Source organism: Notolepis coatsorum (genome assembly GCF_963971535.1).
Source record: "Notolepis coatsorum genome assembly, chromosome: 9".
Classification (NCBI taxonomy): domain Eukaryota; kingdom Metazoa; phylum Chordata; class Actinopteri; order Aulopiformes; family Paralepididae; genus Notolepis; species Notolepis coatsorum.
In genome coordinates this window covers 80,643,235-80,715,323 of record NC_140173.1, presented here as the reverse complement: position 1 = coordinate 80,715,323, position 72,089 = coordinate 80,643,235, and the positions used below count along the sequence as shown (strand labels likewise).

The following is a 72,089-nucleotide window of genomic DNA, read 5'->3' as shown; positions in this document are numbered from 1 at the left end:
ATTCCTGCGAAATGATGGAGACGGAGAGAGAGAGACGGTAAAGCTTCTGCTTTCCAAAGACTTGAGGACCCAGGCATTAAGAACAAAGTTAAATCACATTTGTTTTGGAAAAGCTCAGATTTGTGCTCACTTTTAGGCGAACTGTGGACTAATAACTCTATATGGAGTTCAAAGTAAAGATCTGACTTGTTGTGATTACTTGGAAAGATAGGAAAGGATAGAAATAATGGTGTCGTTAAATGAGGTTTATTTCAGAGTTGGCCGTTAGGTGGCTATTCCAGTGGGGCCATCCAGCCCTGGGTAGCCTGGATGCTTTATTAGAAGTGGCAGGTTGAATGAAGATCATCTGGCCGCTCTCTGATTGAATCCTTTCTCATTGTCAGTGTTGTTTCTGACTGACTGTCGGAACGCTTCCCAGAGTGAGTCAGCGGCCCTTGTGATTGGTCGGCTCCACTCATCCAAGGGTAGACGAGCAAGTCAGCTTATTTTATCTGCCAAAATGCCCCCTGGGAATCCGGACAATGTTAGTTGATGCTCCAAATAAATCTCAGAGCATTGAAAAATGTCAAAGCCAAACATGAGGAATGCCGGGTGCAGCATGTAGCTCGGTAACGGAGAGGGCCAGAGCTATCCGGTGTCAGTTCAGTGCACAGTCACTATGCAAGGATAACAGTGCGGCAGTTGAAGACATATTGCCATGCCAAAGCAAGGTTGTAGTGCTATGCTGTACATCACTTGTAGTTGCATTTGTGTGGTTCATGTTTTACTGCGAGTAAGTAAACACACTGACACACTGCCTCGTTGCTACAGATGGTAGTGGGCAGAAGGATTTGTAATTGTGAGAGGCTGCTCTTGTAGAGATTCAAGAGATGTATTAGTCACATACATACACAAGACATGTAGTGAAATGAAGGTCTGCAAAAAATACAAATAATAATAGAATAAAATAGAATAGATAATAAAATAGATGTGATAAAAAGTACTAAGATAAAATACTAGAGGGTAGGAAATGTAACTCTATTAACACTTTGAACGCCACTAGGGGGAGACGGCCAATCCCTCACCGTGCCAGCCTCTTAAGAGGCTGATTTAGCGAAAACACATGATTTCCGCGGATAGATTTCTATATTATATATTTTAGTTATGTGGAAATGGTTGGGCTCATTTGACAATATGCTAGTTGATGTACAATACGCCAAAAGCCGTTTGTTGATCCATGCCGTCGTTCGTTCACAATTCCACGCCAAAAAAGGTAAACACGAGCCCAAATTCAGCTGCATTTCCTCAAAGCCGAGATATGATCGTTTTGCTGCAGCAGCGCGAAATCATTTCCTCGTCTGAAACACATTGTCCAAGTGCAATAATGTCATGCACTGTACACACAACACTTAGTGGTGTTTATCATTCATGAAATGCAATGCATATATTATATAGAGATATTTGTATCGATCACGTTGTATGCCTATATGCATTTTTATAATAATGTGTAGCTGTATGCTTCAATTCCACACAATTACCGTACACATCTCTCGGCATACTAATATTACATATAGACATTTTCAAGGTAAATCAAAGATATGTATAGAAAACGCAGCAATTTAGCAAAACTGTGCATACGCTTCACATTCGATAAATGGGGGGGGGGGGGGGGGTATATCATGATTGCATTTATTCCAAGTGCATAATGTCACACATTGTACACTATGCACTTGGAATAAATGCAATCATGATCAACCCCCCCCCCCCCCCCCCCCATTTATCTAATGTGAAGCGTTGTCATAAAGTAAAGTATAAAATATCCCTATATGCATTGCATTTCATAAATGCTAAAACACTAAACCACTTCGTGTTTTAGCATTTATGAAATGCAATGCATATAGGGATATTTTATACTTTACTTTATGACAACGCTTCACATTCGATAAATGGGGGGGGGGGGGGGGTTGATCATGATTGCATTTATTCCAAGTGCATAATGTCACACATTGTACACTATGCACTTGGAATAAATGCAATCATGATCAACCCCCCCCCCCCCCCCATTTATCGAATGTGAAGCGTTGTCATAAAGTAAAGTATAAAATATCCCTATATGCATTGCATTTCATAAATGCTAAAACACTAAACCACTTCGTGTTTTACCATTCATGAAATACAATGCATATAGCGATATTTTTTATAGATTACGTTGCATGCCATATGAATTTTTATAATAATGTATATATATATATTATATTGCTTCAATTTCACACAATTACTGTATATATCAGCATACTAATATGTCTTCACAGCTGTTCGTGATGAATTTACCTGCATATCATGGTGTAGTCGTCCACAGGTATTCTGACATGTAATGCATGATGCCTGAATTTTCCCCAAGGGGATCAATAAAGGAATATCTTATCTCATTTTTGCATTGCATTGTATTCTGTATATTATAATCTAAGACACACAAGTTATAAAAATCATTGCATTATAAGTATATAATACACACTTGACACTTGATGGAGGGGAAGAAATGTCTTTACTTCAGATAAGTAGTGATTGCATTAGCAAGTGCACCATGTGTTAAACAGATACTCAACACACATGTTGTAAAAAACACATTGCATAATAATGTTCTGTATATACACACTTGACACTTGAAGTGTACAATATTTATTCACCATTGGGTACGCCATGTAAAGTGCATTCACATTCATGTATATATATATATTCAAGTCCATTCATTTTCGACCTGTCAAAATGGTCGCTGCACATGTAAAATATGTTTAGTGTTGACCTGACAAAATGGCAGATAACCATTATGTGTGTGCATCAGCACACATGTACATTTATAAAGGTATTGTGTTCAACCCATATCCTCTGCACACTATAAACACTTCTTCAGAGAAAAGCACCATTGGGTACGCCATGTAAAGTGCATTCACATTCATGCTAAAATATAAAAGCATAACGAACTATTTATAACACTTGAAGTGGACAATATGTGTTCACTTCAGGTAAGGCACACCGTGTAGTGCATTACAGTAGCAAAAACAACATACAATGTGTATATATTCAAGTCCATTCATTTTCGACCTGTCAAAATGGTCGCTGCACATGTAAAATATGTTTAGTGTTGACCTGACAAAATGGCAGATAACCATTATGTGTGTGCATCAGCACACATGTACATTTATAAAGGTATTGTGTTCAACCCATATCCTCTGCACACTATAAACACTTCTTCAGAGAAAAGCACCATTGGGTACGCCATGTAAAGTGCATTCACATTCATGCTAAAATATAAAAGCATAACGAACTATTTATAACACTTGAAGTGGACAATATGTGTTCACTTCAGGTAAGGCACACCGTGTAGTGCATTACAGTAGCAAAAACAACATACAATGTGTATATATTCAAGTCCATTCATTTTCGACCTGTCAAAATGGTCGCTGCACATGTAAAATATGTTTAGTGTTGACCTGACAAAATGGCAGATAACCATTATGTGTGTGCATCAGCACACATGTACATTTATAAAGGTATTGTGTTCAACCCATATCCTCTGCACACTATAAACACTTCTTCAGAGAAAAGCACCATTGGGTACGCCATGTAAAGTGCATTCACATTCATGCTAAAATATAAAAGCATAACGAACTATTTATAACACTTGAAGTGGACAATATGTGTTCACTTCAGGTAAGGCACACAGTGTAAAGTGCATTCACATATGTACATAGTGTGTTAGTTAGTAAAGTGAGCCATATGTACTCTGTGAAACTCTGTGAAAATAATCAGCAGCTAACACCAGGACACTGATGAACGGCATTGACAATATAGACCAACATTGCTACTCTGAAAGTGGACCAAGAATAGTGTTTCAAATATATCCATGTGCACAGTAAATTTTGCAGAGTAAATTTTACTCAAACTGAGTCCATTTGAGCCCAAATGGACTCAGTCTATGCTAATATTCTGGTCTGGCTGAAATAGCTCCTGGAATCGGTTGACAAGGTAATCTAGGACCGGGCGTACTTTGTACAGTTTATCAGCCTTGTCTGCTCTCTCGTTGTTGCTAAAATGTAGAAACCTCCAAATGACCTGGTATCTATTACGTGCCATTGTTTTGGAGAAATAGGCGCAATGGAAACATTTTAGAGTTGACCAGTACAGTTTGAGTAAAATGTACTCAGTTTGAGTAAAATATACTCAGCAAAATTTACTGTGTGCCAACACCTTTGTTCTGTACAACCAGTAATACCTATATTGTGAAATACTTACACTATTTACAAGACACTATACAATATACTACACACCCTCAATAACCCTACGCTCTGCATCGTCTGGCCGCCTCAGACACACATTGTTACTCAGCTGATAGAGTTGTGCCCGTCCTGATGACTTGTCGTACAGAACCTGTAAGTCACTTTGGATAAAAGTGTCAGCTAAATGACTAAATGTATACACTCATATATCATAACACATACTACGGGGAAGTACGCACCCATCCATATATATATTTCATGGAGAGTGTTTCCACTCTTAGCACACAAAGAGAGTTTATGCTAGCGATAATGCTCAGCTAGCATAATCTCTCTTTGTGTGGTAGGGTGTGAAACACTCTTGATGTAGGGGGACTCCACACTTCGAGCAGTATGATCTGGTTTCCCGCCTAATGCCTTTTTTTTTACAGACCCGGCACTCTCTCGTGGGATGCGTCTTTTTTGGGGTGGGTGGGTACTTCTCCATAACATGATTTTTTAGCTTGCCATCCAACCTGTAGTGTGGATCTGTCTTTTGGGCCCTGGAAGCTCCCTCCCACCTCACCCCCCCCACCCCCCCACCTGCGGCACCTGCCTCTGCCTCATCTGCCTCACCTGCGGCACGTGCGGCACTGGCCACTGTGCGAGCTAAAGCGGCTGCATCTGCCTCATCACACAAGTCAGCGATGACTTGTATTTGAAACTGCATGAGTGACTTGTGCGGTCCTGTTGGCTGTCTGACTCTGTACAGAACATAGGCATTGGCCATGGCTATTTGAAGCAAATATACTACGAACTTCTTGGTCCACTTTGCAGTCTTCCTAATGAACGGATAGTACGAAATGTGTTGATCTAACTTGTCGACTCCGTTCATGCACACGTTATACGTGAGCACGCAGTCTGGCTTCAATGCCGGTACCTTAGTCCTATGACCCTTCTTCCAGACGAGTGTTTCGATTAGAGTGCCATGGTGAAAGCTGCTGATCATTTTGACAATCCGCTTGTCTCTCCAGGCGATAACCATGACCCGATTGTTGTGCAGGGTCATGGTCTCGCCCACCGGCAGCTCAACATTGGTTACACGTTTTATCTGCGCCGGTTCTCCCCGGTGCATCCTCAAGGTACCGCATATGTGGGTCCTCAACTGTAGGAGTATGTCAGACAAGGCCACTGAGTTATAGAAATTATCCATGTACAAGAAATAGCCATTGTTCGACAGACGTCCTAGGAGCCCAACAACCGTGTCCTTGAGGGGTACATAGTCCCCACAAAATGGTCGCAGTGAAAAGCAGTAACCAGTGTGAGAATCACAGAGCACATATGACCTGATCCCATATTTGGTGGGCTTCAGGGGGCTGTACACTCTGAAGTTTAGTTTGCCACGCCAGGCCAGCATCCCCTCGTCTATGCTAATATTCTTGTCTGGCTGAAATAGCTCCCGGAATCGGTTGACAAGGTAGTCAAGGACCGGGCGTACTTTATACATTTTATCAGACTTGTCTGCTGTCTCGTTGTTGCTAAAATGTAGAAACCTCCAAATGACCTGGTATCTATTACGTGCCATTGTTTTGGAGAAATAGGCGCAATGGAAAAACTTTAGAGTTGACCAGTACATATATAATTGCGGCTTCCGATCTATCCCCGTTAGGAATAGTATACCTAAGAACTTCCACAATTCTGCAAGGGTGACAGCCGTCCAACTGCGTAGCCTGTTACTCTGCCTGTTGGGATCAATGACGGCCATTGTTTGGTCAGCATACAAGTTTGTTTCCTGTACAATGCCACCCATGAGTTCATCGGTGAGGAACAGCCGCAGAAAGGCAAGGGGCTTGGTCGATGTGATGGTGGCCGCATCATGTAGTGGTCCTGGCTCTGCGTCAAATGTAAATTTCAGTGGCACAAAACTGTCTGTACCTTTGATCCACTCATCGCTCCCACCAGCAGCTGTGCTTTTACGGCCTCGACCTCTGCCTCTGCCCCGACCTCTGCCCCGGCCTCGACCTTTGCCTGTAAATTATGAGATTACAATAACTAACTGGTATACTACAATGCACTGTAGACACATTCATATAATACATATTTAGAAACTTGTGTGAGTGAATGAGTCAGTGTGAGATAGTGATCAAAACTCACCCCGCTGCTTAGCGTGTACATCCTCTTCTTCAGAATAATCTGTATCTGCCTCAGCAGCTGGTCCTGCTTTCGCTGACGCTGAAGCTGAAAAAGGTACGTCAGCTTTGTCACAATGCATGAGAGAGAAAGAGAGAGAGATAGAGAGAGAGAGATATATACACACCTATCGGAGGTGTGCATGGTCTCCTTGCTGTACGGATGGCAACTTCGACATCGGAGTCAACGTCCTCCATGTCATCGATTGCGCCGTCTGCAATCTCCTCCACAGAGTCTGTGTCAGAATCTGCAATAAAAAAACAGTAAAGTCAGATTGGGGATTACATGCAACATCAAAAGACAAGTTCACGATTCAAGAGAGAGAGAGAGAGAGAGAGAGAGAGAGAGAGAGAGAGAGAGAGAGAGAGAGAGAGAGAGAGAGAGAGAGAGAGAGAGAGAGAGAGGAGAGAGAGAGAGAGAGAGAGAGAGAGAGAGAGAGAGAGAGAGAGAGAGAGAGAGAGAGAGAGAGAGAGAGGAGAGAGAGAGAGAGAGAGAGAGAGAGAGAGAGAGAGAGAGAGAGAGAGAGAGAGAGAGAGAGAGAGAGGAGAGAGAGATGAGAGAGAGAGAGAGAGAGAGAGAGAGAGAGAGAGAGGAGAGAGAGAGAGAGAGAGAGAGGGGGGGGGGGTTACTAACTAACATGCCCCACATACATAAACAATTGAGCCATGCATGAGACATCAAAGCACATCAAAAGACAATTGCAATTTACCATGCTGCATTGAGATCAAAGACCACGTGGCGATATCATGCATGCAGTCACAAAACATTCTGAAATCAAATTGTAATTTGATATGCATGAACTTACCAATTCTCCGATTGTACGGCCAAATACCCTCCACTTCTTGCATGGGTTCATCATCGTCCTCCATGTCTTCCATGTCCATTCTGCCCGGACCTATAAAGATATATAATAAATCACAGTTAGCATCAATGGTCAAACATTCAATCATGGACCCATATCTAGGCCGTGCACTTTGCTTTTCATGACATTGACTAAACACATGCATATATTCGCGTTACTGTGTATATACCCCGCGTTACAGACGCAATATAGCGACACAATAATAATAATTCATTGATTTTTATAGCACTTTTCAAAGACCCACATTCGCTGATCATATACATACGCTGCACATGCATGCTTTAGCTTGCAATGTATCTACAAACATTCGATCATACGAGATACATTCACGCACATGGATTCAATAAACACATGCATATATATATATATATATATGTATTCGAGTTACACATGCCTTGAATTGACCATTTATTGAATTGAAATTACCTGGCATCCACTCGTCATTATCATCAGCGATGTCGATATCAGACTCGTCCGTGGTGTGGGAGGACGGCGGCGACACATGCCGGGTCTTCGCAACCCGCTTCATTGTTGCTCTGACCGGGAGTGGCGCAATCGTTACCGGAGAACTGATCGGTGCCGGCCTCACCTGAGGAGGAGGTGCACGGCTTGTCCCAGCGACAGCTGCGGTAACCGGGGCCCTGACCCGCTTCTTTGTTGCTCTGACCGGGAGCGGCGCGATCGTTACCGGAGAGCCGGTGGCAGCGGCCACGACTGGAGCACTGATCGGTGCCGGCGGAGGTGCACGGCTCGTCCCAGCGGCAGCTGGTGGAACCGGGGCCTGGGTGAACGGCAGTGTGGTCTGGACGTATCGGTCCGGGAGTTTGCCTCGCCTTACCGACTTCCTCGTTCTCCTCATTGTGAATACCTACTCTCAACTATTACTATGAAAACGGCTATGAAAATCTACTAACTAGTGTTACTAAAACACGGACTAAGCACTTATCTAAAAGTGCTGTACTTGCTACAGTACTGCAACTAATATTACCTGGTACTACAAAAGAAAATAAGTATTACAAAATGAAGAAAATATATTATCAATCACTACTACTACTAGAAATACTATCACTACTACTATCAATGCTAAATGCTCAAAATCAAATCAAATCAAAACGCTAATCTCTCTATCTATCTATCTATCTATCTCTCTCTCTCTCTCTCTCTCTCGATCTCTCTCAATGATAACTGTATTCACAAAATCCGAAGACGCACTGAGCTCACGCTGGGTGTGTTCAGGTTAAATATCAGGTGGGCAGGTCAAGATCGTCACGATCTTTACTATCGACCAATCACAGCAGAGATCCATCATCCTTATAATAATGCAGGTAGATTGACTGATAACATTATACATGTGTTACAACATAGGGCTCTACTGCCACCTGGCGGAATCGAGCGAAGTTGCATGTCTAGACGTTCAGAAATGTGGTAGCAAGATGGCCGCCGATGTCTAGTTCACAAAAAATAAATAAAAATAAAAATAAAAAAAATCCGTGAAATCTCGTGAGTGGCATGCAACCACCATAAAAAAACCCGAGAAATCTCGTGAGTGGCACTCAAAGTGTTAAAGGCTTCAGGGGAAGACAGACAGCCCCTTGTTTTTCTTAAAGGGGACATGCATTATAAATGGCCTTTTCCAGTGATTAGCATGTTTTCCTAGCAATTGGGGATTATATCAATGTGGTCTGTGTCGTTAATTATCATATTGACTCATCAGTCTAGTCTCGAGTTCACGAGATCCTCCCTCACTCAACTAAGCTGTTCTGATTTGACAGTTTTGCTGACGTGAATATAGCACTGATTTGAATGAATGAATGAATAGTTTATTTTTGAACATGTACTTCTCCATATTCCTCCAAACAAATCACGGTATCTTGTTCCGTCAAACCAAACAATCATAACAACAAATTAAAAAAACATAAAAAAAAACATTAGCACTGATTTGCATAACTAACGCCCCCTCTATGGTTGACAGCGACAGCAGAGCGAGTGGAAATATCTTCACTTCCTCAAACAGAGCGAGGCAGAGAGCTCATAGTGTAACCCGACACTTCCTCAAATGGGTTTTGACTGCGAGGCACACAACCTGTGTAAACGCTCCGTGTATGTGTTTGAGAGAAGACGGGTCCCTCTCTCTCTCTCCATCTCTCTCCCTCCCTCTCTCTCGCTCGTCCGTGGACGAGTGTAAGCGGACGAGCGACAGAGAGGGAGGGAGAGAGATGGAGAGAGAGAGAGAGGGACCCGTCTTCTCTCAAACACACACAGGGAGCGCTTACACAGGTTGTGTGTAAGGGGCCTTTCTCACTCACGTTTGGGGATCGAATCACTGCTCCCGGGAACGGGGGGGAGTGTACTGTTCTCACTCACCCCTTTTGGGATGCGAAACGGCGCTGATTCGTTTTACCCCCCGCTGAACGGGATCAGTTGGATTAGGTGGTCTCGGAATCGGGCCGTGCGGGTGCGGGGGGCGTGACACACACAACGTCGATACTGTCATGCTTGCTTGAATTTTGGGCAGATAACACCACACACAGCAACAACTGGAGAATACCCACAAAAACGATATTTATGGGCAATTTGAGAGTTCAGACCTCAACCAAAAACAAGTGGATGAAAACATGAAGCCACGTTACAAACGCACAGCACTTCCCTGGCTCGCATTAGGCCTGGCATTTTTTTTTGCCATGCTATTTTCTATACATTAGTTTCTTGTTTGAATGCATTTATTTCTATTAGACCAGTGGTGCCCAACCAGTCGGCCATGGTCGACCAGTAGATCAATGACATGTAATATAATTGCCACGAACGATGGGATAATGTTAGCTGCTGGACAGGCTAAGCTAACGCTAACGTTAACCCTGCAAAACGCTCAAAAGCGGACTCTACAACAGAGTTCCATTCGTGAGAAAAGAGGCAGAACACACAGTGAATGTATCCGTTTTGTTTATTGCACGTTCTTTGCTGAAAAGAAAGTGCTACAGGCTATACTAGACTAGGCTAAGCTAACTAGCGTTAACCGTTAGCTTAGCGTTAGCCCTGGGAAACGCTCAAAAGCTAACTCTACAACACCATCCATTCGTGATAAAATGGGGTGGGTTATATTGACAAGGCTTGACAACATATCATATTTATTGCTTATTTATTCATTTTATATCAGCATTCAGTCTCCAGCGCCATGTTAACACTTCCTGTGTTTACATTTTCGAACGTGACATCATCACCTACGGCAAGCGTAAACGCTCAAAAGGCAAATCGTAAACAGAACCCGGAACGAAACAAGACTGCAGTGTGTACGCAAACTAGAGGGGGGAGAGGGGGGGGGGGAGTTCGCATCAGATCTCGGAACGGGCCAGAACGGAACGAAATAGAAACGAATAGGGTGAGTGAGAAAGGGCCCTAAGTGCTCCGTGCCTCCGTGTGTCCCTCTGTCTCTCTCTCTCCCTCTCTATCTCTCTCTCTCCCTCTCTATCTCTCTCTCTCCCTCGCAGTCGGGAGCACCAGCATATCATTGTAATATCTTTGCGCATGCTCCCACACGCACACCCGTATTCCGATCCGTACAATAATATTCACAGGGGTATATATTGTAATTTGAAACAAGTTACCAATGCATTGTCCCGTGGGATTATGCCCCCCCGCGGCGAAATTAATTAGTATCCCCCTCAGTCTCTCTCTATCTCTCTCTGTGCCAGTCGCAGACTGTGTGGATGACTGTCACTCATATTGATTATGGGCGGAGCCAGGCCAACACAGCCTGAAATCCAAAGTGAGAAAAATTTGGCTTTTGAGTACTTGATTAGAAATATAAAACAATGCATTATTTTTTTATAAAACCTTACAGATGTGTTCAATAGACTCTCAGGAATTGTGTAAAGTTGCCCAAAATTTAATAGTGCTAGGAATAGCAATGCATGTCCCCTTTAACATTGTCAACTAAACTAACAATGTTCTCCTGATAGTGTATTCATTATAAATAATGGCAATTATTTGCAGATTGTCACACTCACTAGCCAGTGGGATTGTTTATAGCGTGCATGCACATGACGCAAACCAGCGTGGAATAATAACACAGAGTAACACTCAACTGTAATGTAGCGAATAGTTCAGAGTGACAGATCAAACGTCGAAATTTGGCATGACGGAATAACGGTAAGATTCGTATTATTGTTGTTGTTGAATGTTGATCAGTGAAAACGAGTTAACATGAACTATGGACAGATAGATAACTGGTTAGCTGGCCAGCTACCTACAGGTGGTAGCTGGCCACACCTTGTGCTTGGCAAGTTCACGTCTAGCCTACCAATTTGAAAGTAAATACAGAACCAAATACAAATAATCCTGTACTGCAGGGCAGAGGTGTGGACTTGAGTCACAAATTTGATGACTTCAGACTTGACTTAACAAAATAAAAAAATACTGACTTTAACACACATGACTCATGACCCTTGGATTTTAGCCTTAATTAAGACATGATGTGACTTGATACTCAGAGCGATAAAAACATGTCACCATAAAAAAGTGTACAGCGAATCAACTCTTATGGTCCTGCTTGTTACATTATGTCCCTCCCTCTGTAATTGCCACAGTTTGCGGTTTCTGTTCACCTCTTTCGCGTCCTCGTCCCCTTCTCTGCCTGACTTCTTTTAAGTGAGCCCTCTATAGTGTTATAGTATGACCTTCTGTGCCACTGAGCAAGGGGCGAGCGATCGAGGGAAGGGAATAGGAATTCAAAACGGAGGACATCACAGATCCAAAGATCCACTGCACCCACGTTTGCTGGGTAGACTGGTGTTTTGGTGATATTTAATTTAATATCCGCTCTACACTACTGACCTATATGTTAACACTTTGAGTGCCAGCCACGAGAAAATCTCGTTAGTTCATGCCATGCGTTGAGTGCCAAGGACGAGAAATCTCGTTATTTAATCGAAATTTTTTTTATCGATTTCCATAAATTTTTCATCAATCTAGCCTCACGTTACCATTGGGGATCTATCTGAGCTCGAACAGGGAAAATACCGCCCCCTATCGTCTCCGGATGGTATTGCACCCATTGGATTGGACTGAATGAAATGGATGGGAAAAAAAGAGTCCGGAATCCACATTTTACTTGTCAGGCATGTAACCGAAGACGATCCCATTCATTGCCGAGCCGCAGAACAGCATGGAATATGCGTTTCTAGTACCCAGCGTTGGATCAATAAACGCGATCGATATTTGGAATGGCGATCAGGAAATGGAATAATCTTTTTGGAGAACATCTGATCTGAGGTAAGGAATCTATTTTACCAGTCTTGGGATAATCAGAGTTTTTTCACCTATATATCAACGTGTCCCGTATGTGTGTGTGTGTGTGTGAGTGTGTGTGTGCTGATCAGGAAATAAGATAATCGATTTTTCAGCCCGCTTCTCTAGCGTGCATAAGTACACATACTATCGATAATCTAGCGTTTATTTGAAAACTATTCATAAATAGGCCGAAAAATGACAACGTGTTTTGTGTATTCCACTAAAGCACGATTCCTGCAGAATCACCTTTTTTCTGGAAGTTAAAAAAAACTAGCGTTTTTCAAAATGATATAAAACGGAAATGTACCGATTATTAAAAAAAAAATAAAAAAAAAATCCGTTTCGACAATGTTGACTGCAAACAAGTCATTGATAAGCGACGGGCGTATTAGACACATAGCCATAATTTAAGATATAGTTTATGTGTTCGCAAATGTGCTCGCCCTCCCATTGACTACAGCGCCGGCACTCAAGCGCTAAATCGTGTGCCCCCTGCTGGCACTCAAAGTGTTAAAATGCCGTTGCAGACTGGGTATAGAATTAATCATGGTCAGTTTCCACACATGATCATTCTCCTTTCACCTGATAACCTTTGCACTGCAGAGACAAGTCAGTGGGAATCAATGGATCTCCCACTTCAATGTAGGCTATATCTTATATCGTGTGTGATAAAATAAAACAGATTAACATTTAGTCATTTTGCTAAGAACAAAATAATTCACTCACAGCCTATTGATGTTTCCTTTATCCTGGGCTTCCAAGCCTTCCCAGAGCCTATGGCTTCCCACTTGATGATTATTGCATTTATTCATTTTTTGTGACATGTATTTATTCTAAAGAGAATACACTAAAGAGACACTGTCTACACTTACATTCAGCTTTATTATTAAATACTATCGTTTTGGTCATCCGACATTCATCAGGCATTTGATGTGAAGACAACGTGCAGGAATTTTGTCTTTTTATGTGATGCCTGTTTGATTTATTGATTGATTGAAAAGTTTATTAAAGGTCCCGTGTCTTGCTATTCCTTTCACTATTTGGGCAATGTTAAACAATTCCTGTGAGTCTATGGAACACATCTGTAAGTACTTTTTTTTTTAATTCATTGTTTTGTATTTCTAATCAAGCAGCATTTTTCCACTTCAAGATTTCAAGCTGTTTTGGGCTGGGCTCCGCCCATAAGCGCTTTGAGTGACAGTCACCCACAGTCTGTACTGGCAGACAGAGAGAGACATAGAGAGATTGAGGGGGATACTAATTAATTTCGCCGCGGGGGGGCATAATCCCACGGGACAATGCATTAGTAACTTGTTTCAAATGACAATATATACCCCTGTGAATATTATTGCACAGATCGGAATACGGGCGCGCGAGTCGGAGCGTGCACAATGATATTTTGCAGCAGGCTGACAGTGATATGCGAGTGCTCCCGACTGCATGTGTGTTTCCTCGAGAGAAGCTCCTGCCCCGCGCACAGGGTTGGGAGTGTGTGTGTGGGGTGCTCCTGTCCCTCTCTGTCTCTCTCCCTCTCTCTCGCTCGCTCGTTCTCTCGCTCGCTCTGTCGGCAACCCGTTTGAGGAAGTGTCTGTATTTCCACTCGCTCTGTTGTTGAGCGAATGGTTGCGCTACAACCATAGAGTGGGCGTTAGTTATGCAGATCAGCTCCTTGCTACGTAGGATGGCGAGTAAAATCAGAATGGCTTAGTTCACTGGGGGAGGATATAGGGAGGTGTAGTCTGACGTCACTGGTTGTTCCACCCGTATAGGGATTTATCATTGGGAAAATGGATTATCGGCTGCACAAAATGCACAAAATGAGTTCCCTTCTACCACTAACATTATTGTTTAAGCATTTTTGGTTGAAATAAAGGTAGTTATAAGGTTTTTAATTTGTCGTAAGAAAATAACTACATTTACCAGTAGGCAGCCTGTTGTTCAGTACACTATGCTATTGGCCTGTTAGGCTGTCGCCTTATCCCCGTCACGGCCAGCTGACCAAGCTAGCTAGCTAACGTTAACGTTACCCCGCTAAACGTACTAGAGGTTAGCATTATGTCTACTTAAATCAGGTCATGTAGAGGAGTTTCGGGAACGAGTAAAATATGCAGGTCCTCTTCTCAGACCTGTGGGGCAAGCACTGCACGTATGCATCATGCCGGCTAGCAAGCTAGCTAGCTACAAGGTCACGGCCCATTGATACCATGATAGCTAACGTTACAAGCTCAAACCCCTTATAACTACTACTACTGTCGTGTCCATAAGTTCCCTGGCAGAATACTTTGTTTGTGAGGACAAAAGTATACAAAGAGGAGAGAACCATTTTAAATCGGGGCATGTTAGGAGTTTCGGGAATGCCGGCTAGCAAGCTAGCTAGCTACTAACGTTATGTAAAAAACAATAATGTTATAAACTATACACAATATGTACAACGAAACAATGATTTACATTAGTATTTACAGTGATTTACTATGCAGCGAAATAACGTTATACGATTTAAATTATAAATACAAATATATTTTAAAAGAAAATGGTGGTTGGCTATAAACTGGTGTTGGGTGAAACAGATACTAGCAACAGATTCAGGGTCAGTTATTTTCCCATTGTACGAATTGTTAAGCTTATGGAATGTAAGGGCAATCTGATCCTAGGTCTGTGACTACAGGCAGGGGGTACGCTGTGGTGACGTCAGTCAGCAGCGCCAAATAGCAGTGTGTTTTCCCAGCGAACAAAAACATAAATGTTATTTTGCTACCTTTACGATTAATTGCGCATATTTTCATGTTGAGCTATAGATTGTGGATGAATACACACAGAAAGGTACACCATGCCAACGTTAAAGCTTTATTTATCTAAAACGAGCCGATTTAGAAATGGTCAATGGGGAAATGCATTAAGTGGAACAGAGGGTGGAACAGGAAAAAACAAAAATGACGTAACCACTACACCTCCCTATTGTCTCAACTGAATTGGAGCAATCCGCCAAAATGAGAATTAGAGACGCAGACCCCATTGATACAAAGCCCCATTGCTAGAAAACAATGCTAAACCTTTAACAGATTGTAGAATGGGTACAATACACAGTACGGCTCAATACACACAATTGTTAAGGGGATGCAGACCAGAGAAAGACTTTCATCTTGTTTACATCAGGGTCCCCCATTTTCAATTCATAATGACATTTATGACATACACAACATACAGATATATCATGACATTTATGACATACATGACATACAGATATACAGTACTGTTACATTTGTGACATACACGATATGCAAATATACAGTACTGTTAAACAGAGATCCTAACAGAAAATATATACATACAAGGGGGAGGAGACTGTACATTGGGAGGGGGTGGCAAGGTGCAAGCATAGGGAGGGGGGGTTTGGACATTTACGGGGGCCAGTTTCAAATTGCAGCCTCCCGTAGGTGCTCTTTAAGAGCGGCTTTGAAGGTAGGTAGGGATTCAATTTTTTTTTTACGGCTGTGACATAATTGCTAAACGTGTTTAGTCCCTTGTTTGAGCCGAATCTGGGTTGAACATGATTTGTGGAACTCCCTCTGGTGTTGTGGTCATGGTATTCACTGACCTTTGGGAAGTATTTCGACATGTACATGGGTACCTTAGTGGTGTAGTGTATCTTGTAGACCAGGCCCATTGCAAGTTGCTGTACTCTGTCGTCTACTCTAATCCATCCTAGGTTGTCAAAATGGGCAGGGGTGTGGGTTCTAGGAGTAAGGTCAAGCAGTAGTCTGACCAGTTTGTTTTGTGATGTTTGTAATCTTGTTTTTAGTGCCTTTGAGGTGCTTTAGTACCATGAGGTGCAAGCATAGTCGTAGTACCCTTGAATGAGTGCTCCTGTTAGTGAGTCTTCAGGGTATTCTTGTTTACCAGAGAGGAGATCCGGTACAAGAATCTTGTTTGTTGGTTGACTTTTTTTATTACATTGGATGCCATCTTGTCACAGGAAAGATTTGCCTCTAGGATGGAACCCAGGTATGTAATTTAATCTTTCCTTGTGACAATATTGTCACTCACTGTAACAGCGAAGCTGTTGGTCTTGCTGAGTTTGTTATTTGATCAGAAGAGAATGGACTCTGTTTTACCCAGGTGTAATGATAGTTTGTTATCAGCGAGCCAGGTGTTCCTCTCCGACTATATATAATTAACTTTTTATTATTATATATTATATATATATATATTATAAAAATGTTATTGAAACTATCACAAGGCCTAGTTTTTTCTTCTGCAACACTAGATTAATGTAAAATGATTTGTCATAGCCTCCCTATTAGGGAAGGTAAGGAAAAAGTTATATTTATAACGAGTTTATAACATCACATGAAACATCACTAGAGCAAGTAATATAATGAATCATGCTACATTTAATTGAGATTAATAAGTAATATGAACTTTACATTTTGAAAGCTTCCCTAACACTGCTACTAACTATTAGCCTATGTCTTGACTTTACTTGCTTGTCTTGACTTGACTTGCTTGTCTTCACTTGGGACTTGACTCGTGACTTGAGACTGACTTGTGACTTGTAAAACTATAACTTAGGTCCCACCTCTGTTGCAGGGTAATTTGTACCTCAATCGCTACTGTCCTTATTAGCTATGGACTTGCTTTTAATCAAGGCTCTGATGTGTCAGAGATCGACAAAACAGTAAAAAGTAAATGGAGATGGGCTTGGCTATCCCAAACGGGGGAGAACGGCAAGCTTTTTAGTTTGTGGTGCAAAAAAAATAGCCAGATGTGTGTTTCTACATGGTATGAAACACTGAATGAATGAATGAATGAATGAATGAATGAATGAATGAATGAATGAATGAAAACTTTATTAACAGATTGCAGAATGGGTACAGTACAGTACAGCTCAGTACATACAATTGTTAAGGGGATGCAGACCAGAGAAAGACTTTCGTCTTGTTTACATCATTACATGTAAAGGTGAGATCGTGGAAGGACAAAAACCTTTGCTTTGTTTGTATGTGTGTACTTTTGTTAATATTTGAATTATGTTGTGTATGTGATGGGTGATCTGTGGATTTTAAAATGTGCACATGGGTCCAGGTAATTTATCCTAGAGAGGAACTAAGCACATACATGTATTGTGTTATTGATCGTAGAAAGCTATCAAATATTTAGAAAGGTGCTGTAGAAAGTTTTACTTTCAAGCCTGGGTTAGGGTTAGGGTTCTGAGATGTCCTTGTCTCTAACTCTCTTTTAACCCTGGGTCCATTCTGAGATGTTCTTGTCTCTAAATATCTTTTAAACCTGGGTCCATTCTGAGATGTCCTTGTCTCTAACTCTCTTTTAACCCTGGATCCATTCTGAGATGTCCTTGTCTCTAACTCTCTTTTAACCCTGGGTCCATTCTGAGATGGTTTTGTCTCTAAATATATTTTAAACCTTGTCGTCTTGTTTACATCAGGGTCCCCCATTTTCAATTCATCGTAACATATATGACATACATGACATACAGATAGACAGTACTGCTCCATCTATACATTTATGACATACCAGATTTGCAATTACAGTACTGTTTGTGATACAAAAAGAGTCCAGAAAGAAAAGAGTATATACATTAGGCGTGGAAACTGTACATTGGATTGGGTAGGTGGGGGTGGGGGGGGACTGTACATTGGAGGTGGTTGGGGGGGGGGGGGGGGGGGGGGGGTTGGTTAGGAGTGTGGGGGGGGGGGGGGTTGGGTAGGAGTGGGGGGGGGGGGGGGGTTGGGTAGGAGGGGTGGGTGGGGGACACTGTACAACTGTACAAACAACACTGTACATTGGATTATTGACAAGACCATACTTGGTAATTTACTGTACATTGGAGGGGGTTGTGTTCGGACATTTACAGGGGCCAGTTTCGGGTTGCAGTCTCCCTTAGGTGTTTTTTGAGAGTGTTTTTGAAAGTGGGTAGTGATTCACATTCCTTTACAGCTTTGCAGGCCTGTACGCTGCGACGAGATCGTCGCAAATTGCCCCCTAATTTGGCCGGTGCGAATGAAAAATTATATCTACTCGCAAGCTTGCGAATAGTGATTTCACCCCTTCATTCGCATTTCACTACACTAACATTAGCCTACAACCAGGGCTGTACAGGCGACATAATGTTGCGGTTGTAATTTCATTAGACAGACCAGCGCGGACATTTAATAACATGCAATTTAATTGACACGAGCAATGGGCTAACGTTAGCTGGTGGTCCCGAGTGAAGCAGGGACGGTGGAAAAGTGAGGAAAGGGGGACCGTGGGTTATATTGACAAGTGACAACGCTTGACACCAGAAGTTTAAACATAACTTCATATTTATTAGTTATTCGTTTCTGTATATCATCCACTGTGACTTTCCATCTCCGTGTTAGACTCTTCCTGTTTACATTCGAGTGTGACGTCATCACCTACGGCAGCTTAGACGATCAAAACGCGAACCTAGAACAAAACCCGGGGGGGGGGGGGGGGGGCTGGCTCTCTTGTGCGTTCTCGCCCCCTCTCTCTCTCTCGCTCTCTCTCTACATTCAATGATTTAAAGTAGCCAAACGTTACAGACGGTATAAATACTAACTGGATAGTTGATGATAAACATTTAATTTCATTATCTGAAATATTCTAAAATCATTAAGTCTGCTATAAGCCATTATCCCTTTGTGTGTAATTATTATTTTCTCACAGTAGTATATATATATATATATATATATATATATATATTATATATATGTGTGTGTGTGTGTGTGTGTTTGGCTAAAGTGGATAGAAAACACAGTACTGTGCAAAAAAAGGGCACCCAAGAGTTTTTATATAAATAGTCTTAGATGTAAATAATTTTTTTTATTAGTGTGTCAGTAGACTACTCTTAGTACATTTTCATTAAATAATTTTTTAAAGCATCTTCATGGTTTAATAATGCAAACATATGTTGCAGGGACTTATTATAATCATCATATTGGCGTGACTGTATGCATCAAAGGGTTAAATCAAGCATTTTTAAGTGCTTTAGGAAATGTCAAAATATTGCGATATATATTGTGTATCGTGATATGGCCAAAAAATATCGCAATATCATTTAGAGGCCATATCGCCCAGGCCTACTATAATGGTAAAATAGTTATTTAAAAATGTGCCCCTAAAAAATATTCTTTGCCCCTAAATTTCTCATTTAGGGGCAAGTGTGCCCCTAGTGAAAAAGCTTAGCGTACAGCCCTGCTTTGGGTAGGGCGTTCCACATTGATGTGGCATAATTGCGAAACGTGTTTAGTCCCTTGTTTGAGCCGAATCTGGGTTTAACATGATTTGTGGAGCTCCCTCTGGTGTTGTGATCGTGGTATTCACTGACCTTTGGGAAGTATTTTGTCATGTACATGGGTACCTTGGTTGTGTAGTGTATCTTGTAGACCAGGCCCATTGCAAGTTGCTGTACTCTGTCGTCTACTCTAAGCCATCCTAGGTTGTCAAAGTGTGCAGGGGTGAGGTGGGTTCTAGGAGTAAGGTCAAGCAGTAGTCTGACCAGTTTGTTTTGAGATGTTTGTAATTTTGTTTTTAGCGCCTTTGAGGTGCTTTGGTACCATGAGGTGCAAGCATAGTCGTAGTACCCTTGAATGAGTGCTCCTGCTAGAGTCTTCAGGGTATTCTTGTTTACCAGTGAGGAGATCCGGTACAAGAATCGAGTTCGTTGGTTGACTTTTTTTATTACATTGGATGCCATTTTGGCACAGGAAAGATTTGCCTCTAGGATGGAACCCAGGTAGGTAATATCTTCTTTCCTTGTGACAATATTGTCACCCACTGTAACTGAGAAGCCGTCGGTCTTGCTGAGTTTGTTATTTGAACCGAAGAGAATGGACTCTGTTTTGCCCATGTGTAATGATAGTTTGTTATCAGCGAGCCATATGCAGATTTTGCCTAGTTCTGAGCTGAGGGTTTTTTCAACCTGTAACTTGTTCTTGTCAGAGACCAGCAGGGCTGAGTCGTCCGCAAACAGGAACAAGTTGCAGTCACAAGCTGACGACATGTCATTTGCAACTGCATGAAAAGAGTATTGGAAAGAAAAGTCTGAAGTGTCACAACTTGATGGCTGCATTAGAGAACAGCAGCAATGGTTGTGTGTAGTGGTGCTGAAATCTCATAATTTTACACATGGTAATTGTATTTGTAATCATGAAATTAAATTGTACATAGAAATAGATTTTCCTTTAATCCCTGAGTAATATAAATGTGTTTTGAGGGTTTTAGCAATCGATATATGTTGTACAACGTAACCAGTGATAAACCCAGTAGTACTCGATTTTAAATGTTTTAAATTTAACACTTGGAAAGATTAGCAATTGTTCCAGTAAATGTAATGGTAAATGTATAGTGTGCACAGATGTTTAATGGCGGAAGTTAGAATTAGACACGGTTCAATAAGTACGTGTAATATTTCGTGTTTAGTTTATGTTAATAGTTTATTATTTAAAATTATCGAAAAATCGATACATATCGATTCTGAATATTTAAAACGGTTTCAATACTCATTTCCTGAAATATCGATACTTTCTGCAGTATCAATACCAGCTGGCTTGCTCGCAGTGTTCTACCGCAAGTTGTTGACAGACAGACGCACGCTGTTGCAGAGCACGCTTGCCCCTCCTCCTCCGCTGCAGCCCTCCCCCTCGCAAACCTGTCTTCAGTTTGTAAACAAAGATGTGCAGAGCCTTCACAACTTGTGCTTGTGGATAAAGAAAACAGCAGAAGTGCTGTTTGGAAGTACTTCGGGTTTGAAGTAAACGACGAAGGAAAAGCTAAAGCCCATTTGCAAGCGTTGTTACAGAGCAGTGCCAACAATACAGCTATTAGCTAACGTTAGCTAGTCGTTCCTCCGTTAGCTTATGCTAGCTAGCTGGCCACCTTTATAATTACTTCATGGAAACGGAGTAACGTTAAGTCGAGTTCATTCATACTACACTAGTACACGTATGAACTCGACATAACGTTACCCCGTTTCCATGATGTGTTTAATTAGCAGCAATCTTGTTGAAAATGTAACGTTAATAAATGCTCTGAGTATAGCTCCGGAGAAATCTCTCTCTCTCTCTCTCTCTCTCTCTCGCTCTCTCTCTCTCGCCGTCATGAAAAATGTTGTAGTTGTTTTAACCAATCAATCAATCAGATTTATTTATATAGCACATTTCACATGACTCGTGTCAACCAAAGTACTGTACAGAGGGTAGGTACACATAGATACATAAAGACAAGAATCACACTCCGTTTTATGGGAGGGCACACAGGCAAACACATAGGAAAACAGGGCATGAGTCAGTGAACGGGTAAGGCTAGTAGGTAGAAGTGGGTTTTGAGCCTCGATTTGAAGGCATCTATCGAGGGGGCGAGCCTAATGGATATATATATGTATACCAAATAAAATGCAGCAGCTGCATAACTGAGTCATGTTTGCTATGTATTTCTTTCTTTAGGGGAGTTTGTTTCACAGTTTTAGCATGATGTTTTATAGATGGCTAGGTTAAACAGGTTTTTGTTTTTAAAAGGGGTTTGATTTAGATTAGATAATTTAGTTATTTTTAAATGTCTGATCTAAAGATAAACAAAGGGTTTTAAAAGTGTTATATTTATCTTCTCTTATAGTACCAGAGAGAAGCTGAGGAGAATCAACCAGCAACAAAAGCAAAATTTGTTAAAAAAAATATATATATATATATATTTTATTTTTATCGAAAATGGTATCGAATATCGATACTTTTCAAGGTATCGTATCGAAGTCGAAATTCCAGTATCGTGACAACACTATTTAAAATAGCTCTTCGGACAGAACAACATTGGTGTAATTGCAGTATTTAAGTTCAAAGGGTAATTGAGTAAAACCTGTAATTTTAATTATTTGATCAAATGACAAACATACAAGAGAAACTTAACTTACAGGAGAAAAAGAGTGAAATGTGAACATAGATTTATAATCAAGATTGTATTTGGTGACAGACTGTGCTAAGTAAAGATGTGTGTTTTGATACGAGTGAGTGAATGCATATATGCAGAGGTAGTTATAATAATAATTTGGTGAAAAATATATTTTTGTACTGGAAATAGAAAGATAAAATGAAAAATGGAAGCTGCAGAATTAAATGTGCGCCCGAGCTGACGACACTTATTTCACTGTGTCCACAGTGTGTTTCCTCATTGCTCCACAAGTTGTTCGGGGGTCTGTGGTATAGCAGCTTAGCTGCTGGCCCAGGTAGCCCAAGGCCTGAGGCTGGTAACCTTCTGCAGGAGAAACTGCAACAACAAAAAAGACCATACTCTGCAGGCTTAATAAGAAAATGTGGAAGATTATAATTAAAACACCACAATTAGTGCCTGTGTGGACGCCACCAGATGTCTGAATGTACCAGTGAGATGGCGGATCACCCTCTCTCTCGCAGCCTTTAATGAATGCTTCTGCTGACAAGTGGGCGTGGATTATGTCATCATTTGACTCACACTCTCCAAAAGAAGTGCGGAGGGCAGTAATACGCCACGATGCGTCTAATCTGCCGGAAATTCAAAAGAAGAAGAAGAGCTGCCTGTGTAATTACTGCCAAAAACAAAGGCTTCATCTCCCCCCTTACTTTTAGGCTGGAGTTACACCTAGGCTGTTTTCGTTTAGTTTTTCAGGTGAGTTTAGCTTTCCAGAGCGCAACACACGTGGCAGCCGAGTTAGACATTCGTTTTGCACCTTGAGCGCTTTTGTTTTGTCAGAAAAAGGCTTGGTCAGACCACAACGGATCTCGTCTCGAATTCAGCACTGAGCATGCGCGGGCGGGGAGGTAGTTACTCTCCCTCGTCCCCGCTGTCGTCCACACTCAGCTGTGAGAGAATTGTTGAATAGATACACAAATGTTCTAGAATGTTTGATTATGACATCATACTGTGACATCACAAATGGTCTAGAATGTTTGATTATGACATCATACTGTGACATCACAAATGGTCTAGAATGTTTGATTATGACATCATACTGAGCTGGACCTGTACTTTGTGACGTTATGTTATTTTGGGCATTCATAACATTATTTCGCGCGACTGTACATTTTAACTTTAACACAGCCCAGCTGTCAACTGTACTTTGTAACGTTATGTTATTTCGGGCATTCATAACATTATTTCGCGCGCCTGTACATTGTAACATTAACACAGCCCAGCTGTCAACTGTACTTTGTAATGTTATGTTATTTCGGGCATTCATAACATTATTTCGCGCGACTGTACATTGTAATGTTAACACAGCCCAGCTGTCAACTGTACTTTGTAATGTTATGTTATTTCGTGCATTCATAACGTTATTTCGCGGGACTGTACATTGTAACATTAACACAGCCCAGCTGTCAACTGTACTTTGTAACGTTATGTTATTTCGGGCATTCATAACATTATTTCGCGCGACTGTACATTGTAACATTAACACAGCCCAGCTGTCAACTGTACTTTGTAATGCTATGTTATTTCGGGCATTCATAACGTTATTTCGCGCGACTGTACTAGGGCTGTCTTAAATGCTTCGAAGCTTCGAACGTTCGATTCGATGGCACAAGCTTCGAACATTAAAAAAAAATCGAAGTAAAAAAAAAACAAAAAAAATTAATTTATTTTTCAAAAAAAAATCAAACTTTTTTTTTTTACTTCGATTTGTGTGTGTGTGTGTGTGTGTGTGTGTGTGTGTGTGTGTGTGTGTGTGTGTGTGTGTGTGTGTGTGTGTGTGTGTGTGTGTGTGTGTGTGTGTGTGTGTGTGTGTGTGTGTGTGTGTGTGTGTGTGTGTGTGTGTGTGTGTGTGTGTGTGTGTGTGTGTGTGTGTGTGTGTGTGTGTGTGTGTGTGTGTGTGTGTGTGAACTACCCATCCCAGTTAGGACAGCCGAATCCCGTCCAATCTTTCGCCGTCGACTAAAGACTCACTTCTTCAACCATTATCTGAAATGATAAAAAAAAAAAAAAAATCTAACCGTGACTAACCTTACTGTCATGCACTTTGATGAACATTGTTACTCAGCTGATAGAGTTGTACCCTTCTTGCTGTCTTGTCGTACAGAACTTGTAAGTCGCTTTGGATAAAAGCGTCAGCTAAATGACTAAATGTAAGTGTGTGTGTGTGTGTAGGTGTGTGTGTGTGTGTGTGTGTGTGTGCGCGCACCTTGTAGAATTCCACACATAAGAAAGAAAGATACTGGGATGAATAAACAAAATAGGAAATAAAATGTAGAAATGCATGCAATACATAAATAAATATGAATCTCCATATATGAAATATAACATTTAGATAAGGTGCTACTGAGATGTTTTGGTGAGTTCTTTGTTTTTTTGTGGAAGTTGCCCTTCTTAAAAATGCATGAACATTCACTGATAATTGGTCTGTAGTGGAGTCTACAAGGTCTACATTGCCGGACCATGTAGAATCCGGACCTTGTAGACTGACATAATTCTGTGCATAGTTTAGTCTACACAGGCCATATTTCAAATAATCAAAATCTTACTTCATTCATCTTAAACATTCTTGATTTGGGGGATTGGTAGTTCCCATGAAATCTGAAGTTGTTCAAACGACAACAGCGATCCACCTTGAATTAAATCACACAGCCGAGTGAAACCTTGTTGGAATGCGTCGGTCACGAAAGGGGATACTTAATTAATTAATCCAACCCACTTTATTTATAGAGCACATTTAAAAACAACAACGTTTACGAAAGTGCTGTACAAGTCCCACAACATAAGATAAAAAAAAAAAAAAATTCGAAGCTTCGAATTAAAATCGAAGCTCGGCCCCGAAGCTTCGATTGCCAAAAAAAGCTTCGAAGGTCAGCCCTAGACTGTACATTGTAATGTTAACACAGCCCAGCTGTCAACTGTAGGCTACTTTGTAACTTTCTGGCGTTTTATTCATAACAAACATTGACGCGATTCCGCCAACACATATGTAATATTAATAGGTTTTGCTCACAGAGAGATAGATAAATAAATAAACATAATCACGGTTATCTACCAACAACTGCATGTACTGTAGAAATGTATGTTTCAGTGCAGATAAAGGTACTGTACAAAATAACCTCTAAAACACTGTTAGAATACACAAGCAGTTAGGGTGCGCTGTGTTAATGTTACAATGTACAGTTGCGCGAAATAACATTATGAATAAAACGCCCGAAATAACATAACGTTACAATGTACAGTTGACAGCTGGGCTGTGTTAACGTTACAATGTACAGTTTCTGACAGCTGGGCTCGCGAAATAACGTTATGGCATTATGCTCGGTGCTGCTCGAGGCAGGAGAGATGAGGCGGGGCATGGGGGCTGCTGCTGCTCGGGCTGCTGCTCGAGACAGACAGACAGACAGCCCAGACTGGAGAGATGCGCGGGCTGCTCCTCGGCCGCTGCTCGGTGCTGCTCCCCGGGCTCGAGACAGACAGCCAGACAGGAGGGATATACATGGTGCTGCGCGCGGGCTGTAGGTTACACTGCAGTCTGACAGTCTACTGTGCATGGGCGTTGAGCAACAACGGCTCCGCGCAGATTACACTACTGTTGTCGGCGAGTTTTGGCGCTACTCCAAAACGGAAAACACAATTTAGCGTTTTCAGTAGGGCCACAACGTATCCGGCAAAAATGGCATTTCTATGTAACAGGACGCCTATTCTTTAATCCCAGCCGAAGAGTGCTGCCGAGTGCTTCCGCGTTTTCCCTGATTGGCCGCGACACGCCCCGTGGCAGAGGGGCGGAGCGGAGCGGCAGAGCTTGCAGCATTATGTAGCCGTAATCCCCGCTGTTTTTCCATCGACGCTTAGCTCAACTGGTACGCTGCCGTGCTGTGGAGCCTGCGGTGCGGTTGGTCACAAGTTCGAATCACTTCGTTACACTCTCGCTATAAACGTCCATTCTTTCGCTGGTTAAGTTTAGGCATTCTTTCGGAGTTGGTTAAGGTTAGGGTTAAGTTAAGGTTAGGGTTAAGGTTAGGCATTATTTCGGAGTTGGTTAAGGTTAGGGTTTGTCGCAGAGAATGCCTGTCTGTCTTTCTTGACGTGGAGGATGCAGCCTATTTCCGCACTGCCGCTCTCTCGCGCTGCCGCGGTCACATGGGCGTCATGGCCAATCAGAGAAACGCGACGCACTCTTCGGCTGGGATTAATATAGATGCAACAGGGACAGCAAACGTATTCAAAAACGTATAAAAACGAGCACAAAAACACTGTGTAACAACTAACAAGGGCCTTAATTTGGTATGTGACACCCAGGTGTTGAAGTATAAGACGATGTAGGACTACCTACGTCAAGACAGTTGTCCTCTTGAGTTTTGACGGATCTTTTTTGCATAGTTTGATGAAGGTAGCATGGACATCTGATGGTTGCGACCATCTGCAGGACGACATCATTTTGCATTAATTGGTTGACTGGTGGTAGCAGTGTTCTTAGATAAGACCCTCCCACTGGTTAATTAGTCTGAATGAATGAATGAATGACTTTATTTGACAATATAAAAAATAAACATGTGACAGAAGAGCACAGTCGGGATATACTGCCAAGGATGTAACACAAAAAAGCTCTGAGCTTATTTCCATTGTGGTCCTTGTAGGGGGGTGGGGGAATGTGATGCTTAACACATGCATCATACAAAACGTGACATCACATCACATATACCATTTAACATTTATATACATACAGACTCATACAACATGCAAGGGTGCCTTAAGCTAAGTGTCTAGGTATAGTCCCTTTTGAGCCATGGCTTCAGGCTGGACTTGAATCTAACGGCACTGTCTATGGTTTTCAGTTCACTGGGCAGACTATTCCAATAGACAGCTGCTGAATATAAAAATGACTCCTTCCCCATACAGCTCCTGAATCTGACTGGCACAAAGTCAGTTGAGCTGCGCCTTGTTTGGTAAGCATGGGTGTCTCTGATTCTGTTGAAGTAATTGTTAAAGTACACTGGCACTACCCCATGCACTATTCTGTGAACTAGGCACATCCCTATCTGGTTTACTCTGTCTTCCACCTTAAGCCATCTCATGACCTCAAAGTGAGATGGGTCAAGGTGGGTTCGAGCAGGTAGCCTTAGTATTACCCTGATTAGCTTGTTTTGTGATGTCTGTAGTTTTATTTTCTGACTTTTGGGGGCACTGTTGTACCAGGACAAGACATCCTTGGATACCCAGAAAACATTCATCCGATTGGCAAAGTCGAGTCCCTGGTCATAAACAGGGCGGGTACAATCCCAAAAATCAGCCCACACATTAACACTTTCAGCGCCACGCCTGGTTTTCCGTTTTACCGCTTGAATGCCACCATCGGCGCCAATGTTAACGTTAATATCGCCTAATCTATGTTTTAAATTATGGCTATGTGTCTAATCTGTATAAAAGAAGCAGTGAAGCCAGACCAGCACTCTCAGGTTCAAAATTTAATGGCAGCCTGAAACAAACATGTTTCGGAAATATGTATTCCTTCTTCAGTGTGCTGGTCTGGCTTCACTGCTTCTTTTATATAATACTTAATGGGATTTCAGCACCCAGTGTCGTATCTTGAGAGCGCGGTCTAACTTGACATTTGATATGTGTCTAATCTGCCCATCGCATTATCAAAGACTATTTTCCAGTCAGTGCTGTGAAGGCAGATTGTTTTTTTATCGCGTCGTTGCCGTTTCAGAGCAGTTAGAAAAGCCCCCGTTTTGATATAAAAAACAGCTCATTCTGGAGCATTCTATGAAAATCGTCTTTTAGTGGAATATTCCACAACGTTGATATTCGTCTGCCTTTTTATGAATCGTTTTCAAATAAACGCTAGATGATCAATATTATACGTGCACGCACGCACATTACGGCCGCGCACTGATAATCGCTCCGTTGATTTCCTCACGGACTTTTACAGTGAAACCGAAAGAAGACATTTCACAAAACAGCTTATAACTTCATCAAACTTACTCTGATTATCCTACCACTGATAACATAGAGTCCTTACCTGACATCAGATAGTATCCAACTGGTATATTCCAATTCCTGATCACCATTCGAAAAAATCGATACGTGTATGGATCCAACGCGATACAGTAGAACTCCATGATCCGCGGGGATCTGAGGCTCCAGAATGAACTCTAGTAACCCCGGCTGGATCAGTGAACTGGAAAATGTGGAGTACCGGATTTTTTCCCCCATTCATTTTCATTGAGTCCATTCCAAAATCACTTATATCATCTGGGAGACGACAGGGGGCGCTTTTTTCCACAGTGATCGTCGGCGCCCCTCGGCTATACTCGGGTAGGCTCGGGTGATGCAATAATTTTTCAGATCGCAAAAAAAAAGAATTCGAGAAATCTCGTGAGTGGCTAGCAACCACCTATAAAAAAACACGAGAAATCTCGTGAGTGGCACTGAAAGAGTTAAAAGATTAGTTTGGTAAAAAAAAAACATGTCAGTATTCATGTGTGCATGGGTCTTACACTTGCAGAATATATGTGTCTATACGTTTTGATTAACTTATAAGCATATATGCATTTCCGGGTTTGAAAAACGGTTGTTCAAAAGTTGAAAAGTCACATATCAAAAAAGTCATTTTATTGTACATGCAATAAATATTATAATAAATCAATAAATATAGATGACATCATATTGAAAAATTGTCTAGCAATCACGTTGACAGAACGTCACATTAAGATTTGAAAAACATGTGTAGGTTGAGTAGTACCTTTCCCACACAGTCCGGAACATTTCCATTGAGAAATCACAACCTATGCATGCAGTCATAAGGCCTCCATTAGAGACCAGTGGTGAGCTGGCTGGCTGAGTGGTAACAGCCGACGACTAGAGTGTGGAAGCCTCCATTTTGAGTCCAGGCTTTTTTAACTGGATCATGGATGAGATTAACAGCAACAACACAAATATTACTACTAATATCGGTAATAAAACGGTTGGATTTTCATTTTGGAACTCTATTTACACGTCATGGGAAGACGTCTTAACTACAGACATGCAACGTGGAAATGCGTGCTGGGGTATGTGTCGCTGGGGTGGTGCTATCTCCCAAGTGCCACTGCAGGTGGTACACTAGTATGGGTGGATACTGTATGCATCCACTTATGTCATCGGTATGACGTTATGCCGGCATAATTTGAAATCCACTATCAACAATTGAAGTAAAGCAAATATTATACTACCTGCTAAATAGTGTGCAGGGGTACTAGTAGCTAGTAGCTAGTAGGTACTTAAGTGGTATTTATTGTAAAAATATGTGTTGAATAGCTCTACATTCCGACAGCCATCCCTGGTATAGCATGTTTGGTCAGTAACATGGGTCTCCCAGTCCTTCAGCTCTGCAGTAAACACAACATACATTTTCTGGTATCTCTTCCCACTTTATCCAATCAGGAAATCAGGAAATCTTGCCAAGCCACATTTGCCTACTGCACTGGTAGATTATTGTACTTGTTTCAGGGACATATTTGCTTAAAACTAGTTTTTATTTCTCATTTTTGTCAGACCATTTTTGCAGTGGAGACCCATGTGACTGACCAGACAATCTATATCAGTGATGGTTGTCAGAATGTAGAGCTATTATTTTAACATGTAGACCTCAAGGTTAACTCCTAATTCAGCATCAGCATTTCATCAGTGGTTGGTTCAGTGTTTTTCTGGTGCAGTGATGGTGATAAATGTCTACGCTAACATAACATACTAAGTAAGACTGACTCTTGACTTCATATACATATTCTGAATGATGACATTCATTCAGCCAATCTTTATTTAGTCTCAAAAGATCAATTGACATTTACAATGCTGTAGAGAAAAATACAGCACACAATATATAGACAAATAAAAACAAGAAAATAAATAAATCAATTAAAAACAACTGCAGACTGTGGTGAAACGGCTAGTCATTAAAATATTTTAAAACTATCCAAAGGATACTGAAGTTTTTACACAGTAAATTTTGCAGAGTACATTTTACTCAAACTGAGTACATTTTACTCACTCAGTTGTTTACATTTTACATTTGACTCAGTTTGAGTACAAATTACTCTGCGAAATGTACTGTGTAGGTACATTGCAGGACGTTCCACGTGTCAAAGGCACAGAAGCTAAACGTAGATTTCCCAGGTTCAGTTTAAACTCTGGGGGTTTGAAGTGTGAGCCAATCATTGGCGTATGTATGTGATATAAGGAGGAAGATCTCCAACTATGTCTTTTATTTAGCAATAGATGCTGGTGCAGATCATGTCTCTCTCTGCGGGAGACGACCACCCCACCTTATTGTACAGGATAGCAGAACTCACTACCATCCATGGAATGGAATTAAGGAAATGTAAACATTAACAAACATTTGTATATATAAATAAATAAAAAGGGGGGAGGGGTGCATTTGTTAGCAGCAGATGTTCATGATAAAAAAAAATAGAAAAGAAAAGGAAGAAGCTAAGAACCTTAAGAAGAACGTAAGACATGTGATGCTCATCCACCAGGGGTCCCCATGGAACAGAGAATTATTCAAGCACCAGTGGGGTTATGGTGCAGTAGTGGCTCAGGAGGTAGAGCGGTTGTCTGATCATCTGAAGGTTCCCGGTTTGATTCTGGCTCCTCCCTGCAGCATCAGCACCTTGCATGGTCACCTGGGTGAATGTGTTAGTGAGTGGGTGAATGTGAGGCATGAGTTGTAAGCGCTTTGGATTAAAAACATTGATTGATTGATTGAATGATTGAAAACTTTATTAACAGATTGCAGAATGGGTACAATACAGTACGGCTCAATACAAAACAAACTGCTAAGAGGATGCAGACCAGCAAAAGACTTTCGTCTTGTTTACATCGGGGTCCCCCATTTTCAATTCATCATGCAGTCCATTTTCCATTTACCAGTGACATCGTGGTGATGAGACGAGCCTTTTTCTTATGACATCATGTGAAACCATGACTCTCACCATGTGGCGTGTTCTCAGACAACGTGCTGAACCAGTGCTTCCATGATGCGGGCAGCCCAGGTTACAGTTTTCACCTGCTGGATCTTTTAAGCTTCAGACTGAGCTCGTCAACTCCCCAATATTGCTGACAGCACTTTGAGTCACCTCACCTGCTTCTCCTTCATCACTCGGTTCCACTTCTGCCCCTCTCCTCTTCCTCTTCTGGACTCACCACTGTACAGTAGTAACAAATGTAGTACAACCCCCCCCCCCCCCTTATGAAAAGGTATCATGATACTGGATCTCCAAAAACCACAATACTTTCATCAGCTCTACCATCATGGTAGTGACATTGGATTATGGTGTTATTCAAGTACAAAATTAGTACCATGACAATGCATGAATTTGACCATGGCAGTACCGTGGTAAATTATTTATACAAAGCCTGGTAACCATGGTGAAACTGAATTGACCATCAAACTAGGTGTAAGGGCCCCGCCCACTGGTGACCACCACCTGTGAGGCTGTCAGACACACTGTTGTGGGTCTCGAGTCCCACACAGCGCACAGCACCACATGATGGAGGAGGATGTCTGCCTCATTAATTCTCGGTTGCCGGTTCGACAGACCACCGGGAAACTCTTGAGTGAGAGAAGTGAGTCAATAATGCTGTCCCTTCCCTCGACAAGGCCTTTGCGCAGAATGTTTGTGTAGTTCTCTTTCCTCCAGCATGGCTGCCTGTAACATAGCAACCATCGTTTTGTACATGGCAATGGAAGAGACAACAGTTGCTATGTGCAAAACAACGGTTGTTATGTGTTGATATATGAGAAATATATCAACAAAAACATAATAATTTGGTGTCTTATTACTGGATTGTGTAAACAAGTCACAGTAGAACAGTAATATCATGTTTTATCACGTTTTATCTACTCTACTTCTGCACAGAAATTAGGCATTTTCTTTCAAAGGTGGTTACCAACATAGATATATAACACTAGATGGCTTACCCACGCTGCTGGTCAACAGAAACCGACGTTGCCACATGGCGGCCATCTTGCGAGGGTGGAGCACGCCCACTCATAACATGCATGTCTATGGTGCATGTACTATTGAAATAACCATAGCTTGCTAAACTTTCAACCATTTGGTTTGTTAAAAAACATCAGAGATGTAGTTATCATACTGCATACTTATAATGGACTTTGATATGAAAAAAAATATTATAAAAAGAATTCTTCCAAGCATAAGAATCATTAATAAACCAAAATGTTTGTAAATCCGTCAATATTTCAGCGGTTTAGGAGTATTTTTGTTTGTGCAGATGATCACCTTAAAGCAGTAGTCCAGCCTCGCAAGATGGCCACCGGTGAAGTACCGGGAGACTCCACTTTGAGCCATCTAGTGTTATATCTCTGGTTACCAATGGTTACAGGCAGCCATACTGGAAGAAAGAGAACTACACACAAACATGCTGTGTGAAGGCCTCTATTACTGATGGGGTCTCCTTTAGCAAGTGTAGCTGCTTCGTGACCAATAGGTGTGAATGTGCGTAACTATACAGTATGTAACAGTGTGAGTGTGTAGCAGGGCTCCGTCACTGAATCGTCCCTGGGTAAATAACGGTTTAAAAAGAAACGTTACTGTACTCATCAAAACAGATGGGGACTATACTCACAGTCACATTTTATAACTCTATTATTGCCTAACCTCTGCTACGGAATGTTTTAACCCCACCCACCCACCCACCCCCACCAAGGCCTCCCCTCCCTGCACCACATGCCTTCTCCTTTTATTACACCCCAAATAATGCTTTAAGATATTTCACTGCAAATATACTGTGTATATTTTAGTGCCGTCACACACTTGACAGAGTAATCCCCTAGAAAGTTAAATCTGAATAGTTTATTGTGCCACATTGGCTGAAGTAAACAATGCTGTGTTGGCAGAAGCAGGAAGCTTTGCTCCAGTATGAGCAGTTGATATGTGACATAGTGATATCAACGAGAGGGAGATATTAACGAGAGAGAGAAAGTGATATTAATGAGAGAGAAAGTGATATTAATGAGAGAGAGAAGGTGATATTAATGAGAGAGAGAAAGTGATATTAATGAGAGAGACAAAGTGATATTAATGAGAGAGAAAGTGATATTAATGAGAGAGAAAGTGATATTAAAAATTAAATCCATATTTTATACGTGGGCATAGTGCCTCTCTGAGTTAGCTGCAGCTGTCCATGTGGGTGGACGACACAGTATACCCTAGTACTGTCTCTCTCCACAATGGTTGTATGGAGAGAGAAGCCAGCCATGGGTCATAACGGCATATGTCCTTTATAGGATAGGTCACTGTATTTCCAAGGAGATGATCCAGAGAGAGAGAGAGAGAGAGAGAGAGACCCCATTTCCTCACGAATGGAACTAGTCTTGTGGAGTCCGCTTTGACCGTTTACCAGGGTTAGCAGCTATCTGTAACGTTTGGCTACTTTAAATCATTGAATGTAGAGAGAGAGAGAGAGAGAGAGAGAGAGAGAGAGAGAGAGAGAGAGACTGACTTTTGACATGAAGAGATCTATCTGAGGTCCAACGCGGTTTGTTTTTATCATTCCATCTCTAGAGTCCCATGTACAAAAATAATCGTATCACCCCCACACTCAGGTAGTTATGGACTGCTCTGCTACTATACTGTAAGTTAACACTGTACGACAAACCCACAGAGCTTCACTGCTGGCTAGAGAACAGCATAACACTGAACAGCACAAGACAAAACAATAGTCTGTCTGTGTGTGTGCACACGCTCGATCACATTCCCTGCCTCTGTTGTCCAAACATAACTCCTGCCCCAACAAAGATTCATTCTGGCTATGCTGGAGACAACCATTTTCTGTGTGGCGAATGCACATTTTTGTGTATGTTTTTATGCATGTGTGTACACATGTCTGTGGGTGTGATTTTGTGCACATGTTTGTGGCTGAGTGTGCCACATAACACGCACCCACATAGAGCGGCATGGTAAGGAAAAAAGAAAACCTCTCATCCTCAAATATGAATAGCTGAGTACCGAAAACACTCACCATAAATTAATCCATTCGATAGTGCAGAACCCCGCCCCATTTTGCAATCCAGCTCAATTGTACCAATAATTGTTTTGTATTAATGTCTCCTTAATGAGGGCCCATTAAGAAAACAAAGCTGCTCTGTACAATACCTGCTGCTGTGCTCACTGCCGTTAAAGGTAGGGGGCACTCGCTGAATATGAATGAAGGTTTGTTCTCTCTCCCTGAACTGGATGTATGGAGACGGCTGGTTGGAGTAATTAGGGGGAGCCAGGGTTCTTGCGGAGTGGGGAACCTGTGAAGCCTTCCGCTCTGGCTGTGCAGATATGATGAATAGCTCAGAAGCGTGGGTTATGCTGGCTGGGATTCCTCGAGCCTCCGAAATGAGGTAGGAGGCGCAAGCACCCTCCCAGTAGCCCCCAGGCTTGTAAAGGCGAAGATCATAGAAGGTCAGCATACTGTACCTTGAGTGTGTGTGAGTGTGTGCTTGTGTGTGTATCTACTTGCGCACAGCACGTGTGTATGTGGATGTCTTCTGTACTCGTGAGACGTCTTCAAAAGCGTAAAGAACCTCTGTTATTGTTATAGTAATATAGTAATATTTGAATCCAGTGTGTGATTAGCAGGTAGTGGGAGGTGTGTGTGATTGATTGAAAACTTTATTAACAGATTGCAGAATGGGTACAGTACAGTACAGCTCAATACATACAATTGTTAAGGGGATGCAGACCAGAGAAAGACTTTCGTCTTGTTTACATCATTACATGTAAAGGTGAGATCGTGGAAGGACAAAAACCTTTGCTTTGTTTGTATGTGTGTACTTTTGTTAATATTTGAATTATGTTGTGTATGTGATGGGTGATCTGTGGATTTTAAAATGTGCACATGGGTCCAGGTAATTTATCCTAGAGAGGAACTAAGCACATACATGTATTGTGTTATTGATCGTAGAAAGCTATCAAAGATTTAGAAAGGTGCTGTAGAAAGTTTTACTTTCAAGCCTGGGTTAGGGTTAGGGTTCTGAGATGTCCTTGTCTCTAACTCTCTTTTAACCCTGGGTCCATTCTGAGATGTTCTTGTCTCTAACTCTCTTTTAACCCTGGGTCCATTCTGAGATGTTCTTGTCTCTAACTCTCTTTTAACCCTGGGTCCATTCTGAGGTGGCCTTGTCTCTAAATCTCTTTTAACCCTGGGTCCATTCTGAGGTGGCCTTGTCTCTAAATATCTTTTAACCCTGGGTCCATTCTGAGATGTCCTTGTCTCTAAATCTCTTTTAACCCTGGGTCCATTCTGAGGTGGCCTTGTCTCTAAATCTCTTTTAACCCTGGGTCCATTCTGAGGTGGCCTTGTCTCTAAATCTCTTTTAACCCTGGGTCCATTCTGAGGTGGCCTTGTCTCTAACTCTCTTTTAACCCTGGGTCCATTCTGAGGTGGCCTTGTCTCTAAATCTCTTTTAACCCTGGGTCCATTCTGAGGTGGCCTTGTCTCTAAATCTCTTTTAACCCTGGGTCCATTCTGAGGTGGCCTTGTCTCTAACTCTCTTTTAACCCTGGGTCCATTCTGAGGTGGCCTTGTCTCTAAATCTCTTTTAACCCTGGGTCCATTCTGAGGTGGCCTTGTCTCTAAATATCTTTTAACCCTGGGTCCATTCTGAGATGTCCTTGTCTCTAAATATCTTTTAACCCTGGGTCCATTCTGAGATGTCCTTGTCTCTAAATATCTTTTAACCCTGGGTCCATTCTGAGGTGGCCTTGTCTCTAAATATATTTTAACCCTGGGTCCATTCTGAGGTGGCCTTGTCTCTAAATCTCTTTTAACCCTGGGTCCATTCTGAGGTGGCCTTGTCTCTAAATCTCTTTTAACCCTGGGTCCATTCTGAGGTGGCCTTGTCTCTAAATCTCTTTTAACCCTGGGTCCATTCTGAGGTGGCCTTGTCTCTAAATCTCTTTTAACCCTGGGTCCATTCTGAGGTGGCCTTGTCTCTAAATATCTTTTAACCCTGGGTCCCAAGCCGTTTTGCTTTTGTATCCTAAGGTGGGAATAGGTTGGACAGGAATCTCAACCTGAGCATGACATAAGAGCAAAATGGCCGCTGTGTGAATATGGGCCATTGTGAGGTATGCTCCTCTCTAAATGTCATCATTGCCCTCCCTCTCTTGTAATTGTTCTAACCCACTGCACCCCACGGCAGCATTCAGTCCAAATGGGCTCAGTTAACGGTCCTGCCAGAGAGTGTGGCGGCCGTGTGCTGAACGGAAAGCTGGGAGGATCTGCATCAAGTGCTGAATAAAGCAATGAGGCCCAGTGGGACATGAAACAATGGCTCCTTCCAGGTGGCGGTGCACTGTGAGAGGAGGAGGGGGAATTGGATGAGACAGAAAGCTTGTCTGGCTGCCTGGCTGTTAGCATTGGACTTGGCAGCTCTCTTCCAGGGAAATGCTGACAGGCAGGCGCGACTGTCACAGCACATAAGTGCCTCCCTGCACAACCCCCGGGCACTATGTGTGGGGGCAGGTCCGTTTCTCCTGCAGTTTCCTGTCCCGGTCCCAGAGCCCGGTCCCAGGCTCAACCAGCAGACCACAGAGTAGAAGGCGGGCCTGGTCTCATTTCCTTTGTGCGGTTGAAAGACGTGTTCATGTTGTGATATATATATATATATATATATTATTGGCAGACAGAAGATTTACAACAAGATGTTACAAATACTTTACCTCACAGCTTCACAGTATCAAGTTCAAGTTTTGTTTTATTTGTCACATATAAGGTACACGTGCATTACAGTGAAATGCTTGGTTCTGTATGACCCTCCTGGAATTGTGCTTCATACAGTAAAATAACTAAAAGAATAAAGACCAAACACCAGTGGCTGCTGGTGAAGATTATTCTAGGTGGGCCGGTGCCATATTAAAAATCAGTTTCAGTAACTACAGAACAGTATATATTGAGTGAGACTCACCTGTTTGTTGTGTTTCCTCACACCAATCCTGTGGCCTTCGTCCAGTTGTGTGGCGATGTTGACGCTGCCTAGCATGGCTAGCTTGAAAGAATTGTCCATGTGTACGCCTCATACATTAATGTTTTTTAATCTTCTCAGATAAGTTTCATGTCCTTTACTCCAGTCCATAGGCATGTTGTATCTGTCCCCGTCGTTTTAAAAAGCAGGCATGGAAAGCAAAATACGGCATTTACATGACTGCATCCAGCTAGCCATGCCTTCTTGTTGTACCAATTACGGGAGAAGCCTCGAATGTCGGTTTTACATTTTTCGCTAGCCTGCTGTTTTATTTTGATGTCCGGTTGATCTGCACCAAGCTCTTTTATTTAAATTTTCTCCACCAAATTTCTCCTCTCAAATGGCTTTTCTTATTGAATTTGGGGGCAGCTGCTGTAATCCTGTCTCGTGTTTGTTGAGTCCCTGCATCCATCATTGTTGACGTCATCAGTCCACGCACCCCCTAACACACCAAACCAAAGACTGCATGAGGCGCTAGATAAAGCGCCATTCATGTATCTATGCTGATTGGCTAAATTTAGTTGCTATGTTGCCCTGTGAATTTTTCAATTGATGCCCAGTCAGTGGGGCGATATTTCTAGCGCCCCAGAAGAGAGAGGGGATGACAGGACACACAATGATTTATATTTGATATATTACATCACATGTAATTGTGCATTTTAAACACAAACATACTTAAAATGAGTAATTATTATTTATTCTAAAAATGTTTATTATATTTTTAGAGGTCAAAATCTACTATTATAGAAAAATCCAAAACCACATTCCACGGGGGGGGGGGGGGGGGGGGGCATGCCCTCTATGGACCAGCCACCACTGCCAAACACTATACAAAATACAAAAAAAAACATATACAAAACTAAAGTACAAAATGCAAAAATGAAGTAGAGGTATTTGTTACGTCTTGTAAATCTTCTGTCTGCTAAGAAAGAAAGAAAGAAAGAGGTAGTTTAGGGTGAGAGGGAGTCTAGCAGTGACCGTGGGTCTGCGCCGGAACTGTAGCACTGTTTCCTACTCGGTTACCGACCATTCACATGAACGGTGTAAGGGCCAAAATGGATGTAATTTATGTGTCATGGATGTATGTGACCATGGGGTGGCGCTTCTGTTATATAAGCGCCAGGTACTGTACATTGTAAGAGGTAGTATGGCTGGGCGATATGGCCAAAAATTATATCGCGATATATTTTGGCTATATCGCGATACACGATATATATCGCAATATTTTTACATTTCCTCTAAATCACTTAAAAATGCTTGATTTAACCCTTTGATGCATACAGTCACGCCAATATGATGATTATAATAAGTCCCTGCAACATATGTTTGCATTATTAAACCATGAAGATGCTTTAAAAAATTATTTAATGAAAATGTACTAAGAGTAGTCTACTGACACACTAATAAAAAAAATTATTTACATCTAAGACAATTTATATAAAAACTCTTGGGTGCCTAAGACTTTTACACAGTAGTGTTTTCTATCCACTTTAGCCAAACACACACACATATATATATATATACACACCCTACTGTGAGAAAATAATAATCACACACAAAGGTATAATGGCTTATAGCAGACATAATGATTTTAGAATATTTCAGATAATGAAATTAAATGTTTATATCATCAACTATCCAGTTAGTATTTATACTGTCTGTAACGTTTGGCTACTTTAAATCATTGAATAGAGAGAGAGAGAGAGAGAGAGAGAGAATTTCCTCACGAATGGAACTAGTCTTGTGGAGTCCGCTTTGACCGTTTACCAGGGTTAGCAGCTATCGCTAGTTAGCTTAGCATAATCCTAATGGATACCTTGGTTAGCAGCTACCGTTAGCTCATTGCTCGTGTCAATTAAATTACATGTTATTAAAGGTCCGCGCTGGTCTGTCTAATGAAATTACAACCGCAACATTATATCGCACTGTATAGCCCTGACTACACTAACGTTAGCCTATAGCTCCGCCGTCCCTTCTCGAGGAAAGCACTGCGAGTGTCTCTCGGCCGCGGGCGGCGCCATAAAAACTAAATACTCGATGTTCGCGATAGTACAGTACTACATCTCGGGTAGAACAATCCGCGATACATCGAGTATACTCGATATATCGCCCACCCCTAAGAGGTAGGAGTTTGACCCGGAAAGGGCAATGGTTTTTGACCGTAGGTCACAGGTCGCTGTTTGAACACGCCGTGGGGCGAAATGTTTGTAGGCAATTAGTTATTGTATTCATTATTATTTGATCAGTTTATGGAGCAAAAGCCAAGATATCCTGTTTTCACGGTGAAGCAAATAAATAAAGATTTTCCCAAGTAGAGCTGCCTGCATCATTGTATCATTGGGACGTGGGCGGTTTGGTATCGGATCAGACAAATATAACGGCGCGTCAGCCAGGTCCATCTACGGCAGGGGTCAGCAACCTTTTTGACATGGAGTGCCTGTTTGAAATATAGTTGTAACTAGTGTGCCTCAACAATATTCCATGCATCGTATTTTCTTTTTTCATAATCAGGTCTTTTTAATGAATGCAATGCAGACAAACAGCTGCATACAGTGCGACCATTTCACTCACATTTGCCCATTCATTTTTGGACACATCACACACCATCGGTGTGTGTACTGTACGTGTGCTGTCATAGCTCCACCTACAAGCCTAATGGAGAACACCAGGAGAACACCAGGATGTGAATGGAGGGTGAATGTGAGGTATATTGTGTAAATAAGTTTTGATTGATCGCAAGACTACACTGTAAAAAAGAAATTATTAGTTACCAGAACTTTAAAATATTGAGTTCAGTTACTGTGCATTAAGGTTTTCAGTTTTCAATCCATAATACGTTAACAGAAAAATAAGTACACAACCACATTATTTCAACCTAATAAAACTATGTTTATTGTCATTGTTTTAAGAACACAAGTTGACTTGGTAATACTCACATTTTGAGTAAAAAAATGGCTTTTAACATGTGCAATGTTCAATGAAATAGAAAAATAAATAATACAATTTGTTGATTAATCCCACTGGTCACAATGGTGACCGTAATAATGTTTTTGTTATAAGGCTCTGCAAATGTTACTGAATGATGTAGCAATGTATTTCCAGCTAAATTGAAATAATAAACAAATAAAGGGTCTCAATTAAATATGTGGAAGTAAAAAGAACCTGTGGGAGGATTTCAACAAGATAAATGCGACAACAGTGCAAAATAGTTCACTATAATATTTCAAAGCAAAAAAAAAAAAAAAAAAATTAAATAATTTTTTTTTTTTTTTTTTTTTTAATACTGCCCCCTGTGCCTATGCAAATGCCCCCGCGTGCCTATGCAGGCACGCGTGCCTAGGGTTGCCTACCCCTGATCTACGGGATCAAATTACTCAGTAGCTCCGTATAAGACGGGAGCTCCTTTAATAAACGGTGACCATGAACGCTTAGTGGAATGATGTAATGCTAAATATTTGTCATAGTGAATAGATTTGCGAGAGCTTTTTGTATTTTTCCTCAGGGATCTTGTCTACATCCCTGTTTCTACTCCTCTCCTACATTGCAGTGTGTAGTGCTGCTGCAATATCACCATGGGGATACAAGTTCTAATCTTATTGTTATAGTTAGTAAATACAATAACTGTAAGATCCCCTAAGAGAGGAACATCATACAATATCCAGTTAAAAGCGTATTAATTTAATTGAAGTCCACAATAATATTATACTGTTTGTTCACTACGTAAATAATTATGTGTGTGTGTATATGGGCAGGCTGCTGTTGTCAGGCTGAGTATGTCTCTGTTTATATTACCTTACTGTGACCTTTGCTGTTGAATCAGGATGTTTGCATAGCCTAGCCAGTTGTTTTGACTATAGCACGTGCCACATGGTAAGCAGCAGCATGTTTGCCTCATAATTTAATTTCAAACCTTTATTTAAACTCGAAAGGCCACTGAGGTTTCCCACATTTACAGTAGTCATGTCGAGTGTACATACAGAAATAAGCACCAAAGAAAAAGCATAAAATCATAACAATAAGACAAGAGGAGGCAAAAAACAATGATAACAAATCAATTAAAACACGTACAACTTGATTGACAAAGGTTGGATATCAAGGTTTTAAACTCTGTAACAGAGGGGAGAATCCCAAGCTTTGAGGACTGTTGGAGTTCATTCCATGAGCTAGAGGCATCATAGCAAAATGCAGATCTACCTTATTCCGAGCAAACTCGAGGGACCTTAGGGACCAGGCAGTCACTAGAACGGGTACCATAGGTTCCAAAATTCCATTCCAATAATGATGTAGGATAAGGAGGTAGCTTACCAATAAGGGCCTTAAAAATGAACAAATACCAGTGTTTGTTGCACCTCTCCGTCAGAGAGGGCCAACCAACCGTATCATAAAGTACACAGTGATTAGTGTTGTATCTATCAGTAGTGATGATGGCTCTGAGAGTGCAGAGTGATAGACAGAGTCCAGGGATTTAAGGTTTGAGGCTAGTTAACTGAAGTCTCACAATATGACAAGCGCCTGGGCAAGTGAATTAACAAACCAAAAATAGAAATGTCATAATGTCCCTTTCTAAGGTCCATAATTAAATGGTGAATTTTAATATTAGCTCACATACTGATGTTAAACAAAGAGAATGTTCACTCTGAGGTTTAAATAAATAAAACGTTCAAATATTTAATAGTCCTTAGTCCTGTACAAAACAACTGTGCCACCAAGCGGGTGTAGGGTGAGAAAGAGAGAGACTCTTCAATAAAATACCTTCTCCTGTTTGCCATAAAGATATTTATGTCTTTGTCTTGAAGAAGATATTTGACTGAAACATACTTTTTCTCACCCTACACCTTTTTGGTGGCACGTTTGATTTGCACTATGGACTATTAGATACTTTGAGTTTTTTTTTGTATCCAAAAACTTTCCCTTTGTTTATCAGTGTGCCAGCATTCTTTCTACATCACGTTTTTCTATATCAAATTGTTCTATATTCTTTTTTCTACACGTAATCCTACTCCTTGGATTTGCTGAATTGCATGGGCCCAAAGTCGATCTCTCTGGACATATAGGAAATCAAAGTCAGCCAGAAGTGGGAACTCATCTGATTTCCTGCAATAAATTCCATCCTCACGCCTCTCCTCCGCTCTAATTTCAATGTTCCAGGGCGGGATGTTAAGTGTATTGATTGGAGTGAGGATTATGAGCTGGTAAAGCAAGATGAAGTGCTACGGCCTTGTCTCCTGGCCTTAAGCCACGCTCGCATATCTCAGCCACATTTTTTTGTAATGAGCCTGTCTGGGTAAATGTTTCTCAGACAGAGAAATTACAGCATCAATTACGGGCATCGTGAATTGATAGAACGAGAGGAGATAACCGGATGGGGAGTAAGGAAGGTGAAAAGGAGTCTTGAGGGAAGATGAATCAAGATGATGATGATGATGCACTTCAACCCTGACCCGCCATCGTGAATTGTACTGGAACGGTTTATCAGAATAAATTGTCGTGGGGGGGGGCGTAATTTTGTTTTGTTAATCGTTCGCTCTACGTGTTGGAATCTAAATGTTTCTTTTCTTTTGTCTTCTCCACAGACACGCTGTGTGGACTGGCTATGATTTCATCTCCTCCTCTTCGTGCTCAATGGCAGACAGAGACTGCACTTTCCCGTTCTGCTCCTGCCGTCTCTGATCTCAGAGAGACAGATCAGGTCCTCGGTTAAACCACAGAGAAACCACAACCTGCTCCTTCTGCCCTCTCTTTTATTTGTATTTCTCCTGACTGATCTTACTATGCCCGCCCCACCGCCCACTATGACTTGCTTGCTGGCATCCGCCGTCATCCTGGTTCTCCAGGCGTACGCGGCCCCGTCCGAGTTTGTCCGGGCTGGCGTAACACTGAACCCCATGGACCTGGGGCCTGGAATACCAGCCAATGCCTCCGGAGATTTGACCACATCTCATCCGCCAGGGACTAGCAAACGAGCGCCTCATAGTATCATTATTGGGGTACGTAAGGGCGGCACAAGGGCCCTGCTGGAGATGCTGGACATTCACCCTGAGGTCGCCGCCGCCGCCACCGAGGTGCACTTCTTTGACTGGGATGAAAACTATGCCAAGGGCTTCGACTGGTACCGTGAGTTGATGCCCTACTCCTACCCACACCAGATCACAGTGGAGAAGACCCCGGGCTACTTCACGTCAGCCCTGGCGCCCGAACGCATCCATGCCATGAACTCCTCCATTAAGCTCCTGCTGATCCTCCGTGACCCGGCGGAGCGCGTCATCTCCGACTACACCCAGGTGTACTTCAACCGCCTGGAGAACCACAAGCCGGTGCAGGCCATCGAGAACCTGCTGGTGCGCAACGGAGTCCTCAACACCCGTTACAAAGCCATCCAGAGGAGCCTGTACGACATCCACATGCGTAACTGGCTGCGCCACTTCCCCCTGGAGCAGATCCACATTGTGGACGGGGACACTCTGATCCGGGACCCCCTGCCGGAGCTCCAGAAGGTGGAGCGCTTCCTCAACCTGCCCCCGAGGATAGTATCCGCCAACTTCTACTTCAACCAGACCAAGGGGTTCTACTGCATCCGGAGCGACGGGCGCGAGCGCTGCCTGCACGAGTCCAAGGGGCGGCCCCACCCGGTGGTCAACAGCACCGTCCTCCAGCAGCTTCGCTCCTACCTGCGGGAGCACAACCTCATCTTCTACAGGCTGGTGAAGCGCTCCTTTGACTGGCAATAGGAGCACCCCCCCCCCCACCCAATCAGTCCATAAGAGGAGCCACTGCCTTGTCTGTGATGAAGGCAGAACAAAGAGGAGCAGAAGCACTTTACGAACCTGACATTTAATAAACACCCCTTTGAATAGCCTCTTACTAACTCCGCTGTCCACTGCTTTCGGCAGAGCAGTTCTATAATTACGTAATGAAGCAAAACACATTTCAAAACTGTAACTACAGGCATAAGTTAAACTGGAAGAAAAAAACTAAGCTTGACAAGTCATTCTGTGTGCCGAACATGTGACGTGATTGCAGATCAGCAAAAACTATTTTGTGAAACCAATGAACTTATTTTCTCTTCTTTGTTTGATATTCTTGTTCTTGATAATAAATCGTTCTGCTTTGAATGTATCGGTGAAGCACCTTCCCTCTCTCTCTCTCTCTCTCTCTCTCTCTCCCTCTCATTGTAATAGCCCCCCAGCTTCTAACCTGAGTTATTTAGAGAGCATGCTAAGGTAGGCAGAGGTATTTGAATAAGCCTTTGAATCGGTGCGGTGGAAGGAGGACATTAATGCAAGGAAATGGTTGCCCTGGAGCAGCGCTTTAGTAGTACAGGAGTCACTAATGGATTTGGACATTGAAGGTAGCCTGTGCCCGCAGCTAAATCAGCTGAATCACCATAGTCAGCAGATTCAGGTCCAGGGAGCTCTCCTCTCGCATTTCAACACCTCCTCTGCTCAACAGTTTGCCCAGGTGGTAGTCGGTAGTCGGTAAATCAACAGGTCTCGTAGGACTTCTCCGTTGCTGAGAAGGCATTTACACAAAGGTGTATGTTATGTCTTTCTCTGGGGATGTTTTATTCTTCCCCCCCCCCCCCCCCCCGAAGCGTCTTGTTGCCCTGCGCATAGTAGATAGACACGGGTCGTGTTACCCTTCATTGATTAGACTTTAAGCAGTAGCCAAAGCTCGCACTCTGCAGGGACTGCTGACATTCATGTGATCCGATCTCCCCTCTGTCTGCTGGTCCTGGCAGTGCCTGAACAAGCACCGCTGCTCTCCTGAGAGGAGCGGTCCTGGATGTCGCCACGCTGCCTCTATTCCTGGATGCATAATGAGACGGGGGTTATTGTGCCGGCGCTCAAGCCGAAGTAAGTCACCATGCGCAATATTTGCATCAATAGATGGGTCTACATCTGATTTGGGGGTTTTAATGATAATGAAAAAATCTCAATTTATGCCTCGACACCAGTCAGGTTTTATTTGTAGAGCCCTAAATCACAGTTACATGTTTCTCCACGGGCCCACATTAAATGGAACCTGGCAGCAGGGGAGTGTTTCACAAAGCAGGATTAGCTAGTTAGTGAGCCACAAAAATCCGAAAAAGATTTAAGTATATAATTGATGTTTTGTTTGAATCTGGGTATTAGGTTTTAGTCATCTGTTTCAGTAATACATAGATAATTGTTCATTAGGAACAAAATACGAGATGTTATTCAATAGTTTTGGAACATCATCTGGCAGACTGCGTAATCCTGCTTTGTGAAATACCACCACCCCCTACAAACACACACACACTGTAATCATGGCAAATCCATTGTGAACATTATTAGATCCCCTCACACAGATCAGTATGCTGTGGGCCTGTACCCCCTCTCCTCACCAGAGGGCACATGGGCCCTAGAGGAATACAGCAGGGGATAGTGTAAGGAAATGTGTCTAGACGTACTCTTTCCAGGATCCCCTCTGTCAGCGCATGCAGGTGAAGAGGCTGTGACAGTTACCTCGTGACCCTGCCCCGGGCCTGTCCGCTCCTGTGTCCATCACCCAACCACTCACCTGGAACAGAACACTGCCTCATAGGGAACTCTGTCCAGATACACACGCACACACACACACTCCCAAGGTGTCACAGTAGAAGAGCACAGTGGTTCTTTAAAGCGTCTGGGCAGGAAGAACAAACGCCTGTCCTTTGCTGACATTTTGAAAGTGCACATTGAACAAATTCATTGTGGTGTTCTCTGCGAAACATAGAAGCACAGGTTTACACTGCTGTTCCTCTGATTCGGACTGCAAGACATTTACGGTAAAACAGCTTGACACTAACGGGTTACTTGTACTAACTGCTAATAATGAATGAGTTACTTATCACTGGACATGTCTCAGTTAATTGACAACCTTGAGTGTAATTAAAGGTTTGAGGGGTAGTCTGAGCCAATCGGCAGGAGACCCTTTGCCTGGTCCTGTCATTCTAATGATCTGTCTCGGATTGTGATTGATGAAGCACTTAGCGTAGAATCAAAGCCCAAGTAACGTACACTGCTTGCTAAGCTGTTTGCAAACCAGCCGCTGTAATTGTGTGATGCAAGTCTATTACCGCAGTGTCCTTCATGTGAATTAATGACCTCCTTGTCAATATTAGCGGCAGAACTGGGTAACGCACACAAACAGCCAACTGCTATGGTTCAGCAGACGCGCAGCATATATAAACAGTATGGTCCAGTGAAGCACAGCCCAAGTAATTTTCTTTATTCAATTCATCAACGGCATTTTAATGAAATTCATGACTACAAGTTAATGAAGGTCAACACAAATATATTGCCTTGAATAGCTTGCTACTTTCATTATCCTTTTGCATGTCAAGATAAAAAAGGAAAGCATGATTTGAATGACAACCTTATTGCCATCTTAAATGCCTTTTGTCCACATTTTTCCTCACGGCGCGCAGGACTGCCACCACTCACTCACGCATCCACTCACTCGCTTACTCACGGACGATCTGGCAGCGACGGTTTGTTGGCTTCATGCGCAGGCGGTGCTTCTGCCGACGCCTTTCTCTGCCACTTCCAAAATCACCACTTCGTACAACAGTATGCTCCTGACGGTGTTATGTTCCTGACGGTGTTGTGCTCCTGACGGAGTTATACTCCTGACGGTGTTATGCTCCTGGTGGAGTTATGCTCCTGGCGGTGTTATGCTCCTGACGGTGTTATGCTCCTGATTGCGCTATGCTCCGGCACGCAGGAGTAGGAGCTAAGGACACACAGCTACAACCACCGATACAGAGGTACGGACACACACGAAGGACAACAAATAACATTACAGGGGTGAGTTAGCCAAGTTTTACTTGCATACTTTTAGGATATGACTAATCCCTGGAATATAGTTGCTACTTGCTGATCCCAGGCTGCATTATGCTGAAACGCTACGCTACGGTAACTCCATATCGCATAGTAGTTAGCATAGCGCACCGTTACATAAACAAAAAATCTGTACCACTATTAGATGTTCGGCAATTTGTACAGTTCATACCTTTGGGCCTGTAACGTTAAATAATACACATCTATCCAAACCGTCAGTACTTGAAACTCACTGTGGGTAATGCTTGCTGTGTTTTCCTTGCCTATCACTGTCTTGCCTACAGATGTAAGTCACGTAATGTATCCATGTCGATCCTTGCCAAGATAGCGGCTTGGTAATCGATATATAAATCCACATGTTCTGTTATTCCTGCTGATGGAAACGGGCTAACTACGACTTCTTCTCAACTTGTTAGCAACTTTGGCCAGTTAGCATGCTAACATTACTGATAACGCTATGAAATTAAGAATGGTCCAGTTCGATGTCAAAGTATCTTCTGGCACTGATCAGAGGGGCAATAAATGAACACTTGCTGCATAACTATGCTAATGTAGCATAATGACAGATGCAAGATAACTGTAGGAATCAAGAGGATGTGTTGTCATAGTTACCTATGACCTCTGACCCACCCAGAACAGGGTCATGGAGGATTACCATGTCCTAAATGAAGGCACTTAGTGCCACCTTGTGTCAATGGACGCACACTGCGAATTATGTAGTCACAGTCAATATGACAGTATGCATTGGCAAAGAAGTTTGAAACTGTCAAAGCAAGAATCACTTAATTTAAATCTGGAAAGAAAAACTGTTTAAAGTGTTGCAATGCAAATAGGAGAATACAAAGACTCTCCATGCCATCCCCTCTGCTAATAAAAACTCCTTGCCCTCCCCGGAGCTAAAGTTAATATGAAGATGCCCTCCCCATTACCCCTTCGCCCTCCACCCAAGTAATTATTAAACAGTCCCTTACCTCAAATGTCTGCAGGCCTGGGCCAGCTACTTTTACAGATGACTGATACCTTGTTTAAAATGGTAACTACAATCATCATCAATCCCCAAGCGCTGCACTGTGGCTGCCTACTGCTCCTAAGAAGTTACAGTGAGTTAAAGTAGCTGTAAATGGTATTATTTTGTTCAAATAAATGTAGTAAGTAAAGTAATAGCTCAGCCATCACTGATATCTAGAGTGTTTGGTCAGTAACATGGTTATCCCAGTCGCTCCACTCTGCAGTAAACACAAAATTAGCAAGCAAAGCAGTAACCAAATTTGGCTTGGCAAGATTTCTTGAAATACGTTTTACAAATATTGAGGGTTCTTTCTCCTGATTGGATAAAGTGGGAAGCGATACCAGAAAATGTGTTTTGTGTTTACTGCAGAGCAGAGGGACTGGGAGACCCATGTTACTGACGGAACACTCTATATCAGTGATGGAATGAGCATTTTAACAAAGAAATACATCTTACAGCACCTTTTAAATGCAGATGACAATTTCCTAGTATTGCAGCTCACACCTCAAACCCTTTCTGTAGGTAACAGCATTATCTTGTAAAGGATGCAAGGATGATTTATCCTGGACTGCACCTGCTATGAGTCTGCCGTTGCCCCCTTTCTCACTGAACACTGCCATGCTGCTGCCCCACAGGTGCAGTACAGGTGCACCATGGGTGTGGACGTTTCCCAGCTTGTTCTCTAATAGCCCCTACTCCACACAGCTGTTCCGCCCACAGGTGTGCCCATCTGGACAAGTCCTCCGAGCTCCCCTCCGTACCAAGCCGGTTCCTCCGTTGGCCAGCCGGATGAATGGCCGCGTTGGCGCGTTGGCTCCTTCATGTCTCGCAACAAAGACATCACCGGCAGGCAAAGGGGAATTATTTGTTGTGTGTTGTTGGTTCAAATGAATGAATGAATGAATGAATGACTTTTATTTATATAGCACCCTTCACAGCACGAATGCACGGGGTGCTTTACACTACAGCTTAGTATATAAGAAACACAACAAAACAAAATCAGAAATAAATGACAACAACAACAGACAGCAGTTAAAAAACTGTGAAACCAGATAAAAAAGTAGAATAAAATAATTTGGATAAAATCATCAGTCACTAATTAAAAACAAAACTATATGAACAGTGAGGACAAAAAAGAGTGCCTATGTATGACCAAAGGCCTGTCTGAACAAATGTGTTTTTAGTTGTTTTTTAAAAGAGTTTTCAGAGGGGGCAGTTCGCAGGTCCAGGGGGAGAGCGTTCCAGAGCCTTGGTGCCGTCACCTCGAAGGCTCGATCACCCCTTGTTCTCAGCCTGGACCTGGGGACCACCAGGAGGTGCTGATCGGCAGATCTGAGTGAGCGGGTGTTGGTGTAGGGATGGATGGATGAGTTCAGTGATGTAGAGATAGGGGCCTGACCGTGGAGTGCTCTGAAAGTAAAAGTGAGGACTTTGAAGTGAATTCTATAGTGTACCGGGAGCCAGTGCAGGGATACCAGAATGGGAGTGATGTGATTTTTTTTGACCTTGTGAGTAGCCTGGCTGCAGCACAAATGCGAGTAGCCTGCAGGGGGAACGACGCACGCTATGTAGGCAACGGCGTCTGACACGCCAGAAACAACCCCACGCAAGCCTTTCTTAAATACGCAGCTTGATAGACAAAACGAACGAGGTGTAGAACTCTAATGAGACCAGGGACGTGGATAACCCATTTCCCGAAATACACCTTGTTGAAGGCTGGTGTTTTTGTAAGGATTGTGTGTGTGCGTGTTATTACTTATTCATTTGTTTGTTGATTCATTTTTCATTGCCTTGGGTGCAGAGGGCATGTGTTTGATGTGTTCCCGTGGCAGCCTTTACAGGAGGGGGGGGGACTACTAGCCTACTGCTGCCGCTGCATTCAGGTCAGAGGGAGGGGAAGGAGACTTGTCTCTGCTTATCCGGGCCTGCGCTGTAAAAGACCCCCTCAATCAATCCATTTAGGAGATGAAAAGACGGATGGTGATATCAGAGTGTTGTGCTTTCAGAGTCAACGGGGGACGGAGAGGCAGCCGAACGCTGTGTGGGAATGTAGTTTGTGTGTATTTGTGTGCGTAGAGTGAAGGAATAAGTGAGTGAGTGAGCATGAGAGAGAGACAACTGAACTGTTGACGTCTGTGTGCTGTGGCAGCTGACCTCTCACTGTTCTGCAGGAGATGGATGTCAACAGAAAATGGCTGGGCAATATTCCAGAGGTCCTCTGTACAAAACCATTAGGGCCAATTTTCTCTCCACCCCTCTCTCTTTTCTTTATTTGTGCACACAGATGCAGGCACACTCACACTTAGAATCTTTATTTATGTCCACATAAATACAATGTCTAAAGGACGCAAATATTATCAGTGCAATTGTACATTGTGGGTTATACTGTTACATTCGTGCCCAAATTGGCAATGGCAATCAAAGTTACACACATGGGATGATGAACCAGACAGGTAGCATACAGCTCATGGGTACAGATAGCAGCGTCACACACACATGTGCAAGTATACTAGTGCAAAGTCCAGGCATGTTTGTGCATCTGTGTGTGTGCTTGTGCCAAAGGTGGCCAGAGGAACCAACACAATTCGGGGTCAGCCCTATTATGTTCCCACAGCCCAATGGTCCCACAGCCCTGTGTTCCCGCATTTCTAGATCTCTCTCTCAAAATGAGGGCCTATGTTCCCACATTTCTCCCGCTGTCCTGCAGGAGACAGGATGTCAATAGAAAATGGCTGGGCAATATTCCAGAGGTCCTCTGAACAGCCAATTTTCACTCTGGAACTCTGTCTTCCTATTTTTAATAGACATAATGTGTAAACGCACACACACAAACAATAAAAGATGTGCCCTCATACTCACCATGGCATGAAAGAAAATGTTCCATCTGGGAGTATTTGGATTTGACCTAGCAAGACGCCGAGCACCCTGGCTTCTGCCGCACTGTACCATGTTATTATACCGTTTGAGTGCTAATAGATCTATTCTGGTGACTGCAGTTACTTCTCCCCCACCAGAGCCAGGAGGCCAGGAGCATTTCCTTCCCTTCTCCTCTGGGCGTACTGTGGAAATAGAGAGAGAGAGCTCCCATGTCTCTGCTCCTCTGATGCCTCCAACTAACAACAGCAGCAGCCACCTGAAGGCCCGGTCGTGGCAGTTAGTATCACATTTTCTGACATTTACAGCCCGCGAGTGTCACACACACGCCACTATTTCCATCCACAGCGGAAGAGGGAACACTGTGAATACAAGAAGGTCTCTCTCTCTCTCTCTCTGAACTCTCTCTTTCTCTGAGCTCTCTTGATGTGTGTCAGTCACTCTTTCCCCTTATCGTCTCTAGGATCTTAGCTAGAGCCTGGATGCTCGGTTTTTCGGTTTTCATCATTCATCCGTTTGCTATTTTTTTTACGCTTTTCACGGCTGCTCTGGCTGAAGGACTCCACGGGGGAGGATGCCATTTTGATTTGAATCATGTCTCATCCTCGTACGTCATCGCCCACTGCCGTTTCCACGCTCTTTTTGATGTAGCCAATCACACGGACGTGGATGCGGTTATTTTCCTATTAACTCCAAATCTTGATGTTGTTGCTGCTGTTGGTGTTGTTGTATAAATCAGGCATGACTCGGACCCCTGCCTCTTGTTAATTTATTTCAAAGGAGCCCCCGTGTGCTACTCCTTTTTCAGGGGAGTAGAGAGATGTGGAGATAAAATGTGTTCAAAGGGTTTCACCGAAGCTTCAGAGGATATGATAACATCAGCCCTGTCTCCCTCAAGTCCTTGCTAAAGTGAATTGTCTACCTCCTGCGGTGCTAACAAATCCACCGGGTTTGCTTACAGAAAACAGAATGACTCAAACAGGTAAATAAGGCAAAAAGGAATGGGGCTTTTACATTGGTGTGAACAACTTTATCTTCCTCTGTGGCATGGGAAAGGCCTATAATATATATATATTAAGGCTGTCAAATATATCGCGTTAACTCCCGATTCTATTAATGCCACTAATTTTTTTAACTCAAGATTAACTAAATTTTTTTTTTTTTTTTTTTTTTTTTTTTTTTTTTTTTTACTAGACTTCACTCAGGTGTATTATTGATGCTCTCATTGATACTATGTTTGTTTCTGAAGTGTGTGTGTGTGTGTGTGTGTGTGTGTGTGTGTGTGTGTGTGTGTGTGTGTGTGTGTGTGTGTGTGTGTGTGTGTGTGTGTGTGTGTGTGTGTGTGAGATATAGAGAGAGAGGGGGGTGAGAGAGATGAGGAAGGGGCAAAAGAGAAAAAGAGCTGGGAGAGTGTGTGTGTGAGAGAGAGAGGGGGGGTGTGTGATTACTCAGCCCTTGTGTGGGTGAATGTAACAAGTTCCTAACATTTTCTTTCCCCTATTATTTCATGCACACTTTATTCATTGTTTTAAATTATTATTTTCTTTTAAGTTATTTTGTGCATCACTCTGTTTTGAATTTGATGCAAATGTGCAATGCATGAGGGTCATCCTTTTGTGTTAAATGGCTGCACAAAGCAAGCATTTGTTGACTTGCATGTTGATAAGAGTATTAAAACTTGGAACTTGAAAAAGATCTGTTTAAGGTAAAAAAAATAAAAATAAAAAATGCGATTAATCGCGGGTTAACTATGGACCATCATGCAATTAGAGTTAAATATTTAACTCGATTAATCGCATGATGGTCCATAGTTAACTCGCGATTAATCGCATTTTTTTAAAAAAATTACCTTAAACTTTTTCAAGTTCCAAGTTTTAATACTCTTATCAACATGCAAGTCAACAAATGCTTGCTTTGTGCAGCCATTTAACACAAAAGGATGACCCTCATGCATTGCAAATTTGCATCAAATTCAAAACAGAGTGATGCACAAAATAACTTAAAAGAAAATAATAATTTAAAACAATGAATAAAGTGTGCATGAAATAATAGGGGAAAGAAAACGTTAGGAACTTGTTACATTCACACACAAGGGCTGATTAATCACACACCCCCCCTCTCTCTCTCACACACACTCTCTCCCAGCTCTTTTTCTCTTTTGCCCCTTCCTCATCTCTCTCACCCCCCTCTCTCTCTATATCTCACACACACACACACACACACACACACACACACACACACACACACACACACACACACACACACACACACACTTCAGAAACAAACATAGTATCAATGAGAGCATCAATCATCAATATCAATAATACACCTGAGTGAAGTCTAGAAAAAAAAAAAAAAATTATTTAATCTTGAGTTAAAAAAATTAGTGGCATTAATAGAATCGGGAGTTAACGCGATATTAACGCGATATATTTGACAGCCTTAATATATATATATATGTGTGTGTGTGTGTATATATATATATTAGGGATGCTCGATATTGGCTTTTTTACCGATATACCGATATTGTCCAACTCTTAATTTCCGATACCGATATCAACCGATACCGATACATGCATTTTTATCCCAAAAAATGGAATAATTTCAGGTAATTAACATTACATATCTCTTGTTGTGGAATTAACACAACATTATGCATACTTTTGACAATAAATAAAATCAGAATTTGTTCTTACTTGCTTGCCTGGGTAAATAAAGGTTATAGAAATGTAAAAAAAAAAATAATAATAATAATATATATTTTTTTTTAAACCGATACCGATATTTTCCGATATCACATTTTAATGCCTATCGGCCGATAATATTGGTAGGCCGATAATATCGGACATCCCTAATATATATATATATTATATTATATATATGAGACACTGAAATAGAAAATAACTCTCAACTGAGCCGGACCCAAGGTTATATTTCACACGCTTCAGAGTTTGGGCTGAGTTTTAAATTGCCATGCAGTCTAGCATTTCTTACATGCTATAGTATAGCATTTCTTACATGCTATAGTATAGCCTATGTACTTTCGAAATTCAAGTAACTTCAAGCTAAAGTGTTTTTTATGACCATCTAAAGGGGGAAGAAAGACTTGGGTTTTAAATGGTGTGGGTCAATATTTGTACTGTTATGTTTCATCTGACTGAGCGCTTCGCTCCAGCCTTATTGAGATATTCGTCTTTCGAGCGCTTATTCGCACGCGTTGAAAAAACGTCCATGCACCTGCATTCGTCTATGGCCACGCCTACCCTGTGTTTCCTTTAAAACACAGGATGTGGCCACTTCCATGCCCTTCCTCGTTTTTTCCACGCGTGATAGTTGCTACATGCACCGTCAAACAGTGGATCGTTATGAAGAGAAAAGAGAAGATAAAAAACATCGGACTACCGCCAGGATTTCCCCAGCGCGTCCAGATGGGATATCGCCGGGTGCCCGACGCTGGACTTTCTTCAGATCCCCGTCACCAGCTTGGCAGAGGACTGGAGAACGTCACACGGCATGCGGTAGTCGAACCGAACTGTGTTCAGGTAGGGCCGCGTGAATATTTTAGGCAACCAACTTGTGTTCAGCGTTTCTTTGATTGGCCACTACGCCCATGTGACCGCGAGAGAGCGGCAGTGCGGAAATAGGCTGCATTCTATTGCCATTCTCTGCGACAAACTCTAACCTTAACCAACTCCGAAACAGCGCCTAAACTTAACCCTTCTAACCTTAACCAACTCCGAAACAATGCCTAACCTTAACTCTAACCTTAACCAACTCCGAAACAATGCCTAAACTTAACCCTAACCTTAACAAACTCCGAAACAATGCCTAAACTTAACCGGCGAAAGAATGCATGTTAAAAAAAAAAAAAAAAAAAAAATTGAAGGGATTCGAACTTGTCACCAACGCACTGCAGGATCCACAGCAAGGCGGCAAACCAGTTGAGCTAACCGTCGATCTTAAAAGAGGGGGAATTACGGCTACATAATGCTGCCGCGGCAGAGCGGAGTGGCGGCGCCGCGGGGGCATGGCTAGACGCAAGTTGGTTACCTTAAATAATTACACGGTAGGCGTGGCGACGGCAACATGCGGCATTGCCGCTGTCACTGTCGCCCATTGTCCCGTGTGTGCAGCGCAGGGGGCTTTGTACTTGGGTGAACGCAGACAACAGGCAATGCTATTACGTGTTTTTCCCAGTATCATGGTGCTCGCCGGTGCTGCTAATGGGGTTCCACTCCCGTGTGTCGGGGGCAGTGATGCCACAGATTACTTGTAAAAATAATCTGATTACTGATTACTCCTTTAAAAAGTAATCTAGTTACTTTACTGATTACTTTATTATCAAAGTAACTTAGTTACTTTGAAAGTAACTAGGTTACGAAGTCATCGCCGTCCCCCCTGCTGCTGCCACAACATAAGAATGACAACAATGATACAAATTAAATTGTAAAACCGCTGTGTAATATAAAACATGGTATTATGGTTTGTTATTCTCATGTGTGTGTGGTTGTGTGTGTGCGTGCGCGAGCGCACGTCCCATCTCCAGTCTAGCTGACTGTACCCCTGGCTCTCTTATCAGCATTATGAGAGTAACTAAATAGTAACGCACAGCCACTTGGAAAAGTAACTGTAATCAGATTACTGGCTTGTAAAAAGTAACAAGTTAGATTACTATTTACTGAAAAAAGTTATCAGATTACAGTAACTAGTTACTTAGTAACTAGTTACTGGCATCACTGGTCGGGGGGGACCCGAGCAGCGGACGCCGGCTGTGTCCGGGGTTTCCCCTGATTAACACTTATGTCGCTGAAGGACAGATGGTGTCTAGTGTTAAGGGCCTAACCGAGGCTTATCTACCTTTTAGGGCCCTTTCTCACTCACCATTCAGGGTCGAATCAGCGCCGGGTCGAACCAGAAAAGGGTGTGTCTGTCTGAGTGAGAACGCTCCCCCCCGTCCCCGTCCCCGTCCCCCGCTGATTCGTCCCTGGGGGCGCTGAACCTGGACCGATGAAATAGGTGGTCTCTGGTGCGGGCCAGTGGGAGCGGGGGGCGTGACACACACAACGTTGTTACTGTAATGCTTTCATGCTTGCTTGAATTTTGGGCAGATAAAACCACACAGCAACAACTGGACAGTACCCACAAAAACTATATTTATGGGCAATTTGCGAGTTCAGACCGCAACCAAAACAAGCATGTGGAGCCTCACAGCTCAGTGGATGAAAACATGAAGCCGCGTTACAAAGCACAGCACTTCCCTGGCTCGCATTAGGCCTGGCAATTTTGTTTGCCATTGCTATGTCTATACATTGGTTTCTTGTTTGAATGCATTTATTTCTATTAGACCAGTGGTGCCCAACCAGTCGGCCGTGGTCGACCAGTAGATCAATGACATGCAATATAATTGATGCGAGCAATGTTACTAGTAATAGGCTAAGCTAACTAGCGTTAGCCGTTACCTTAGCGTTAGCCCTGGGAAACGCTCAAAAGCGGACTCTACAACACCATCCATTTGTGAGAAAAGGGGGTGGGTTATATTGAAAAGGCTTGACAACAAAGGTTCAAATATAACTTCATATTTATTGGTTATTTGTTTATTTTATATCAGCATCCAGTCTCCGCCGTGTTAACACTTCCTGTGTTTACATTTTCGAGCGTGACATCATCGCCTACGGCAAGCGTACACGCTCAAAACGCAAACCGTAAACAGAACCCAGAGCGAACCAAGACTGAAGTGTGTACACAAACTAGAGGGGGGAGAGGGAGGGGGGACGTTTGCACCCTAACCCGGAATGAGGACAGTACGGACCCGAATGGTGCGTGAGAAAGCACCCTTACACAGGTAGACGGCCTGCTGGGACCGGCGTGCCGTGCTTAGAGAAGCCGCTTGCCTCGGTCCTCTGCCCAGATATGGTAGAGTGGCACCCCGACCGGAAGCCGACGCCGAGGGGCGAGTCGGCCCGGCAGATGGCTGAGTGGGCCGACAAGGCATATACTGTATGAAAAATAAAATAGACCCTGTGAGAGGCAAGTGGAAGCGTCTGAGAGTCCCCAGTTCAGTGATAGGGGACCTCAACCACTGGAGGCCGGAGACCCTCACCAGCGGGGTCCCCATGGGCAGCAGGACGTTGCACGTGACGTCTTCTCCGACGCCTCCCTTACAGGATGGGGGGGACATGTCGGACCAACGCGGTAGGAGGCAGCTGGCCTGCTCTGCCTGCCCTACATATCAATGTGTTGGAATTGAAGGCAGTGCTTCTAGTCCTCAAATGGCTCCGCCCTCATGTGATGGGCGAGCACGTTATGGTCAGGACAGACAGCATGGCGTCAGCGTCGTATATCAACAGACAGGGAGGAGTGCGCTCCCTCCGTCTCCACCAGGCGGCGGTCAGACTCTGGCTATGGGCGTCTCGCAATCTGCGCAGCCTGAGGGCTCTCCACATCCCCGGCAAGGAGAATGTGGGTGCAGATTTGATGTCACAGGGAGGTCCCCACCCAGACGAGTGGGGACTACATCCAGACATAGTCGGACTGATCTGGAACTGATTCGGGCAGGCCGCGGTGGACCTATTTGCGACCAGTCAGTCCTACCAGTGCCCCCTGTGGTTCTCGGTCAGTCGGAAGGACAACCCCCCTCTGGGCGTGGATGCCTTCTCAACATACCCGTGGCCGCCCGGGATTCTATATGCGTTCCCCCCCATACATCGGATACGCCAGCTGTTAAAGCGGGTACGTCAGGAGCGCAGGACTTTGATCCTGGCCGCGCCGGACCGAGGCTCAGCCTTGTGGCTCCTGGCCCTAATTCAACTCCTGGTGGCCCCACCATGGCCTGTCCCATCTCTCTCGTTGTTTCTACCGCCTGTCCTGGAGCAGCCTCTAATGGCGTGGCTGCTGAGAGGTTAAATTTGGAGGGGATGCGTCTTAACACTACTGTGATTAACACCATCTAGAACACGCTCCGTCCACTACCGCGGTTTACGCAGGAAAGTGGCGTATGTTTCGAGAGTGGTGTGAGGCTGAGGGCCTGGACCCAGTATCATGTCCCCTGAACTCGGTTCTGTCCTTCCTCCAGTTTATCTTGGATAGGCTTTCGGCCTCGACAGTGAAAGTGTATGCCGCGGCTATATGTTCTTGTCATGTGGGCTTTGAGGGCAGAACGTTATTCAGCCACCCTCTCGTGAGACGTTTCCTGCTGGGCGCACGGCGCCTCAAGCCTGTTGAACGTGCTTTGTCCCCAAGCTGGGACCTCCAACTGGTCCTGGAGGGACTGTTGGGGGCCCCGTTTGAACCTCTTGAGCAGGCGCCGTTGGATAGAGTAGGGTATATCTGCAGAGCCACAGAGCCCAGGGACTGTGCATTGGAGGATTGGAAGAGGTTGGGTCGGTGCCTTTCTCAGCCTTTCCTGAGCTATACGTTATCAAACAGATCTATAAGCAGATGTCAGGCATCTTTGTCATGGCAGCTAAAGCTTCTTTCGGTTTATTGTCTGTGGCTGTGCAGGGATTCATGGGGAAAGAAACAGGTTGGTACGTAATGGGCTGCTGGAGTTAAAATGACTTGTACCTGAGGCCTGCCTGGACACATGACATAAGTGGTGGACCACCCGTCACCTCTCACTTTACCATGACTGCACATTATCCTGGCACACAACATACTTGTTCACATGTCATTTTTCTTTCACTCTAAAGGAAATATGTCTCACATACCCCTGCAATTTGCATACCGCCCCAACAGGTCCACGGAGGACGCCATAGCCCATGTGCTGCACACAGCAGCATCACACCTGGACAAGAGGCAGGGGAACTATGTGAGAATGCTATTCATCGACTACAGCTCGGCATTCAATACCATAGTCCCCTCCATACTCATAGCCAAGCTCAGGGACCTGGGCTTGAACTATGACCTCTGCCAGTGGGTCTTGGACTTCCTGACTGGCAGACCCCAGGTGGTGAGAGCAGGCAACTGCACCTCCTCATCCATCACCCTCAACATAGGGGCCCCCCAGGGCTGTGTTCTGAGTCCCCTCCTCTACTCCCTGTACACACACGACTGTGTGGCTCAGCGGAGTAGCAATACAATCATCAAATTTGCTGACGACACAGTGGTGGTGGGCCTGATCTCTGCCAACGACGAGAGGGCCTACCTGGAAGAGGTCAAGGTCCTGGCGGGATGGTGCCAGGAAAACAGCCTCTCCCTGAACGTCAGCCAAACAAAGGAGATGATTGTGGACTTCAGGAGGTCGGGGGTCAAGGACTACAGCCCCCTCAGCATCGACGGGGCACCGGTTGAGAGAGTCAACAGCTTTAAGTACCTCGGAGCCTACATATCCGAGGACTTGACATGGACCACACACATTGACAGTGTTGTGAAGAAGGCACGACAACGCCTCTACTTCCTCAGGCGCCTAAGGAAGTTCCAAGTCAGTCAGAAGATCCTTAAGAACTTCTACTCATGTACAATAGAGAGCATCTTGACCGGCAACATCACCTCCTGGTTTGGGAATAGCACTGCACAAGACCGAAGCAGACTACAAAGAGTGACACGTTCAGCCGAACGCACAATTGGAGGGGGGCTCCCCACCCTCCAGAACATTTACAACAAGCGTTGCAAGGGCAAGGCTAAGAGAATCATTAAAGACTCCAGTCACCCGAACAACTGCCTCTTTGAACTGCTGCGGTCAGGCAAGCGATACCGGAGTCTCAAGGCGAGCACAGAAAGACTCAGAAGAAGCTTCTATCCCCAGGCCATCAGGCTGCTAAACGAACAATGAACACTACACAACAACAACCACCAAACGCACATAGCACACACATCCACACGCACACACTCACTTTAAACAAACACACTGTAGCACCCACTCCACACACTTTATAGCACACACCCACTTTAAACAAACACACTGTAGCACCCACTCCCCACACTTTATATTTATTGATGAAGGATTGCACTACAACTCGTACACCTTACTGTAAATTGTACCTAAATTGTACCTCATCCCATTTCTGCTTTGCACTATATAGTACTGTACATTAGTACACTGCATAGTATTGTATATTATATGGTAACTCAGAACATTGTACATATGTCTATACCGAACACTGTGACCTCATTTTCTTCTTCTAAATTACATGCTATACTATGTTATTTGATACTATCTTGTCTAGCACAGTCTCTGGAGCGTAACAGTAAGAAGCATTTTGTATGAAAGTATTCTGTACTTCTGTATGAGAACTATTAAAGAAACTTGAAACTTGAAACTTGTAGACCCCCCCCAGTACTTTGTGGAGACGAAGATGGGAGGCCCGTCTGTGGACCTGATGATGAGTACCAGTCTTCTCCTCAGACATATAAAATCAGTTTTTCACATTAGGATCTAACATCCCAACAGGCCACCTTGTTTATGGTTTGATTCAGTTTTAGTAGAATGTGAAAGACATTGATGTGACATACTATAAAATCAGTTTCTTTACAGTGCAATGAAATAGTTCTGGATTACTGTTACTGTACAGTTCAGTCATCTTTACCTTCTGTTTGGTATCCAGTATAAAACCTGAGTCTTCCCTCTTGTCTGACACCCACTCTTATATGTTATATATCAGTAAACACAATGGGTTTGATAATCAACCATGTGAGACAGTACTGTATATCAAGTGCAATGCTGCATATTTCCATATCTAGATTCCACATAATATAAATACTGCCAACAATGTAGAATGCATTACAGTTACCAGGAATGGAAAGATTGTCTACACAACTTCAACGACATTGATCTATCCGCGTGCATTTACTTTAGGAATGTTACAGGTTAGAAACTGGCTGACAACTTATTAAATGTACATGGAAATTTGAGGCTCTTACAGATTGAAACTTTATTAACAGATGCAGAATACAATACAGTACGACTCAAGACACAGAACATTAGTATGCAAAATAAAAAATTAACACAGATTTGAGTGTGAATGAAAACTTTATTTAACATATTGCAGAATGGGTACAATACAGTACGGCTCAATACACACAATTGCTAAGGGATTGCAGACCAGAGAAAGACGTTTGTCTTGTTTACATCAGGGTCCCCCATTTTCAATTCATATTGACATACAGGTATTTAGTACTGATACATTTGTGACATCTACAGTATTCAAATATACAGTACTGTTACCCATAGATCCTGACAGAGTATATACATATGATGGGGAGGGATGAATGAATGAATGAATGAAAACTTTATTTAACAGATTGCAGAATGGGTACAATACAGTACGGCTCAATACACACAATTGTTAAGGGGATGCAGACCTGAGAAAGACGTTTGTCTTGTTTCCATCAGGGTCCCCCATTTTCAATTCATATAGACATTTATGACATACACAACATACATGACATTTATGGCATAGGGACATATAGGTATTTAGTACTGATACAGGGGACTGTACATTAGGAGGGGGTGGGTGAGAGAGAAATATACATACGGTGGTGAGGAGACTGTACATTTGGAGGGGGTGGGTGGGAGAGAAATATACATACGGTGGGGAGAGAATATATACATGCGGAGACTGTCTATTAGGAGGGGGTGGGGGGTTTGGACATTTAAGGTGGCCAGTTTCGAATTGCAGCCTCCCGTAGGTGCTCTTTAAGAGCGGTTTTGAATGTGGGTAGGGATTCACATTCCTTTACAGCTTTGGGCAGGGCGTTCCACATTTTTGTGGACAGTCAGAGATGCTTGGTAAACACCGATTTGGCAACAGGTGCCAACATACTGTACCTTTAGGTGTTCTTTAGTCCGATGTGCTGTGATGATGCAGTCCACCAGCTTTTTTTGTTCAGCACTGCGGTCCATGGCAACCTGGAGGTGTTGTGGGATACTGGTAGTAATCCTTGAAGTCCGAGGCACCCTGTAAACAGGTTGTAGCAGTCCTTGGAGCAGACACCTCGACTCCCTGGTCCTGTGGGCAAACCTCTTGCCGTGCCTTTCAAATTAAGAAAAACAATTATAAGTGGAATTACAGACGCAAAGCAAAATTCTGACTGAAAACAAATGACAGCCGATATGTAACGAAGGTTTCATATCATTGCTTCAACACATGTTGACTAATTATACTCTAAGATATAAAAAAGTAAAAAAGTAAAGTCACTATTAATCCCATTGCTGGCAAATTGGGCGACCACTTTACCAACTCCAGCCGCCCTGGATCAGGAAATTAACTGTAGTTGTACCTGTTTTCTAGCAACACACCAAAGACTAAACTGTAACGTACCCCTCAGTTTGGAAGCGCTCCATTAGTAGAGTACACCACCACTCACGAATTGAGTTCATGTCCAACTAAAAATCACAGACATGACAAACAATAACATGGGATTATCATTAATGGCCAATGAGTTGTACAATTGAGCTATATTGGTAGGCAATGGCATGATGTCATGAGAATGATATGAACTGGTATTTTAAGTAATTGCAATCACAAGTATCTCTGCTTGCAAGTTGTGCAATATGTGTTACATAGGCCCTTTACTTTGGTTGGAAATACAGACCTCTGTGAACTGGAACCGGGTGTTGGCGACCATGCAAAGTGTTCTGAAGGATCAGATTAAACCGAATATATATATTTATTTATATATATATATTTAATTGTATTTGTATATCCCCTGATATCCCTTGTATATTCCTTGTATAATATGCATTGAATATCCCTTCTAGTCTACTGAACATCCCATAATAGTCTCCATTCTACCATTGGACGAGACCTTGGTGCCAGGTCGCCATACCCCTCAGACCAGGTTCAATCGTACCGCTCAACATGTATGGACAAGTCCTAGTTCCGCGTAGGAATATGTCTACCGCACCACTAATGGTACTATTTGTTCATAGTGCGTATATATACTGCGCTATTAAAGTAGAGCTTTCTTTTAGTCCAGTTCCTTACCCTCCAACAGAGTGACAGACGCAAAAGCCTCCCCGCGAACCACGTGTGGGCAGTAAGGCCAATTCGGCCCAGTATCGGCATTGAGACATCGTGTATATTAATATTTGAATAGTCATATTTGGCACTATATCGTCGAGTTGGACGTATTCTATTAAGCTAATAATAGTCTATTCATATGTAGTGCCTCGTGCGGTAAGAGTTCTATAGTAATCAGCACCCCTGTTGTGAAGGGCCAGATTAAACCGAATATATATATTTATTTATATATATATATTTAATTGTATTTGTATATTCTCTAATATTCCCTGATATCCCTTGTATATTCCTTGTACAATATGCATTGAATATCCATTCTAGCCTACTGAACATCCCATAATAGTCTCCATTCTACTATTGGTCGAGACCTTGGTGCCAGGCTGCCATACCCCCCAGACCCAGTTCAAACGTACCGCTCAACATGTACGAACAAGTCCTAGTTCCGCGTAGGAATCTGGCTACCGCACCACTAATGGTACTATTTGTTCATAGTGCGTATATATACTGCGCTACTAAAGTAGGACTTCCTTTTTTAGTCCAGTTTCTTACCCTCCAATAGAGTGACAGACGTAAAGCCTCCCCGCGACGCCACGTGTGGGAGTAAGGCCAAGTTCGGCCTACCATCGGTATTGAGACATCGTGTATATTAATATTTGAATAGTCATATTTGGCACTATATCGTCGAGTTGGACGTAGTCTATTAAGCTAATAATAGTCTATTCATATGTAGTGCTTCGTGCGGTGAGAATACTATCGTAGTCAGTACCCCCATCGTTTCGGGTAGAACTGGCTGCTTATCCAGGGTGGCCGACCCCATGTGAGGCTGCACCCGAGGAGCCCCAGAGCCGACGAGCGAGTGGACCTGCATACCGGATTATTCTACCGACGACAGCCCGCCTTCCCAGGCACGGATTATGCTTTGTATACAGTGATTATTCTATGGATAAAGACCAACACTGCCGTGTGTTGGAAACCCCCCCCCCAGAGAGGACGACAGGTGAGGAGACGCTCTACACGACGAGGTCGCTTCACGTCTCTCCATCGTGGACCGGAGGAAGCCGGCCCACAGAGAGTCCAACTGCTTTCATCTGTGGATCGAGGATCGCTGAGGCACCGAGCCGCACAACCGTGGGTTCTCCCAGGATACCCTCGGCCAGACGGATACAGCCAGACTCTACCCCCCCCCCCCTTCTCCAGTTGTCTTACAAGCGACCGGAATTCCCCCCTAGTGTATCCAGTTCTATAATCATTAAAGTATCATTGCTATTATTCCTTAAATATTCCAGGTTGTATATTTACCGCCTGCGCCACCAGAGATTGGACGTTCTCTATTGATATACCAACGAATACTCATTTGCCATAAAAGTGCATCCTATTTCAAATCATAAATGTAATTAAGTGATTGCTCTACATACCTTTTGCTATGTATTAATTATTATTAAACGCAGACTTTCGACTTGGTACATTTGTGTTGGATCGTTTCATCTACGTGGGAGTGTTTACCATAATTATTTATGCCTAGTACTGGGTGGCCAGAGTCTAAAGTACAAGAGGTAGTGGTAGTAAGTATCATATCTAACAATACAGTCAGGGAATTGTACCCCTCAGTTACAATTGGTCCTTCGAGCCGGATGGTAATTAGTGTAATATTAATATAGTGTTATTAATATTGAAATGGCCTATGATGAACACTCCACGAAACGATCCTCCTAACCAACGCCCGCAGCGCGAACGACGGCTCCCTCAGTACTTAGAGGCTTACGCTGTCAGTCAACAACCTAGTCTTCTACTAACAGTAAACGCGGTAAAACTAGAAAGTAAAAGTATGTCTAACCCCAACGCCCAGACTACCCCGACCATAGAGGCCCCTACGGGTTCTAATGTAACTGACCAAGCTCACGGTGGGGACCAGTGGGAACCAGACATGACTTCACACCCCGCCAGTACTGAAGAAGTAGTCCCCGATGAGTCCCGGGAGGAATACAACGCTACCGAGAGAGAACTCGGCACGGAAGAAGACGGGGAGAGCACCGTGGAGATAGAGCTCCAAGGCTCCGCAAGGAGTACCCCGAGGGAAGGCTCCCCTATACAACCGCCTTCTCCCAGCGAGGCAGAGAGGACCCTACAGCAGGCCTTCCTCATCAGCCTGAACGCCGCTGCTGAACGCGACCGACTGCAGATCCAGCAGCGGAGCGAAGAAGAGCATATACGTCTAGAAATAAGACGCATTCAGATGGAAGAGAATGTGGCCCGAGACCGAGCAGACAGCCAGCGAGCAGCTGCTGGTGCTCTACGGGACGCAGAGCGCGACAGACAGCAAGCGCAACTAATAGAACAGCTGATCAGACGGACAACACCCTCTCCCTCCGCCAGAGGCTCCAGGAACTCGTCTAGACACACCTCCAGGGCGGCATCCCCTAGCCGAGTAAACAACCCTGAACTTGACCAACAGACGAGGTCTATACCCCCCACAGACCACCTCCCCCCACCGGTCCAAGCGAGACCTAGCAACCGGGAAGGAGCAGCATATCCTGTGGAGAGGCTAAACCAGAGACTACAAGCACTGGATGACCTAACTGAAGACGAAGAGGAAGAGGAGGAGAACCACGCCCGACGACAGCACTGTACTCTACCGGACCAGGAGGTCCGGTACAGCCCAGGCTATACTCCCGCGGAGCTGCGCTACAGACCCCCGACTCTATACACGGGTGAGCACGACGCACGACCCGCACCGAGGAACAGCACCTGGACAAGCGGGCCATGGTACACTGCCGGTACCAGCCCATACCAAGGAGCGGGAGGAGACTCGCCTAGGAGGCCTCTCCCCCAACGCTCGCCGATGTATCCACAGTCAGCGTCATACATTGGCACGCCTATGGTACCCGACTTCACCCAAGAGAACCGGGCCCAGTATACAGAACTCCGCATGTGTCTGGAGACCATGTTGGTGGATGTATTGGATGAACGCCATAAATACGCCATCCTACTGAAGCACTTAAAGGTACCCCGCGCACATAATATAGCGCTCGCCTACGCGACTTCCACCACCCCATACACAGCAGCGCTGGTAGCATTGGACCAGAGGTATGGGCGCATATGGGATTACGTGATCCAGGAGATCCGACACATCGACCGCTTACCCCCAGCAATAGACAATCGAGCACTGGACGACCTGTCCATCAGAGTGCAGTCCCTGGTAGGGATGTTGGGAGCGCAGAGAGAGAAGGGGAGGCATGAACTTTACGCCAACTCAAATGTGGAAAGGATCTTGGAGAAGCTGCCGCCCGCTCGACAGGAGCGTTTTAGGCGGCAGAGAGACCACCGAGACCCGAATGGCCCCGAACCGAACCTCCTCGATCTAGCAGACTTCCTGGCGAGAGAAGTCAGCAGCCTACGGCTAGATACATTCGGACGGAGCACCCCTGGCTCCAGAGAAGGAACCAGACGACTAAATGATGGAAGAAGATCGGTGACTGTGATGCACCAATCGGAGTCAGTACCGAGCAGCAGGAGCCACAGTACCCCCTCCAGAACGGAGAAGTGGAAGATAGTGTGCCCCTACTGTGAGAAAGAACACTGGCTAGCGCAATGTGACTCCTTCCCCAAGCTGAACGCGGAGGAAGCAAGTCAATGGATAAAGTCCAACAAGCGCTGTTTTCGCTGTGCGCGCTCACACATGGCAGCCGAATGCCGCTTAAAGAAAAGGTGCACCAAGTGCGATGGAGCCCATCTGGACATACTTCACGACAGTAACAGAAGGCGCCCTTCACCCGCACCATCCAGCAGCAAAGCGAGCATCATGTACATCGATCCCGCCAGCAGCAGTGGAGCCCGAGTACTCCTAAAAGTAGTGCGTGTGACACTAAGCTACCAGAATAAAGTCCTGGACACTTACGCCGTCCTCGATGACGGGTCAGAGAAGACCCTTCTGCTCGCCTCCGCTGCGGCCCAGCTAGGGCTGCGGGGAAGCGAAACCCAAATGACAATTCGGACAATAAGATGAGATTTGAAGACGATAAAGGGCGAGAATGTCTCATTCTCTATCGCAGCAAGCGGCCAGCCTGAGCGACGGTACCAGATTACAGACGCTTTCACCAGCCAAGAAATAGGACTGTCGCGGTACACATACCCCGTCGCCAAGCTGATGGAGAAATATGCACATCTGCGCAAGTTACCGATCCCGCTCATAGACAATGCTATGCCAACCCTGTTGATAGGCTCCGACCATGCAGACCTCATTGTCCCGATAGACCGGGTTCATACCGGACCCCGAGGCTGTCCTGCAGCAGTCGAGACCCGTTTGGGATGGACTCTCCAAGGCCCGCTCGCCAAATCTCTCAACCGAAGTACAGCCACTAAATGTCTCCACTCCCGAGTCACAGAGGGAGAAACCGCACTCCTGCAACACGTAGAGCGGCTATGGACCTTGGAACAAATGCCCTTTAAGAACGGAAAGAAAGACATTCGCTCTAAAGATGACATTTACGCCATTCACCTCCTCGAGACAGGGACCAAGAGAGTCCCGGTCAACGGCGTGTTGAGATACGCCACGCCACTCCTGCGGTGAGAAGGAATGCCTACTTTCCACGCCAAGACAGACGCCACAGAACGGTACCTGCTGAACACGGAGCGGCGCTTAGCCAAGAACCCCGCCCAAGAGAGTGTATACCGCGCCGAGATTGAGAAGCTCATCACAGCGGGACACGTCACAAAGATGGACATTAAAGAGGCTGACCAGACCACTGAATCGTGGTACGTGCCTCACCACAAGGTCCATCACAACGGTAAAGACCGCATAGTATTTAACTGCAGCTACCAGATCGGATCCCAAAATCTGAATAAAGAGTTACTGCCCGGTCCCACACTCGGCCCCTCCCTACTCGGCGTTCTACTCCGCTTCCGCCAGGAAAAGGTGGCCATCAGCGGGGACATTAAAGGAATGTTCCTGCAGGTGAGATTAGTAGAGGAGGACAAGCCCCTGTTACGGTTCCTATGGAGAGAGAAGCCAGGAGATGAGCACCCAGCCATCTACCAATGGGAAGTCCTCCCCTTCGGAACGACGTGCAGCCCCTGCTGTGCTACATTTGCACTACAAAAACATGTAGCAGAGGACCCAGCAGCGGACGAAGAGGTCCGACACAGCGTAAAGAACAGCTTCTACGTAGACAACTGTCTACAAAGCCTTTCAACCCAGGAAGAAGCCGAGGCTCTCCTGATTAAACTCCGCGCCTCATTGATCAAAGGCGGCTTTGATCTAAGGCAGTGGGCCAGCAGCGATCCGCAAGTACTGCACAGCCTCTCCTCCGAGGACAAGGCAGCCAGCAGCGAGACCTGGATGGCTACAATCCCGGGAGAAGCCCAGGAGATGACCCTGGGATTGGTGTGGCGATTCAAAACAGATTCGCTTCACTACAGACACAAGCCCCTGACTACGGAGCAGGGAAGGCCGGCGGCGGCGCCGACCACCAGACGGAGTGTGTACACAACACTCGCCCGACAATATGACCCGCTAGGATGTATTCTACCGTACACCACCAGGGCAAAAATGATTGTACGAGCATTGTGGGACAAGGACCAGGGCTGGGACGACCCCATTCCCGCACACCTTGCATCCACCTGGAGAGAGTGGGAGATGGAGCTCCACTCACTCCCAGGCGTTAATATGCGCCGAAGCTACTTCCCACCCACGGTGAGGCCAGAGACATGTAAAATGGACTTACACGTCTTCAGTGACGCCTCAGAGGTCGCATACGGATCAGTAGCCTACTTGCGGGCCCAAGAAGAGGGGGGAGAGATCTACACAGCATTTGTCCTCGCCCGCTCGAGAATAGCCCCACGCAAGCAACAATCTATCCCACGTCTAGAGCTCTGCGCAGCCCTAGCCGGAGCGCACCTAGCCACGCTCATCCAACGTGAGCTCACCATACCGGTGTCTAGAACAATCCTGTGGTCAGATTCCACGACAGTACTCGCCTGGATCAAATCGGACTCATGCAAGTACAAAGTCTTCGTGGGAGTCAGAGTCACCGAGATTCAAGACTTAACCGAAGAGTTAACCGGAGAAACAGAGTGGCGCTACGTTGATACAAAACAGAACCCAGCTGACGTCATCACCCGGGGAATGCCCCTAGATGACCTCACCCGTCGCAATGTCTACAGTGACGGCCCAGCATTCCTAAAGCTCCCGGAAGGAGAGTGGCCCACGCCTATCCCGAGGGAAGCAAGTCAAGAGGAGGCTGAGAATAAGAAACCTATGTTCTGTGGATTGAGCACTGTTATCTCCGCAGACCCCAACATAGATGATTGCACTACCATAGAGAGTGCACAACAAAGGACATTCCTACTGCACTACCTACCGTCTCTACAGACCCGCCAGAAGTGGGTAAAGGAGAGAGACAATTTGACAGAAGGAACAGTCGCCATGATTATTGATCAATCACTGCCCAGAGCTATGTGGCCGGCCGGCCGCGTAAGCAAAGTGATCACCGGTGCCGACGGCAAGGTCCGAGCAGCTGAAGTGCTTGTCCAGGGTCGCACTTACACCCGTCCCGTGGCGAGGCTCATAGAACTGCCCCGACTCCCAGACACAATCGATGATGACCATGACCCTATAACCCTATGACTTTGTGAAGTTGACTGACCCCTACAGCAAACCCTTATGTGTAAATAGACAACGCGATTAATCTGTCTCTGCTTAACTGATTAGGTCTGGGACCAATCAGGGGGTGGCTGTTGTGAAGGGCCAGATTAAACCGAATATATATATTTATTTATATATATATATTTAATTGTATTTGTATATTCTCTAATATTCCCTGATATCCCTTGTATATTCCTTGTACAATATGCATTGAATATCCATTCTAGCCTACTGAACATCCCATAATAGTCTCCATTCTACTATTGGTCGAGACCTTGGTGCCAGGCTGCCATACCCCCCAGACCCAGTTCAAACGTACCGCTCAACATGTACGAACAAGTCCTAGTTCCGCGTAGGAATCTGGCTACCGCACCACTATTTGTTCATAGTGCGTATATATACTGCGCTACTAAAGTAGGACTTCCTTTTTTAGTCCAGTTTCTTACCCTCCAATAGAGTGACAGACGTAAAGCCTCCCCGCGACGCCACGTGTGGGAGTAAGGCCAAGTTCGGCCTACCATCGGTATTGAGACATCGTGTATATTAATATTTGAATAGTCATATTTGGCACTATATCGTCGAGTTGGACGTAGTCTATTAAGCTAATAATAGTCTATTCATATGTAGTGCTTCGTGCGGTGAGAATACTATCGTAGTCAGTACCCCCATCGTTTCGGGTAGAACTGGCTGCTTATCCAGGGTGGCCGACCCCATGTGAGGCTGCACCCGAGGAGCCCCAGAGCCGACGAGCGAGTGGACCTGCATACCGGATTATTCTACCGACGACAGCCCGCCTTCCCAGGCACGGATTATGCTTTGTATACAGTGATTATTCTATGGATAAAGACCAACACTGCCGTGTGTTGGAAACCCCCCCCCCGGAGAGGACGGCAGGTGAGGAGACGCTCTACACGACGAGGTCGCTTCACGTCTCTCCATCGTGGACCGGAGGAAGCCGGCCCACAGAGAGTCCAACTGCTTTCATCTGTGGATCGAGGATCGCTGAGGCACCGAGCCGCACAACCGTGGGTTCTCCCAGGATACCCTCGGCCAGACGGATACAGCCAGACTCTACCCCCCCCCCCTTCTCCAGTTGTCTTACAAGCGACCGGAATTCCCCCCTAGTGTATCCAGTTCTATAATCATTAAAGTATCATTGCTATTATTCCTTAAATATTCCAGGTTGTATATTTACCGCCTGCGCCACCAGAGATTGGACGTTCTCTATTGATATACCAACGAATACTCATTTGCCATAAAAGTGCATCCTATTTCAAATCATAAATGTAATTAAGTGATTGCTCTACATACCTTTTGCTATGTATTAATTATTATTAAACGCAGACTTTCGACTTGGTACATTTGTGTTGGATCGTTTCATCTACGTGGGAGTGTTTACCATAATTATTTATGCCTAGTACTGGGTGGCCAGAGTCTAAAGTACAAGAGGTAGTGGTAGTAAGTATCATATCTAACAATACAGTCAGGGAATTGTACCCCTCAGTTACAACCCCCATCGTTTCGGGCATCAGCTGGACGCTTATCCAGGGTGGTTGACCCCACGTGAAGCTGCACCCGAGGAGCTCCAGGCCAAAGAGCGAGTGGACCTGTATATTGGATTATTCTACCGACGACGGCTAGCCTTCCCCGGCTTGGATTATGCTTTGAGTACTTTGATTATTCTATGGATAAAGGCCAACACTGCGGTGTGTTGGAAATACCCCCCCCCGGAGAGGACGACAGGTGAGAAGACGCTCTACACGACGAGGTCGCCTCACGTCTCTCCATCGTGGACCGGAGGACGCCGGCCACAGAGAGTCCAACTGCTTTCATCTGTGGATCGAGGATCGCTGGGCACCGGGTCGCACGACTGTGGGCTCTCCCAGGATACCCTCGGCCAGACGGGATACAGCCAGACTCTACCCCCCCCCCTCCAGCTGTCCTACAAGCAGTCGGAACCTTCCCCTAGTGTATCCAGCTATATAATCATTCAAGTATCATTGCTATTGTTCCCTAAATATTCCAGGTTGTATATTTGCTTCCTGCGCAATCAGAGATTGGACATTCGATATTGATCTACCTACGAATACTCATTTGCCATAAAAGTGCATACTATTTCAAATCATAAATGTAATTAAGTGATCGTTGTACATACCTTTTGCTATGTATTATTATTAAACGCAGACTTTCGACTTGGTACATTTGTGTTGGATCC

At 43.9% G+C, this 72,089-nt stretch overlaps 1 protein-coding gene across 1 annotated transcript; it reads left to right on the top strand.

Moving 5' to 3' along the window:
* Positions 1 to 43,341: 43,341 nt before the first annotated feature.
* hs3st1l1 (heparan sulfate (glucosamine) 3-O-sulfotransferase 1-like1) lies at positions 43,342 to 44,277 on the top strand (the record flags this gene model as incomplete). Its single annotated transcript, XM_084321066.1, has 1 exon — positions 43,342 to 44,277. The coding sequence occupies one exon, from the start codon at positions 43,342 to 43,344 to the stop codon at positions 44,275 to 44,277; it is 936 nt and encodes a 311-aa protein (XP_084177192.1).
* Positions 44,278 to 72,089: the final 27,812 nt, after the last annotated feature.